At 38.2% G+C, this 72089-nt stretch overlaps 2 protein-coding genes across 4 annotated transcripts; one reads left to right on the top strand and one right to left on the bottom strand.

Annotated features, from left to right (window-relative positions):
* Positions 1-40546: 40546 nt before the first annotated feature.
* Positions 40547-43788, top strand: LOC133805371 (uncharacterized). Of its 3 annotated transcripts, none has more exons than XM_062243547.1 (6): positions 40547-40708; positions 41790-41954; positions 42150-42434; positions 42603-42690; positions 43038-43146; positions 43373-43788. In XM_062243547.1, the coding sequence occupies exons 1-6, from the start codon at positions 40685-40687 to the stop codon at positions 43449-43451; spliced, it is 750 nt and encodes a 249-aa protein (XP_062099531.1). In that variant the 5' UTR covers positions 40547-40684; the 3' UTR covers positions 43452-43788. The 3 variants fall into 3 exon arrangements, with proteins under 3 accessions (XP_062099531.1, XP_062099522.1, XP_062099538.1); XM_062243538.1 differs by having other exon boundaries at positions 40549-40708; positions 41784-41954; XM_062243554.1 differs by having other exon boundaries at positions 40557-40708; positions 41784-41954; positions 42150-42419.
* Positions 43789-43923: 135 nt separating this feature from the next.
* LOC133805364 (ras-related protein RABH1e) lies at positions 43924-46844 on the bottom strand. The gene is made up of 6 exons (XM_062243525.1): positions 46602-46844; positions 45878-45948; positions 45157-45245; positions 44793-44904; positions 44545-44635; positions 43924-44309 (listed from the first exon to the last, which is right to left on the bottom strand). The coding sequence occupies exons 1-6, from the start codon at positions 46716-46718 to the stop codon at positions 44166-44168; spliced, it is 624 nt and encodes a 207-aa protein (XP_062099509.1). The 5' UTR covers positions 46719-46844; the 3' UTR covers positions 43924-44165.
* Positions 46845-72089: the final 25245 nt, after the last annotated feature.

Genomic DNA, 72089 nt, shown 5'->3' with positions numbered 1-72089 from the left:
TTTTGGTGTATTTCCAGCCAAGTGCTTTGTAGATGGAAAATGGTGTGTCATACAAGTGAGCATTAGGCTCCTAGTTAAGAGTTTGAGATACCCTTTGGATTTCAAATTCCACCAACCCCCATGGTTGTTACCAATGTTTAATTGGATTAATATGGAATTAAAATTGAGCTTTGGGAGTTATTTAAGTTTTTGGAACCGTTCAACACATTTGGAAAAAACTGAAAAATTGGCCTGAAATGCACCTGTGGCCGCGGCCAGGATCATCAGTGGCTGCGGCCACTACTCTCTGTCTCCCAGGCCACGGCCACCATCATTCAGTGGCCGCGGCCACAGCCCAGTTTCAGCACTTGAAAATGTGCTGATTTTCCAAATAGTTCCAAACCCTCCCAAATGATTTTGTAACTCCCAAAACACATTATTGGGGTTAAAATCATGTCTCCAACAGCAATATTTCATTATAGCTTTATGAAATCCAATCTCAAATGTGTAACATATAATATACACATTATTGGGTAATATTTGGGAGTTACAAATTTGTAACATATTTTGTAACTCCAAAATATGTCACATTTGAGCACACACATGTGTCCAATTTTGTGACTCTCAATAATATGTTACAAGGTGTGACAAATCACATTTTGTCACATTATTTAATCTAATATTATATTATATGAAATAATATAACATTCCCCCACTAGATTAAATAATCACATTTTGTAACACTTATTTAATCAATCAAATATTATATTGAAATATAATATTCCCCTACTTGATTAAATAATCACTCTCTATAGAAACCTTTGCATTGGTGCATAAAGTAAAATGCCTTTCGACTTGAATTTTACCTTAGTGTAATTATTACAAAGTTTGTTGAAATTTTGGTTGCCGAAGCATTGAACCATTATCCCTTGATAACAAACTGGTGATAACACACACACCTTTACTGTGTTCACTTGAGATCTCAATGTCTCACTTTTGCACCGTTAATGGCCATGTGCACATTCCATTCATAGACTTTTCTTGAGAATGACTCCCAATTCTCATGAGGGGCGGCACCACCCCTAGGTCTATATAGGTAAAACTCTTACAGTATTTTGTTACTCTAAAATACTTGTCTTTTCAAGATTGAGTTCTATTAAAAAAACCTTTCGGTTTTAACCCTCATTTTGGTAACACACTAGTACTCATATCTCAGATGAGACAAAGTTTGAGTACTACTACTATTCACTTGATTGACTTGTTATTACCTATTGAACCTAATACTAATTTGGTGACTAGTATTAAGATAGGTTACCATCAACCGTGAATCTCTTTAGGGAGTCTAAGTTCCACCCCTTGAGATGTAGAAATGATTCCATTTGAATCATTTCTTTTCTCATGTATGCATACTTAGACACTCTCATGATTTTATTCAAACTTTGTTGCTAGCCATAGTTTGATTAAAATAGTTACCCCTTTAAAATAGTGATTTTGACCATAGTCAACACCCCCACTATTTTATAGTTTTATATCCAAGATAAACATTTTCCTTGAATATTAATTCTAGAAACCTCTTTGTTTCTAAAATTCTCCTTTATCTTTTAAATTGATTCCTTCTTGAATCAAAATATTACAAACAATGACTTTAGACACCAAACATGTCTAGATTTGTCTGTTCTATACACATATAGCCAATGTGATTTAGAATGCGATATTCTAAATCACCTATTTGATAGGATGACCAAATTAATCAATTATTATCAACAAAATAAATTGATTTAAATTTTGGAGCATCACCCCCACATTTCTCACATAGTGATAATCACTTTAAAATAGAAATCTGTTCATTTCTAATAAGTCATTTATCCTCCAAGATAAATCTAGACCTATGATTCTCAAAGTTCATCGTGAGTCCTTAAGCTATATGATAAAGACTCAATAGAACAAGATAAAAAACCTCAATGTTTATCTTGATTCATTTACTTGCTAAAGCAAGGCACACTTATTTGAAAGTAACTTTCACTTAGTTGCTTTATTTTATATATTTCACAAAATTAAATGTGAACACAAATGTAATGTGAGAATTTCTCAAACTAATAATCACAAATTTTTATTTTTAGTTGTCTAAATAATCTCAAAATCACTTAAACAACTTTTGTGTATTTCTTAAGATTCTTTTGAAAACATCAATTTGACATCCATTGATTTTCTCATCAAAATCAAAATGAAAATGTCAATTTTTTAAACACATTAAATCAAAGAAAATAAACCCTCATTGATTTATTTAAACACTTTAATTTTTTATGTTTTTGTTTAAAATTATCTTCTCATTGAGAATAATTTAAACATATCACCATCTTTAACCAAAATGAATAAAGTTCTCTTTTATTCACCATTGGTGTAAAGATTTAAAATTGCTTCTCTAATTTTGAAAATGTCTCCTCATTGAATATTTAAGAATTATTGTCACTAAATAATTCTCAAATATATTTCATTTGACCACACTCTAGACTATAAGTCTATTGAGTCAATATGTCATCCCACAATTTTGAATCCACTATGATCCATTTTTCTTGCAATGGAAAGACACTTATCAAAATATGTAACCCCCTTAGGTTCATCTTTTCTTATCTCATAATTGAGATGCTCAACAATTTAAATGAGAATTTTAATTTCCAAATAATACACTTTATTCACCAAATAAATGGTAACTTATTACATTCTAATGATTTCCCATTAACACAAAATAAGACAATTCTATGACATGCTAGCATATTACCCAATAATCTACTAGATTATTTACACATTGATCACATATAACAAAAACTCAAGATATTATATTATCTTCTAATCTAACCACTAAAAAACAAAGGAGATTAGAAAACAATTAATCTCATTTATAAACTTTTCTTCTTCTCATTTCTATCACTATAAGAAAACCATTAGATCTTCTAAGAAAACAAAGAAGAACATTACCTTATCTTACCATCTTTTCAAAGTTGGATCCTCATATGATCTCCACGGTTTCTCCTTCCATTGAAAAAAGAAAATAAGCTTTTGATTGTTAGAGAATATATATTATTGCTCAATGGAAATATAGAAAAACCAATATACAACTCTATGCAAAAAATACAATAGACAAGGTAATTGTTTAAATAAATATTACAACTCAATTGCTCAAAATACAAGTAATTAGAAAGATGTAGAAGAAGAAGATTACAAACTCAAAACAATAATAATACAAGTAAATAAGATCAACAAAATCAAAAGAATGAAAATAAAACAAACTCTCACACAACCAAAGTGTAGAGTAGTGGGGATCACCAACTTGAACAAGGTTCAAGACCTTTGTCCAAAAGCTTATCTCCCACTATTCTCTAAGCACTAAGGGATCTCTCTAGGAAATAGCTCTCTGGAATTATCAAGCCTTTTGGTGTATTTTCCAGCCAAGTGCTTTGTGGATGGAAAATGGTGTGTCATACAAGTGAGCATTAGGCTCCTATTTATAGAGTTTGAGATACCCTTTGGATTTCAAATTCTACCAACCCCCATGGCTGTTACCAATGTTTAATTGGATTAATATGGAATTAGAATTGAAATTTGAGAGTTATTTGGGTTTTTGGAACCGTTCAACAAATTTGGAAAAAACTGAAAAATTGGCCTGAAATGCACCTGTGGCCGCGACCAGGATCATCAGTGGCCGTGGCCACCATCATTCAGTGGTCGCGGCCACAGCCCAGTTTCAGCACTTGAAAATGTGTTGTTTTTCCAAACAGTTCCAAACCCTCCCAAATGATTTTGTAACTCCCAAAACACATTATTGGGGTTAAAATCATGTCTCCAACAGCCATATTTCATTATGGCTTTATGAAATCCAATCTCAAATGTGTAACATATAATATACACATTATTGGGTAATATTTAGGAGTTACAAATTTGTAACTGATTTTGTAACTCCAAAATATGTCACATTTGGGCACACACATATGTCCAATTTTGTGACTCTCAATAATATGTTACAAGGTGTGACAAATCACATTTGTGTGACAAATCACATTTTGTCACATTATTTAATCTAATATTATATTATATGAAATAATATAATAGTTATCATCTCAAAGGTAAGGGTTTAATTTCGAATTTCTTTGTGATGTTTCTGTGATTTTGTTGGGAGCTTTGGTGTTTGCGTGTTTTAGAGTTTGGAGGGTATATTCTGGATTTTTGATGAGTTTTAACCAAGTAATTAGTTAGGTTTTGTTGCTGGGAAGGAGTTATACTAATTATGGGGATTGAGTTAAAGATTTGAGTGTGATTGGGTTGTTTTTAGTTGGGTTCGGCTAAAGGAAAAACCTAGAATTATGGGTTCGAAGGGGTCAGGCCGTAACCCTCTAGAACAAAAGGGAGCCAAGGAGGGCACTGTCGCGAGGGCGTGGCGCGACGCCTCTTAGGCTGGGCCGCAGTGCGTGTCTGACATTTTGTGGAGGCTGAGTCTCTGGGCGGGTCGCGGCACAAGAGCATGGGACCTCAACTCTTAAGGGGGGTTTTGGCCTCGAGAAGGTTTTGAGTGCGAGAACTCAACCTTATGGGCTCGGGATCGATTCTACTACTGTGTTTAGTGGAATTCGAGGCCCTGGAGGCCAGGAATCGGTCTGAAAGCCGTTATTCACTCGTTGTTGATGGAATTCTTATTCATGATTGTGACTAGGTCAACACTAGGGGCTCGGATCAGGGATCGTACTCAAGAGTCATTCGTTGGTAGCTTGCACTTGGACCGAAGGTAAGAAAACTGCACCCAGAATATGATATACCTTATTGGGGCTCGGCCCGAATGCTGAGTATAATCTTGATTTAGGCGTTGGGCCTGTGAATGTGCATGATTATGATTATGCCTATGTATGTTTGATTAAATGTATTATAATACAATATATCTATATATATGTATGATAAATGGAATTGTGATTGTTTGGTGTGACTAGGGAGCTTGGTTTATAAACCGGGGAATTGCTGTGATATCTAGTTAGAGATTGACTTATTAGTCAAGGGCATATCTGATTTGAGGGGTTCGGCTTAAAATTCGAGGGTCTCCGAAGCTCGGCTTATAAGTCGAGGGTCTTAAAGATTCAACGTATAAGTCGGAGGTATGTGAGGCTTGACTTATAAGTCAAGGACTAGTAGGACTCGGCTTATGAGCTGAGATTGGCATTACGCACGTGGAGTGCAGGCCACCATGGCTGGGTGATAGCTCTACAAAATAGAGTTATTTTACCATATTTTATATGCTAATTGTTGCTTAGTTCTTGAGTTTTTATGTAATTTTTAATTTATTAGTCTTATTGTAGTTTTCTAGTTTTTATATGTTTTTATAGATATTTTATTGTTTTATGTTATAGTTTAAATATTGTTAAGTTATGAGTAAAAATATGCAATTTTGAGCTTAAATGTTTAAATTAAATTAAGTTTTAATTAATATTTTCAATGAATTAATATGATTTATTTTATAGTTGAAAATATTTTATTTTGATTTAATTTATGTTTATTTTGTAGGGAGTAAGTTTTTTTTTTTTGGGGGCTTTGAAAAGTAAAGAAAAGAAAGAAAAAAATGGCAAATTTCAAAGAAAATGGCATTCACTCCCTTGGGCCGCCTTCCCAGCCAGGCCCACCAGCAGCTCTAGTCTTCTCCGCCACCACCAACCCGTGCCCCTCCATCAGCCAATTGCTCCCATGCCTGCCCTCTCCCACCAACACCACACTCCCAATCAACCGTCAGCTATCAACCGCCTGACATCTCACAAGACCACCAGCAACTTCCCAAACGCCTCACTTCCCAGCCGAAGATCCACCCACGCCTGGCACCCAGCCCCTGCCTCCAATGCTTGCCCAGTCCACTAGCAAACCCACAGCAGGACCAAGCCAATTCGGCGCAGCCCAATTCGGCCCACTGAAGCAACCAGCAGCCAAAATGCTGCCATTTCACCAATCCTTGAGCCCACCAATGGTCTCCTTGTACCTTTGTCCCCTATGTCCAAAAAATACCAACTTTTTACCCATTTTTCTACACATTTTCACCACAACATCATCATTACACCCTATAATTTACCTCTACATACCATATTTATTTTATTTAATTAATTTAAATTGATTATTTTAACAATCTCATTTTGGCTATAAATATGGTATTTCAAGACCATTTGGGGGTGCTTAATTTTTTTTTACCATCTTCTTTTCTCCCATTTTCTCTCTACCATTCTCTCTTCCATTTTGGGTTTTTCAAGAGCATTTGCAAGTATGCATGTCATTTATTTTGTAATTTCTACTCTAGTTATGTGCTTCTAATTTTTTTCATAAGATTATTAAGATCATGATCATGATGAAGCAACTTGTAACTAGGTAATATTTATGTTGTATGTTGATTTCCCTTGTAATGCAACAAGTTTATGGATTTTTCTTCTTCATAAATGTCTTTCATCTTTAATATCTCATATTTTTTATTGTTAGATAATATGCACTTTGTTCTTCATTTTGCAAAAACATAATATTCTTTGTGTAAGATGTGTCATTAAATTGTACACATCCATGCTTAGAACAAAAGTATTATGTTTTTCCTTATAAATAATGGTACTTGATTTTTTGTTGTTTCATTAGGTTGATTCACATTAAATACTTTGAAATTATAATTTTGAAAAGTGAAGAAAAATCTTATCTTTTTAGAAGTAATTTGTACTTAAAATTATAAATCTATTTGGAAAATGATAGTTTGATTTATTTTAACTATCACTAAAACTTGGGAATCAATATACTAATAAATATTATTAAACTTACATTTTGTGGATTCTAGTATCTTAATAATCTTTTCTTTTAACACTTATTTTCAAATCATTATTGGTTTGTTTGTATTCTCTTAAATAGCTTTATTTTTCAATCTTTTATTTTATGTTCATAACATTAAAACTCATCAATCTTTGGAGCTAGGTTATAATTTATTACTTTTGATTTAAAATAGTTCTCTTTTTTATTTTAGACAACTCATTTGGGTTCGATCTCGTGCTTACACGAACACTATATTCCATATACGATTGGTGCGCTTGTGAGTATAAATTTTTAAAACATACCTGTTTTGGGTCCATCAAGTTTTTGGCGCCGTTGCCGGGGAGTTGCAAGAAAAGAAACGAAATTTATCTCAAGGTTAGTAAATTCTTCTACTAGTTATTTTAATTTTTGTAGTTAAAAAAACTAAAATATATATTTATATAAAATCTAAAAAAAAAAGATAAAAAGAAAATTTGGGACGGTTCTACCACCCATAAAAAAAAACTTACTTATATAGTTATATTTTGTTTATCCAAAAAACAGTTGTGGATGACGTGGTAGAGATGCTGCTCGCCTATCGACCAGAGATACTTCCATACGCGGGGTTCAAGTTTTATATATGACCAGCCTGGTCGTATACTTCGTTTATTTATGTATACATTTGTATAGTTGTAATGATAGCCGAGAATATCTCTTCATTATAACTTGAATATCCGTTTATTAAGGAAAGATATGATTAATTGACTCATGTAACCCTCCTTGAGCCTATAAATATACAAGAAATAGCTCAAGGGGGGATCTTTTTTCGAATCCTCTTTTCTGATCTGAGAAAAAGAGAATTGTATTGCTATTATCCATCATCTGTATTGTTTCTCCTTCTAAGGTTTGTGAAACTCAAGAACCCTACTTCTTTGATCACACCTTTGAAGCTCAACATTAATAATAGCATCAAGTGGACGTAGGTCATTACCAATCTTTGGGGCCAAACCACCATAATTCTTGGTGTCCTTTACTTTCCATTAGATTGTCTTTTCAAGCATCGTGCTATTTTCCTGTCGTATATTTGACTCTGCGTCGTTGGCTAATCTGAGGGTCAACATATTTATTGTTTTTTTTATATATATATAGTTGACGGCACTTGTGCCTCCTATCTATCTTTTTAATTTTTATAGTTGACGGGACTTGAGCCTCCTATCTATCTTTTTATTTTTTTTAGTTGACGGCACTTGAGCCTCCTATCTATCTTTTTATTTTTTTTAGTTGACAGCACTTGTGCCTCCTAACCCTTGTTGTAATTTTCTTTATTTATCTTGTTGTTATTTTTATTTTATTTTTGCAAGTTACTAGTTGATGGAAATTTTGCCTCCTAGTCTTTTATTTTATGTTTTAGTTGATGGCACTTGTGCCTCCTAAATTTTTTTTTACCTTAATTTTGTTATGGTTGATGGCATGCTATGCCTCCCTACTCTTGCCTAATTTTTGATAATCTTACTTAATTGTATCTTATTTTTCTTTATCTTTTATCATATTATTGTGTAATTGTTTAATATCTTAACATTGTTTTTATTCTCTTAATTTTATTTTATTTTTCTTTTTACCTTAATTGTCATTTAAAAAAAATTAGTTTGTCATCTAGTTTACCATATGGATCATTTTAATTATAGTTGGAATTCTGAGTACAACTATTATGAGCAATCATATTTAAATTATGGAGAAACTAATAATATGTATGATTATGGTGAATCCTTTGATATCCCATTTGTCGCCACCTATAATCCAAATTTTTCATGGAGTCATACCCAGTCTCCAATAGGGCATGAATTCAACATGTCTAATCCAAGTCATGCCCAATCCGACCTATCATATCCCATTGAACAAGAAACAAACCCATCTTTAGAGGATACCCTACAACAGTTCATGCAATCAACTTACCAAATCTTACTAGCCCAGTCTCAGTCAATCTCAAAAATTAAAACAATAGTAGGACAACTTGCAACTGTTATAGAGTCGGAAAAACAAGTTTACCCTAACCAACCCATTCTCAATCCAATTAGTCAAATTGAAAAATGAAAAGGAGAATGAAGTTGTTGAAGAACTTGTAATATTCATCCAACCCCCTAATGAAACAAAAGAGTTGAATGAAATAATTTTCGAGGCTCGTGAGGAAAATGAAAAAGATATAATTATATCTCAAGAGCCCATAAATGAACAAATTTGTATATTTACTCAAAATGAAAAGGAGTCTAATTTAGATGTGCAATTTTCTTATTTTATTGATATTCCATTAAAATTGCATATTTGTAATTTTCTTGTAGGTGTGATGTTATCAATTATTATTTATGGCATTTGCATCAAAGTCATAATTAACCCTACTAATGAAATTCTACACCATCGATTGGGTATAGGTTGAAAGAAAAAAAATTATAGTCGAGCTAAAGACTATAAACTAAACTGCTTTGTGGGAGGCAACCCATACTTTTTATGTTTCATTTTATATTTCACTTTTGTTGTGTGTTTTTGTTTCATGTTTTTAAAAGCTTGAAGGAAACTTCTTGCCCAAAAAGAAAAGAAGAGAAGAAAACAAATGAGCCAAATCAAGGAAACATTCATCCAAGGGAGTAGTTCTTAACTTTTTCCATTTTATTACTCATTGAGGACAATGTTTCATTTAAGTTTGGGGGTAGTGTGTATGTATTTTTCTTTGTGTTTATGCATGTTTTTCCTTTGTTGTAAAATTCAAAAAAAAATTATTTTCTTTATTTTTCTTTTTGTTTTTATGTTCTTTGTTTTGTTTAAAAAAAATATTGGTGATTTTCATTTTCTAATGATAAGAATTATGATTGAAATTGTTCTTAGTTCTTAGAAAAATATAAATATTTATTAAGCTTTACTTTTAATTTTTAAGTTAGTTTTGTTTAAATATATATTTTTCATAATTTTTTACTTTTCTATTCTATTCGAATTTGTGATATTTAGATATAGTTTATTTAAACATTAAATTCTTTAAATCTCTAAAAAAATTTTTTTAAAAATCCTAGAATTTGCTTGATTATCTCTTGAGATTTCATTTATTTTTGTTTGCATAAGCTTGTCTAATGTTCACATGATGATTTGATGTTTTTGTGTTTGCATGATAAATATTTATTTTGAAAACAATTTTAACTTTTTAATTAATTACATAAACTTTACTTTTATTTGTGATTTTCTTTGAACTATTTCCATTATGTAATTTTTTACGAAAACATTAGACATCACCAATTAAAAAAATGTGTGTGTTTTTAATTATTTTTTTGCTCGAGGACTAGCAAAATATTAAGTTTGGGGGTGTGATAACTCTACAAAATAGAGTTATTTTACCACTTTTTATGTGCTAATTGTTGCTTAATTCTTAGTTTTTAATTAATTTATTAAGTTTTAAATTAATTTTGAATTTATCGAGTTTATTTTGATTTTATATATTTTTGTGTGTTTTTATAGTTATTTTGTTGTAAAAAATTGTAGTTAATTATTTGAATTATTGCTGTTTAATTTGAGATAAAAAAAATGTTGTATTATTGAGCTTAAATGTTAAATATAAATTAAGTTATAATTAATATTTTTAAAGAATTAACTTGATTTATTTTATAGTAAAAATATTTTATTATGATTTATTTTATGTTTATTTTGTTAGGGAATTTGTGGTATGTTTGTGTTTGACAAAAAAAAGATATAAAGCTAAAAGTAAGAAAGGAAAAATGGCATTTTTAAAATCTCATAAGTAAGCAAAAGCTCACAATGGCCCAGCTGCCACCACCAAAACACCTCCAGCTGCCTCAACACTCCAGCCCGAAGCACCCTTCGATGCCATCCACTCGGCCTGCCAGGCCCACAGCTGCCTCAGCTCCCAGGCCCGTGCCACCGAAGTCCTCCCAGCTGCTTCCATCTCTCCCCTGGGCCCGCAAGCATCAGCCAGCAGACTAGCCCATTCGCTTTAGCCTTCCTCAGCTCACACCCGAAGACCCACCTGCTAGGCCCGCCTGCTGCTTCCCACGCATGGGCCGCCTGCCCTCCATTTCGGCCCAAGTGAACCCAGCCATTTCCCCTGCCAGCCATGCAGCAGCCACAAGCCAGCTCTCTTTATTTTTTTTTTAGCCCAACAAAAGCAAATTGTCCCCTTGTCTCTTTGTCAAAAAATATCACTTTTTACCCAAACTTTTCTACATATTTTACCCCAAAATCATCATTACACCATATAATTTACCCCTATTTGCCATATTATTATTAATTTAATTAATTTAAATTGAGTATTTTAATACTCTCATTTTGGCTATAAATAGGGAATTTTCAAGACTATTTGGGTGTGCTTAATTTTGGAGGAGGTTACCATACCACACACTTAGCACATTTCAAAACCTCTCTATTCTCTTCATCTTCTTCTTATTTTTGGTTATTTTCTATGTATTTTTATAGGAAAATTTTGGGGGTTCATCCTTCCAAATTTTCCTATTTATGTTTGTAATTTTTAGTTTGTATTTGCTATTCTAGTTATGAGTTTCTAATCTTTTTAAGATTATTAAGGTGATGATGAAACAATATGTAACTAGATAGTGTTTATTTTGTATGTTGATTTCCCATTTTGTGCAACAAAGTTTATGGAATTTTCTTCTTCAAATATCTTCTTTCATCTTAAATATCATGTATTTTGGATTGTTAGCACATATTTACACTTTGTTCTTCATTAGTGCAAAAACATAATATTCTTTGTGTAAAATGTGTCATTAAATTGTACACATCCATGCTTAGAATAAAAATATTATGTTTTGCCTTATAAATAATGTTCATTGATTTATTTGTTATTTCATTAGATTGATTTACACTAAATGCTTTGAAATTATAATTTTGAAAAGTGAAGAAAAATCTTATCTTTTTAGAAGTAATTTGTGCTTAAAATTATAAATCTATTTGGAAAATGATAGTTTGATTTATTTTAACTGTCACTAAAACTTGGGAATCGATGTACTTATAAATATTATTGAACTTATATTTTGTGGATTCTAATCCTTAATAATCTTATTTTACCATCTTGATTTCTAATATTAATTTATTTTTATTTATTGTCTTAAATTTCTTTATTATTGTCTCTTATTATATTTTATTGTCACAAACTCTTATCAATCTTTGGAACTAGGTTAGAATTTATTAATTTTGGTTTAAAATAGTTCTCTTTTCGATTTTAGACAACTCCTTTGGGTTCGACATCCTTGCTTACACGATCACTATTCTATATGAACAATTCGTGCGCTTGCGATTTATAAATATTTAAAACATACCCGTTTTGGGTCCATCACTAGGCCACCTTGGGGGTGCACCAAGCACCTGATTGGCTCTGATGCCAAACAAATTGAAAGGGAGTGCGACATGCACTTGAGCAACTATGGTTGTTGATCTGTATAATGTTTATGCTAGTTTCAATTATTACTACTAGTCTGATGTATTACTCTATGAATTGTTGAATATGTTTTCTTGCTGAGTCTTTTGGCTCACGGGTGCTTCGTGGTGCAGGTAAAGTTAAAGAGAAGCTTGTCCACCCATGAGTCAGAGGGCGATAGCAGTGACATGTACATATGCAGTCCGCTCAACCGCCATGGCCGAGATACTCGAGGAAGCTAGGGTTGAACCCAACTTTTTCCGCCTAGGTCGGCTTATGATGTAACCTTGGTGTTGTAACCAACTTTTAAACTTGTTTGTTTTTGGGATCCCGTGTAAAGAACAAGGTTTTTGGTTAATGAAAATGTTTATGACTTGACCAAAATTGTTAGTACGTAAACCTTTAGTGGCTTAATCACATGTTTAGTCCAAATGACTTGTTTAGCAAGTCCAGCACTGATTTTAAACACACTTGGTAATGGACCCTAATTAGCAGGGCGTTACAACTTGGTATCAGGGCTGCCAAGGTTTAAGGGTTCCTGATGTTGGACTGGGCATGTACATTCACTGCTAAAGACAAGCTCGACTCAGAGTTGGGAAACTATTCATATAGTTATTTGTATATTTGCTTGAATGAATTACGTATGCCTTACCTGCTAGATTAAATAAGAAGCATGAGTTATTCTAATAGGGACTGACCCTTGATTGTTGTATGTAGGTTAAGTATGTGCTTATTAGCCTGATAGACATTTGTAAATGTTGTAGGATTGCTTATTAGCATCACTATTGTTGTTGAATGTCAGAAATGCTTATTAGCATTGTTGCATATGCGCATTTGATAAGGGGATGCTTATCAACACCGTTACATGTTAAAGGAAAATGCTTATTAGCATCATTAAATGTTTATACATGCTGGAAAATGCTTATTAGCATTCTTCTTGCTCTAAAGTATTGGAAATGTTTAATAGCATTACGTTATGTGTATGCATGCTAAGAATGTGCTTATTAGCATCTTGTTCAAATATGATCATGAATTCCTCTGCTTATTAGCATGATTGTTATGTGTGAATTACTCAGATGCTTATTAGCATTGTTAATGCATGTGGATGCTTATTCGATCGATTTTGAACTGTGGGTTGGTATGAGATATTGTTATTACTGACTGATAAGCTGAGTCATTGATTCCAGATAGACTTGGAAGTATGCTTCCAAGGCAATCTAATGAGCCAGCTGGCGCTGAGAATCAGTTCGGAAGTAATGACCAGGGTCAGAACCCTCCACCAGTCCCTGATAACTGGCAATAGATGCTTGTAGATATGCAAGTCAGGCTACAGAGATAGGATGAAGAGATTCGCCAGTTGAGGCAACAGTAGGTTCCGACTGGGAACGCTGCATCAGGGGTCCCATCTGCTATTCCAGTACCGGTCGTACAGTAGCAGACAAAATTATAGAACCGTTGGGAGTTAGTGTATGAACGGTTTATGAAACAGCACCCTCCATTTTCGAGGGTAGTGCAGATTCACTTTGTTGACCCTGATTTTGGTCAACGACACGGAGTCTAGAAAACGACAAGAAAGTAATATAGAGCTTGAGAAAATGATCTAATGGAAAAATAAAGTATACAGAGATTTAGAGTGGTTCGGCCCCAGTGACTAGTAATGACCTACGTCCACTTGATACTATTATTAGTATTGAGCTCCAAAGGCGTGATCAAAGAACTAGGGTTCCTGAGTTTCATAGACCTTAGAAGAAGAAAGCAATACAAACGATGGATAATAGTACTATAATTCTGAAAGAAAAAGATCGATCCCCTTCCCTGAGCTATTTCTTGTGTATTTATAGGCTCAGGAAAGATTACACGAATTAGGAAATAATATCTAGCCTTAATAAATGGATCTGCAAGTCATAATGAAGAGATATTCTCGGATATCATTACAACTGTACAGATCTTTACACAAATGAACGAAGTATACGACCAGGCTGGTCGTATGTAAAACTTGATCTTTTCATGTGGAAATAATGTTGGTCGATAGGCGAACCGTATCTATGCTACGTGTCTGCCACGTGTCAAAAATCCTTGCCACATCATCAGCAGTTGATTTATGGATAAATATTTGCCCCCCAAGTTTATTTATTGCGACCAGCAATAAGTAAACTTAGGAAACTAACTTTTCGTATGCCCCACAAAATCTGTCAGAGCCTCTCGTGCGTTCTTGAAAACTGTGACCTAATCACGTCCAATCATGCCTTTTCAGTTTTCAAGAAACCTTTTCGATGATTGTTACACTCTCCCATGCCTTGAAAAAGGTAACTCATGATTACCCTTTTTCAACACACCTCAGCTTCTATAAATAATCCCCACATTCCTCTTTTAACTCTTTACACGCCATCCCTTTGTCAAGAACTCTCAAGAACCATATTTCAGAGCCCAGAACTTCAGTCGCTTTGCTAAGGATCTTTCGCCTGCAAACCCAAAGCTACTCCTTTTTCAAAATCTCCAATCTTCATTCAGGTAAATTTCTTCGACGTTTAACCCTTTGAGATGCCATGCATATTGCTTCTGTGCTCTGAAACTTTTTGTGTTCTTGGGTAGAAATTTGTGAGGATTTTGTATATATTGTTTGATGCTTGATAGGGCAGTGTAGTGTTAGGAGTCAGTTTGATAGTCAGGATCATGGGTTTAGGGCGTAAAATCGAAGTAAAAATTAGATTTTTAGGCTAGCTGAAAAACTGGGGTTTTCCTGCCCCTTTGGAGTTGAAAAAGCTTTTTCTAGAAAAACTTTTTACTTTCACTTTTTGATCCATTTTTCAAACTGCTCGCACAAAACTTAGTGTTCGGTTAGAATGCTTCTAGTCGTAGACGCGAGCAACGTTATTCCAACTTTCAACATAAGCTCCCAGGCTATGCGTCTTATCTCCTCCTTTGTCTATTTCCAGTTTATTTGCAAGACCCGTGGGGAGGAGAAAGACCCATCGATGACGATCTGCTAGCTCAACTGCTCGAGGATGAATAACAACCCTCAATATTGATACCTGACATTCCCTTTTCTCGTACCAATCCAAACACTTCCCCAGTCTTGACCAAAAACATGGCTCGCACCAAAACCAAGGCCCAAAAAAGGAAAAACTCTGACCTTTCTCATCAGCCTGCTGCTGCGGTTGATGCTCCCTCGACCAGTGGTCGAGATGAAAATGCTCCCGACCCAAACATCCAAAGACATGCCTGCCCTCGACACACCATTCAGCCGGATGTTGAGTGGCATATAGTCTCTGAAAGTAGGGTGACGATCAGAATGATCTCCAACCACTTAAGGAAATATGGTCTGCCAGGGGTGACCTTAGTCAAGCCCAACCCATACCAAATGGCTAATCTGCCAGGAGGCGCCTATAGCGCCTGGTCGTGGTTTCATATTGAGGCAAGGGCCACCTTGCCTCTTCACCCATTCTTTCAAGGGGTGACCAACTATTTTGGATTTGCCCCATTTCAAATAACCCCGAATGGATATAGGATGCTTGCTGTACTCTATATCCTGTATAGCTAGAAAAAATGGCCCGTGCCATCGCCTCATGAGGTCAACAACTTGTTCGACCTCAAATCTAACCCCAACCATGAAGGCACGGGGTTCTTCCACCTTTGTCATCAGGAAACTGGGCGCACTTTCCTGACTGACACGACTCATATCTCAAATGTGGGGAGGTACTATCAAGAGTACTTCCTTACGACTGACATGGTTGCGGACAACCTGGCTTCGCACGAGGAGGTAAAACTTTCGTATCGCTAGTTGACTTCTTCACTTAGTGTTTTCCTCCACAATGTCTTAAACTTTTGATGTCTTCCAGGCCCATGGCTGCGACCAAACCCAACTCCGGGCATGGAGTCGAGATCGGCACTCGTAGCCAGCATGACTGATGCTGAAAAGAGTGTCAAGAATCTGGTTACAGAGGCTAACCTTAGGTTGGCTGGCCTCTAGGCCCCTCAACCGGACACGAGGGGGCCCTCGGCAGGGAGTGCTCACGCCAAAGAGGAACCCGAGCAGCAACCTCAAGCGTCACCTCCACGGAGGAGACCGACTGGGTCACGATCAGGGAACCTGCTGGCACTCCTCCAGTAGAGAGGCCCTCAGCCCCCTTAGGGAAAGGAAAGCAGAAGGCCACCGAGACTACCGACCTCTCTGACAACTCTTCGGATGACAACGGTATAGTTATTTCCCTTTCTGACAATTTTCCAATTCCCTGTCATCTATTCGACAGGGACGGCAATTTTAAATATGCTCCACACTTAGGGCCAGACTTCTTCATGTCAAAGAATGAGTGTAAGACTAGTAGAGTCTGCAGTGTAGCGACCAGTAATAATAGCTCGGGTATTGGACTTTGCAATCCTTTTTTTGTTCCTTTTTCTGATGTAATGTGTTTGGCTATTCATGCTATCTTATTGTTTGTCTTTGTTCTTGCTTTTAAGGCATGGAATCCACCAATGTTACAGTACCCCAGAGGCTGCCACTGCTCCTCCAAGCAGGAAGAAAACCAATAAGAGACATACTGGGGAGAGCAGCAAAGCGCCTTAGGTGAAGAAGGCCCGGAACGCAGGCCCTTCGAAGGACAGGCTCTCTGCCACCGCGACTCCGCCTTCTCCTCGCGAGCAGCAGACTCCATCTGCTGTGGCCGGGTCGACTCCTTCTCCCGATGCCCCATCTGACCAACCTCAGCAGGGAGATCCTGCCTCAATTGGGAACTTGATGGTTGGTCGCGCCTTCAAGATGATCAAGGAGAGGGTCACCAAGATTGCGAAGCATGAACGCTGCCGAGAGGCAATGGCTGATACGGAGACAATGGGTGTTGACCCAATTCTGAACCGTGCCCTAAACCAGTTCACTAGTGTAAGTCATCTCTTTTTGTGAAAACAGGTCTTCGTTAGTTTACTGTTTGTCTAACTTTTGTTCTGACTGCAGGCCATGCTAACCCTTACTGCCGGCCGCATCTGCCTGGGTGCTGTCACCGAGCAGGCCAGGACTTCGGAGAAACGGCACGAGGATGAACTCAAAGCTATTGAGGCCAGACATGTTGATCAACTGGCGGCAGTGACTGAGGAAAAGGCCCAACTGGCTAAGGAGTTGGACGAGAAGCTGAAGTCTCTGGAAAAAGCCCGCGAGCAGAGGGACCAATACAAGGAGTCCAACTGTTTTAACTTCAAAGCGACTAAACAGGTCAAGCTAGACTTGATTGCGAGCAGGCAGGAAACCAGAGATCTGGAGGGTCGGGTCGAGGACTTGGAGAAGACTAACGCCGGCAACTTGGAGAGGTACAAAAATGCCACCTTGAGGTGCTTCTATGATTTTTGGAAGCATAATCAGGGTGATAACTTTGACTACCTTCCTGAGAATGCGAGGGAAGCTGAGTTGGCTCACTGCGCGGCTCAGTTGGCTGAAGAAGAAAGATCGAAGGTCCCTGCTTCCCCCGAAATCTCGCTGGCCGCCGGGATGGAGGGTGCAGACAACGAAGCCGCGGGTGCTATCGACCAGAATCTTCCCCAGGACCCTCCAGCTCCTCAAGCTCCTTAGTCTTTTTCCCTTTATGTTTTTTTTTCTTTTTAACTACACGACCTACGGGTCGTGATGTAAAGACTATAATTTTTTGGTTTGCTGCGTGGTCAGCTTTTACTTTTATTTGAAAAATTACATCCAAGCAGTTACTGCTTGCGGTGTAAAAGGATCGCTTTGATATTATAATATATCTGCATATTATTATAACATCTATTTGTTCACATGACCGAACTTAGCATAGCACTTTGGTTTGATTTAACAAAATATCAAAATTTTGAAAAATACTCTAAGTGCCCTAGCATGCTTTCACTTATTTTTCTCATGTGTTTACATACCTTTTAATGATATGCTTTGCTTACTTATACCTTGTATGCCCCCCAAGTGATCGGGGAGCTTTAGGTCCTTGGTCACTTGCCTTGATTAGAACCTGCCCGAACGTTACTACTCGTAGCAATATGATTAGAATTATAATACAGCAAAACAACACACGTAATGAGCAAATACTTGTAATAAATACAATAGTTGGCAAGAAATGATTGGCTGAGCACACTCCCTTTTATTCTCATAGTAAATGGACTAAACATGTCTTTATGAGTGATCAATAAGATCTTACACAAAACTTGTAAAAAGTAAAATTTGTACAAGCCGATTCTTTAAGAAGAATTGTTCATTGATAATACTTGCGCATGTGTTCTCCATTCCAATATCGAGGAACGAGATCTCCGTTTAAGTGTGCAGGTTTATAAGTGCCTGGGTGAAGGACTTCATCAATCTGGTAAGGCCCTTCCTAATTTGGCCCGAGTACTCCAGCAGCTTGGTCGCGGGTGTTAAGGAAAACTCTTCGGAGCACAAGGTCTCCAACATTGAATTTTCTTTCTCGCACTTTAGAGTTGAAATACAGGGCGACCTTCTGCTAGTATGCAGCTACTCGGAGCTGGGCTTGTTCACGTCTTTCATCAATTGAGTCCAAGGACTCCATCAGTAGCTGGCTGCTAGAATCTCGGTCTTATGCTAATCTGCGGTGTGAGGGCAGGCAACATGGCTTCATATCTATTTGCCAAGGAAAATGGGGTATGACTTGTTGCTGTTCGGTGGGAAGTTCTGTACGACCAGAGGACTTCAGGCAACTGTTCTGGCCATGCTCCCTTAGCTTCTTCAAGTCTTTTCTTCAAGGTATCCTTCAGCGTTTTGTTAACTGCTTCGACTTGCCCGTTTGCCTGGGGATGAGCGACTGAAGAAAAGCTTTTGATAATGTCGTGACGTTTGCAGAAGTCCATGAATAGATCACTGTCAAACTGGGTGCCGTTATCTGAGACTATCTTCTTTGGTAATCCATAGCGACAAATGATGTTTTTGACTACAAAGTCAAGCACTTTCTTAGTCGTTATGGTCGCGAGTGGCTCAGCTTCAACCCATTTGGTGAAGTAGTCGACGGTAAACACTGCATACTTTACACCACCCTTTCCTGTAGGCAAAGATCCGATTAGATCTATTCCCCAAACTGCAAAGGGCCATAGACTATGCATTTGCTTTAACTCATTGGGAGCTGCTCGCAGCATTTTAGAAAACCTTTGACACTTGTCACATTTTCGCACGAACTCCATTGAGTCTTCATTCATGGTTGACCAGAAATATCCCTGCCTTAGGATCTTTTTTGACAGGCTTTGCCCCCCAGCGTGGTCCCCGCAAAAGCCTTCGTGTACCTCCTTCATCAACTCTTTGGCTTTCTCCCTTGTAATACATCTCAGGAGTGGCAGTGAGTATCCCCTTCGGTACAGGATTCCATCGACCAGGATATACCTATCAGCTTGCCACTGAAGGGTCCTAGCTTTGGCGCCATCCATGTGTCCGTCATCTGGATGACCAGAGTGGTTTCTGTTGCTTGGATGCTGGGCACGAATAGTCGCTCGACTGGCACTATGTTCAGAGTATCAGCATCTTTTGCACTTGCCAATTTTGCCAAAGCGTCTGCATTGGAATTCTGATCGCGAGGCACTTGCTGGAGAGTGTATCTGTCGAACTGGGCTAATAGATCCTTTGCTTTGTTCAGATAGGCAACCATCTTTAATCCTCGTGCCTGATACTCTCCCAATATTTGGTTCACGACTAGCTGAGAATTATTATAGATGTCAAGCACTTTTATGTTCATATCCTTGGCTATCCGCAGTCCAGCGAGCAATGCTTCATATTTAGCCTCATTGTTAGAGGCAGTGAAGTAAAATCTTATTGCATAGTGAAATCGATGCCCTTCCAGTGTTATCAATATCACTTCTGCTCATGCGTGGGATTTGTTAGATGAACCGTTTGTGAATAATTTCCACGAGGGTGCTTGGATTTGACATTCAGGCTCGTTGGGCTCCTTGATCTGCTCGCCACCCGCGGGCTCTGTGAACTCGGCGATGAAGTCAGCTAAGGCTTGTCCATTTATCGCTACTCACGGCAGGTAATATATGTCGAATTGCCCGAGTTCGACTGCCCACTTTAGTAATCTTCCGGCAGCCTCTGGCTTTTGCAGTACTTGTCGAAGAGGCTGGTTGGTCAATACCGTAATCGGATGGGCTTGGAAGTAAGGCCGCAGCTTCCTAGAGGCCAATACTAAGCAGTAGGCTAACCTTTCGATCGGGGGATATCTCAATTCTGCTCCGATCAGCCTTTTGCTTATGTAATAGATAGCCTTTTCACACCTTCTTCTTCTCTTACCAAAACAGCACTAGCAGCGTAATTCGTGATTGCCAGGTAGATGAACAAAGTCTCTTTATCGACCGGCTTTGACAAGATGGGTGGCTGCACCATATGCGTTTTCAGTGCTTGAAAGGCCTGTTCGCAATCATCCGTCCATTCAAATTTCTTATTGCCTCTGAGTAGATTGAAAAATGGGACGCACTTGTCTGTTGATTTTGAAATGAATCTACTCAGAGCAGCAATTCTCTCGGTCAGGCTTTGGACATCCTTAATCTTCACTGGCGACTTCATCTCGATCAGGGCTTTTATCTTCTTGGGATTAGCTTCAATTCCTCTTGAGTTAACTATGAATCCCAAGAACTTCCCTGATCCAACTCCGAAGGAACATTTAAGGGGATTTAGCTTCATCCTATATTTATTCAAGACGTTGAAGCATTCCTGCAAATCCCTTATATGTCATTCTGCCTTCTTCAACTTAACCAGCATGTCGTCGACGTAAACCTCCATATTTGCACCGATCAGCTCCTTAAACATGTGGTTGACGAGTCTCTGGTAAGTCGCACCAGCGTTTTTCAAACCAAAAGACATCACTTTATAACAGTAGAGCCCTATATCAGTTCGAAAGCTAGCGTGATCCTCATCAGGGAGATTCATACTAATCCGATTTTATCCAGAGTATGCATCCATGAATGAGAGGATCTCGTGTCCTGCAGTGGCATCGACCAACTGGTCGATTCTTGGGAGTGGGAAACAGTCTTTAGGGCAGGCTTTATTGAGGTCTGTAAAATCCACGCACGTATGCCACTTGCCATTCGGCTTAGGCACGAGTACGGGATTGGAGACCCACGATGGATAAAACGCCACCCTGATGAACCCATTCTCCTTCAACTTCTCGACTTCTTCCTTCAAAGCTTTTGATCGGTCTTTGTCGAGCAGCCTTCTTTTCTGTTGCACAGGTGGAAAGCTTTTGTCAATGTTCAGGACATGGCTAATGATTGCAGGATCTATCCCAACCATGTCTTTATGCGACCAGGCAAAGACGTCCTGGTTCCTCTTTAAGAACTCTACCAGTGCTTGTTTTGTTGTTGTCTCTAAGTTTTTACCGACTTTCACAACTCTGGTCGAATTTTCCTCATCGAGTTGGACCTCTTCAAGGTCCTCGATGGGGCCTACTTCTTCTTCGAAATCCCTAAAGCGAGGATCTAAGTCTCTATCCTCACTTTGGGCAACGCCCTATTTGGTGAGATTATCACCTGAGCGGGCGTGAACATTAGTTTCCATTTGCAACTCTTTCTCGGCAGCATCCTTCGATACACCCTCTTTTGCCTTGGTGATCAAGGTGTTGTAGCATTCTCTCGCCTCCCGCTGGTTTCCCAACACGCATCCTACTCCTGCGTCCGTTGGGAATTTCATGGCGAGGTGCCATACAGAAGTGACGGCTCGAAGGTCAACTAGAATTGGTCTCCCTATCACGACATTATATGCCGAAGGACAATCAACTACTATAAAAGTAGTGAGTAATGTCCTGTTAGCAGGCGCAGTACCTGCTGTAACTGGGAGTCTGATTGACCCCACTGGGGCGATCCCTTCTCCGGAAAAACCATAAATAATTTGGTTGCATGGCTCTAGGTCCTTAACGGACAATTTCATCCTTTCTAGCGAGGACTTATATAGGATGTTGACCGAACTTCCTGTATCGACCAATACCCTCTTCACCATCATATTTGCGATTTGGACATCCACGACCAGTGGATCGGAGTGTGGGAATCACACATGCTGGGCGTCGTCGTCAGAGAAGGTGATCGATTCCTTCTCTGTTCAAGCCTTTTTTGGTGCACGATCCTTGACACTCATCATCTCGATGTCCTGGTCGTGGCATAGGGTTCGAGCACATCGTTCCCTCGCTTTTCCACTATCTCCTGCAAGATGTGGGCCTCCGCAGATGGTGAGTAGGGTACCTGTCACGGGAGCTGATTGTAAAGGTGGCGAGCGCTGGCATGTAGGTGCCGACTCATTGCCACCTTGAGCCTCTCACTGAGAACCTCCCACGGCTCATACATATCTCCTTAAGTGTCCCTATCTTATCAGGAACTCGATTTCGTCCTTCAGCTAGTTACACTCATTGGTGTCGTTCCCGTAGTCGTTATGGTAACGACATAACTTTGTTGAATCTCTCTTGGAGATATCTTTTCTTATGGGTGTGGGTCGTCTGTAGGTCATGCTCGAGCTGGTCGCTTGGAAAACCTCGGCTCGACTTTCAACAAGGGCGGTGTAATTAGTGAATTTCGGTTCATACCGATTATTTTTGGGGCGCTTACTCTCGGAGGCTGAGGGTTCGGCATTCGCCTGCTTTCCACCATTCTTGCCGTTGCCTTTGCCGTTGGGCTTAGACCCGTTGGCGGCTTTGGCGGGTTCTTCCTTGGGCCCCTTGTCTTTTGCTGGAAATTTTCCTTCATTGGCAATCACGCCTTCGAGCTTGATGTACCGATCAGCTCGATATAAAAACTCTTGGGTAATTTTAACCCCATGCTTCCTGAGGCTACTCCAGAGAGGAGAATGGCACCTAACCCCAGCGGTTAGGGCCATCATCTTGCCTTCATCGCCCACAGTCTTGGCTTCTGTTGTGGCTCGCATGAAGCGCTGAACGTATTCCTTCAAAGGCTCCCCCTCTCTCTGGCATATCTCGATCAGTTGGTTCACCTCGGTGGGGTGCACATGACCCGCATAGAACTGTCCATAAAAATCCTTCACGAACATCTCCCAAGATACTATACTTGCAGGAGGGAACTTAAAGAACCACTCCTGAGCGGCATCAGAAGGGTCATTGGGAAGATCCTGCAGCGAGCATCTTCAGAGACTTTCTGAATGTCCATCTGTATCTCAAATTTGTTTACATGAGATACCGGGTCTCCATACCCATCAAAGTTTGGCAGAGTCAACATCTTGAACTTGCTGGGGGTTTCTGCCACAGCAATCATTTGTACGAAAGGGGTGCCTCTCCTCCGATCGTACTCGATATGCGATGTCCGCCCCCCGACCAGCTGCTGCACAACCTAGTTCAGGGCATCGATTTGAGCCTGAACGGCTTCAGGAATTGCTCGGGCCTCTGGTGCCGAGGGAATGTACTCATCGTGCCTTTCTCGGCGGTCGTTGAGTACATCCCTTAAGTCATCGTCTCTTCGCCGCTGCTCGCTGGCTCCGAGCCGGCTAAAGACATTATTTTGTCTGGGCTGCCCCCCAGCATTATGTCCTGCTTGTTGGTCTTCTCTAGGTGGGGGGCTTCTGCCTCCACCTCTCTCCTTGTTCCTCCGACCAGTATTCCCTCTGCCTGAGTCGGCCTCATTGTAGCCGTGGCCATCTCTGAACCTTTACTGGCTATGGTGGGACCGACTGTTTCCTCTGTTACCTCCTTGGGCTGGCATTTCCCGGGTGTTAGGGGGAGGCCTGCGTTGGTTGGTGGGTCCCCGTGCATTGTCATACCGTGGGGGGCCCCTGACCGCAGAGCCTGTCTCCGAGTTCCTTCTGTTGGCAGAAGGACGCTGCCCCCTGCTCGGTGGATGCAGCTTTTCACCCCCTGGGCATCTAGGGCTGCGGGGCTATTGCCCAGCCCTATTCTGCCTCGGGCGCGGGGGATTGCCTCGACCAGCCTGGGACGAAGGCTGCGTCTCAGGATCCCTAGGTGGGATATCATCCTGAGGCATTGGTGGCTGCTCCGGCCTCTGAGGACTTGTTGGCTGGAGCGGAGGGCTAGGATTGGGACCTCTTTGAGGTGGCCCGCTTGAGGGTTGATCAGGCTGCGAGGTAGGTGCAGCTTGATTCCTAGCCAACTGGAGGGCTGCTTCAAGGGCTGCCATGGCATCCCTCTGACGACGCTCCATCTCTGCCTGTCGTTCGCTCAGCTCTTGGCGCTGGCACTCTATCTCCCTCTGCTATGACACCATTATCTCGGCGACACTCTCCTGATTAGCCCTCAGAGCGACCAACTCATCTTGCAACACCCCCAGTGTTGTCTTCAGGGTCTCAGAGTCCACCTCCTCCTCATCGAACTCCAAATGAGGTTCATCTTCAGCCATATTTGGGGGAGGAGGCTGGGATGGTGCTGCGGCAGCCTGTCCAGTCTTCTTGGTAGTCTTTTCCATTAAATTTTCTTAAATTCAAGTCTCTCAATGAAAGCACTAGAATGTTGACCCTGATTTTGGTCAACGACACGGAGTCTAGAAAACGACAGGAAAGTAATATAGAGCTTGAGAAAATGATCTAATGGAAAAATAAAGCACACAGAGATTTAGAGTGGTTCGGCCCCAGTGATTGTTAATGACCTGCGTCCACTTGATACTATTATTAGTATTGAGCTCCAAAGGCGTGATCAAAGAACTAGGGTTCCTGAGTTTCACAAACCTTAGAAGAAGAAAGCAATACAAACGATGGATAATAGTTGTAATGCCCCAAATTTCCTAATAAGGGTTAGGACCTTGATTAGGAGGCCGGGAGGGCCATAATTGATTTATTATGCTACTCAATGATTATATGCATGTTTATGTGAATTATATTATAATATGATGTTATATACATGCATGTGGGTCCACAACTGTTTATTAAACTGTTTTGGCAATTTGGGTCGTTTAGAGCATAATTGTGAATTTGGGTGCATTTTGTGATTCGTGAATGAGATCCCATCATTATGGAGATACGTTCGAGCCTTTCGGCATGAGACGATCATGAAATGCAAGTGTTCGGTCTAGTCATAACGGGTTTAAGTTCGGGGCTCGGGGTGAGTCTCAGGGTGGTTTTAATGATTAGAGCATTACTGGGTAATGGGATATGGATTATTGGTGTTCGAGAATATTGAGAATAGCGGGAATTGGAGAGTGATAATTATGATTAACGAAATAGGTGCGAAAGGACGGTTTTGCCCTTGGTGGCTGTTAAGGTTTTATTTTAGACTTAAGGGCATTTAGGTCTTTTCACCCTTAGAGATTGATATAAGCCATTAAGGTTGTAGAAGGGTAACAAAAACAGAGTATCCTTTCTCTCCTTCTCTCCCGATAGGTTTTTCTCCTTCATTTCTCTCAGGATTTTCAAGCTTTGTTTGAGGAATCAAGCCAAGGAACCAAGCCGGGATAAGCTAGGGTTATGCTCCACCATTGAAGAGGGTGTGTTGCTGAGGTTGAGGTGAGTTTTTAGCCATTAGAACTATAGCTTTTGCTATGTTTTCTGAGTTAAGTTCCAGCTGGTTTTTGAGTTGGAAAGTTGAGTTTCAATGGGTGTTTTGGCTAGGATTCTTGGGGTTTTGATGCTTGGGGGCATGTGAGGATGTTTTTTGGGTTCATTTGGGACTTAATTTGATGTTTGGAAGCTTTTGGTTTGGGTTAGAAATGGTGGAATCGAAGGAGGAGATTTCTGGGCTGAAGGTAGCGCTACAACGCCCAGTATAGGGCGCTACAGCGCTACCTGCAGGGAGTGAAGGGCGGTTTGTGGTTCTGAGTAAAGCGCTGGGGCGCTAGGAGGGCAGCGCTGTAGCGCTACCCTGTTTCTTCAGAACCCGGTTTTAAGTGTTTTTAAGGGTTTTTGGCTCGGGGTTTCAATCCTTAAGGCCGGGATTGAATCTACTCACCTTGTGGGTATGTTTCGAGGTCTCGAGAGTGGGGTTTAGACCAAGACCCTATCATTGTTGATTTTCATTAATTGGAGATTATATTTGGTTATGACTAGGTGACCGCTAAAGGATTAAAGGATCAATCGTTCTCAAGGGTGACATGCACCCCATGTGTGACATGCACGGTCATTCTTGATGCATGTTGGATGTTTAAATGTAAACATTGATAGCATATTGAATGCTTAGTAATCTTGCTCATTTGCATATGACTATTATTGAGGCATGCTGAATGATTAAGTGTGATGCATGTGATGCACGAGAAACATGTGATTAGGGCATGCCATGAATGATGAATATGAGATTGGTCAGAGCTTGAGTCTCTGTGTTTGTGCCTGATCATTATTATGCTAACAACTGTTAAGTAAGCATGATGAATGCCCAATCTTTGGATGTTTGACATATGATATATGTTTGGTAGCAGTGCTTACTTGTGCATGGTACTGACTCATTAGTCAGAATTGGCAAAGGTGTTAGTATCAACTGTGAAGCTGTGACTCATTAGTCAGGTTCGACAGTGGTACCGGGCACTGGTCACACGGTGCTGACTCATAAGTCACGACGGCCTTAGCGTGTTCCACGCAAGCCAACAAAGATTAGATCTATCGACATCTGCATTAGATGACTCAACAAGAGCATTAATGTCGGATCGACCTCAAGTTTGATGAAAACTAAAAGCGTTTGTGTGACTTACCCATCAGTCACTCATCTGTTAAGTTAGAGACTTACCCACCAGTCTCTCAACTATTTAAGGCTAGTGGCTTACCCAGCAGCCACTCTTCTGTTTAAGCTAGTGACTACCCATCAGTCACTCATCTGGTTAGAGCCATTGCAGGAAAGCCCAGGTAACGGTTTCGTTACACAGCTATGGGCACTGAGCCCCATAGTGACTGGCTTGATAGTCACTCATTATGGTTTAACAGAACCTCAAAGTGATATTCACTCATCTAATCAGAGCTATGAGCTCTGTGTGATCATTTTGATCATCATATGCATGACTTTGGGTGCTGAGCCCCATGGTGACTTGCTTGTTGGTCACTCAGCATGGTTTACCAGAACCTCAACTGTTGAAACACTCATCTGATTATGATTGACTTGATAGTCATCCATTCAAAAGGGCAGGATTTCTTATCCTGGATACCCCAACATTGTTTGAACTTGTTTGCATGCCTGAATAGAATTATGTTTGTTAGGCATGCCAGATATGATTTGATATCACGAGATGACTGTTTATGAGCATATGAGTTTTCTTGTTGGGCTTCGGCTCACAGGTGCTGTGTGGTGCAGGTAAAGGCAAAAGGAAGCTGGACCATCCTTGAGTTGAAGGGCTTAGGTGTTGACGTGTACATATGCAGCTGCTCGACCAATACTTGGACGAGGTTTGAAAGGGGAACTAGGGTTAAACCTTGTTTTGCCGCTTAGATCGGCTGGTTGTAAATATTTTGTTGTAATAAACCTTTAAATTATATTTTTGGGATCCCAATGTATACAGTAAACGTTCTAGTGAAACGTTACATCTTAACCAAAATTTTTAATCCCTAAACCGCTAATCATACTTAGTTACACGTTTATGGCCAAATGACTCGATTAGCGAGTTTAGCACTGTTTGCAATGTGCACCGTAAGGTCCCTGGAGTTGGGGCGTTACAATAATACTATAATTTTGAAAGAAAAAGATCGATCCACTTCCCTGAGCTATTTCTTGTGTATTTATAGGCTCAGGAAAGATTACACGAATTAGGAAATAATATCTATCCTTAATAAACGGATCTGCAAGTCATAATGAAGAGATATTATCGAATATCATTACAATTGTACAGATCTTTACACAAATGAACGGAGTATACAACCAGGCTGGTCGTATGTAAAACTTGATCTTTTCATGTCGAAATAATGATGGTCGATAGGCGAGCCGTATCTCTGCTACGTGTCTGCCACATGTCGAAAATCCTTGCCATGTCATCAGCAGCTGATTTATGGATAAACACACTTAAGGCAGAACAATGGATGTTTATGATTACATCCATCGTGGATTTCATGAGGATGGTGGGCAATGAGAGAGTGGCCTGTGCCGCGTACATGTTTCAGGAGGATGCCCGAATCTGGTGGGAGGTGGTGTCCCAAACTAAGGATGTAACCACAATGAATTGGAAAGAGTTCAGAACCCTCTTCAATGAGAAATATTACAATGAGGCCATCAAAGCTGCAAAAGGCGGAGGAGTTTAGTAACTTTTACGAGGGAATATGTCTGTGACTGAATATGCCCTGAAATTTGACAGGCTAGCCAAGTTCGCTGCAGACTTGGTACCCATTGATGGGACAAGGAAGGAAAGATTTCTTCAGGGGCTACAACCTATGATAGCCTGGGATGTCAGAACTACTATAGTACCTAGAGTGACAACATACACTCAGGTAGTAGAGAGAGCCCTTACTACAGAGGGTGTTGAGAACAAGATCTGGAGCGAGAACGCATCCAGGAGGGATATGAGGAGGACAGGACCTCCCTTCACAGGATCAGATAGGGGCGAAGGCCCCAGTGACTAGAAAAGGAAGACCCTGGATACTGTTTGGGCACCTAGACCTGATAGGAGGCAACAAGGTGTAAAAATTGGCCGCCAGGGCAGTAATGAGAACTGGAAAACATATCCATAGTGTGCCAGATGCAGGAGACGTCATCTGGGAGAGTGTCGGGCGAAGGCCTGCTTTGTATGTGGAATTGTGGGGCATCTCAAGAAAGACTGCCCAAGAATGAAGAAAGAGGAACCTAAGAAGACAAACAACTCGACTCCAGTTCAAGTATTTGCATTGACACAAGCTGAGGCTAAGGCTAGGCCCTCAGTGGTCACATGTCAGCTTTCTAGTGCTGACATATCTTATACTGTGCTGATTGATTCTGGTGCTACACAATCTTATGTTTCTAGTAGGATTATTGATAGACTGTGTAGGCCCTGTGAGTTTTATGCTGTGGGGTTTGAGACGTTACTACCCTCTGGGGAGTTAGTTAACATGACACACAAAAGAAAGAGATAAGGTTTTTGAGTGTGCATTATTCAATCTTTTAATTCTAAAATATCTTCCAAATTTATATAAAGATCATTTCGATAAATATTTGAACCTATTTAGACAATATTACTGTAAAAAGATTGAGTATATCTATATATATATATATATATATTTATACAGGATTGATTAAATTTTGATAGGTAAAGAAAATCCCAAATCTATATTAATTCTTAAGTTATATAAATCTTATAACAAATTATACTTTCACGTATAGAACGTGAAAACTGAAAATAAAACTTATCCATATTATTATATTTTGTCATTCATTTTGGTCACATTTGGAAGGTGATTGGATAGGATTAGATAACTTTTATCATGTAATTTTGTTAGGATTTTAGAGATGATATTCAAAAACTTAATCCAACAATAATAATCTTACTAATTTGGATAACTTAATTTCATTGAAATGCTTGTGATAGTTTTATCCTATCTAATCTCCATCTGTATTTATTTATATGGTAAGAAAAAAGAATTGTCTTTGTATTCAACTTTTTTTTTTCTGATTTATTGTTGGCAAATGATCAATTCTCATATTTTTTGTTTTTTCTTTAATATTTTTTAGAGGAGTGCTATGGTCAACTTATTATTTCAACCTCTTAGTCAACTTCCGTCCCCAAAAACACATGCTGAAATATTTTTTTTCATAGCAGCATTTGTTATAGTTACGACATTCTTCCTATAAATTTTTAAAAGTTTATGAATAGTTTACATAGCTGAAAACATATTTCTAGATATTTCAGTTTACCGCGCGTGCTCAAAAAAATACAAATTTGTTTTCGATACTGGAAAGTATTCATAATTTTTTTAAAATTTGCAAAAAGAATGTTGTAACTACAACAAACACCACCATAAAAAAAATTGAAAAAAGAAATACTACATCATATGTTGTTGGGAATGAAGGTTGACTAAGATGTTAAAATAGGAAGTAGTTGCTAGTACTCTTTTGCTTTTTAATTCAATTTTATCCTATTATCCAAACGTGACCATTAAGTTAAAAATAACGATCATTCATAACAAAACCTACGAAGAAGATGAAATGTATGTTTGGATTGAATCAAATCTAAATGATATATATATATATATATATCGATCTAATCCATGTTGAGTATCAACATGTTTCAATTAGGTCCAAACTAGCTAATATAAATCTCTACCATATAAAGTTGAACTAATTCTGAATATGTAAATAATTATAGTAAGAGCTCAACTTAGTTAAGTTTAGTATTTCAATCATATAACTTATTTATCAAAAAGTAAAAAGTTAGACATAAAATTTAATTTTTAATATTTATAATGTCTATATTCTATTTTTGTTTTATTAATATTTCTAGTGGTAATCTATGTTCAATAATAGAAGGAAGACCAATAGTCATGTGCATGGTCAACAAAACATATTTGATATTAATTTTAAAAAGTTATTGGAGAAATTATATAGAAGATTAGTGTGAACCAAAATGACACATAACTTAAAGTTACTTAATCATAACTCTAGTGGATAATGTGTCACAACTTGTTTTATGAGAGGATGATTGTCTTGTAGCTTATTATCTTTTGTGTGAAGAGAACAGAACCATAGAATTGTACTACATGTGGAGCTTATTAATAAAGATATAACATGACAAAAGAAGTTAAATATTACATAAATACAAAATATGGTAGAGTTGGACTAATGAGAATGTGCTGCATGTTCGCCCAATTATCACTTAACAACACTAACAAACTAGGTAGTGATGTAAGCATGGTGTTTCTTTTGCCATTTGGAAGCATGGTTTTTACAACATTGGGTATTATTCTTGAAAAAGAAATTTAGGTGTTACAAATAAAAAATAATGGATGTATATATATGCCACATTTTCCCTTTTTTTATAAACTTATTATTTTGGTTAATTTAAAATTCTGATAATATTTTGGTAACTTTATGATAGCAATTTATCAAATGTAGTTAAAGCAAATGTCATGGTAATAGTATAAAACTTGCAGTAGCAACATACTAATTAATATGAATAAAAAAAATTAATAAATTTTTTCTAATTTTTATTGGAATGATTCTTCATTCAATTTCCAAATAGAATAGTCATTTCACCAAAATAATAGAAAAATTATTTCATTAGAATAATATTCTAATACTTTTAAATGCAATCAAATAAAAAATATAATAACAATTAATAGAGAAAGATGAAAGGATGAGAGAACGAAGAGAAAATAATGGTTTGCCACAAAAAATTTAGATGAGCTTTCAAAATATTTTTTTTATAAATGGTAAATTGTTTATTAACAATGTGTAAATAGTAAAAACGAGAAACACATATATAAATAAAATTAAAATGAATAAAAAAAATTAATTGGGTATTAAAAGATAGAGAGGAATCTATCTGTAAATAAAATTGGTTTAATATCTCGTGGGATAATGTTTTCTAATTTAAAGGGCAAGTCGCATTAAGGTATACTTATTGATAGGATATAAATCTGACCATTCATCATCAGATTCATTAGATTGATCAATAGTATAATCCTCATCCTTGATAAATGATAAAGATTTATACTCTATTAGTAGGGCAAACTTTCCCAAAATTTGAAATATAAAATTGAATATTGAGTTAGAATGTTGGAGGAAAAAGAAAGTTTTGTAATAATAAGAGAAAAATGAAGTAGTTTTGAAAAAGGGCAGCATAGGAGAGGCAAGTAAGAAAAGTTGATATAGGTAGATCCATAAGAAGGAAGGGGACAATGAGTAAGAAAGGAGTGCACGGAAGGTGGTGGGTTGAGAATGCCCGTGAGGTTGTGGTGCCTCAATAGTTAATTCATCTCGTGAGGGAGTAGTGTAGTAGTACTAGTAGTATTCTATTCACTATTCATACTCCTCTCTTTGTCTGTTTCTCCCGTGGCTTACCTTTCTTTTGGCCTTTTTCAAACTCACATGCACCCTCTCAATTTATCACCACGTCCCTTTCTTATTCTCTATCTTTCTCTTTTCCTATTTTGCCCCTCTCTTTTTTCCCACTATTATATATATATATATTTGGAGTCTTTGGCAAAATGACTTTTTTTTTATAGTGCAATTTGCACTTTGGTTTAGTTTCAATAATTTTTAGTTAAATGATCTCTTTTATTAATGAATTTTTTGTATTACCCATTTTATCCTTAAAATAAAATAATAATAAATTAAAATAAAAACTCTAATAACTATCATCTTCTTCCTCTCACCCATCCACCCACACTCATCCACAACCACCTACTATCATCCCCCGCCGGCGCCACCACCACTGCCCCTACCGCCAGCGAACACTACTCATCACCGGATGCTGTCATTTCTCCACAAATCCAACCACCACTCATTTGAAATGTTGGTTTATAAATATTTGTATATATATAAAATATAAGATTTTTGATATTGTTTTTGTAGATTTAAAATGCAAAATTATTGTTTTAGTATATTGAAAGTATAAGTAAGGATTTATGTTTATTTCTGGGGTTTTATGGAGGTTAAAGTTTGAAAATCTGAAGAAAAAAAATTAATAGTGGTTTCGCTATTTTCGAGATAGAGAAATCCAAAAAATTTTGACAGCTTGACTAATTTTTCGACAAGGAGTCTAATATTTTAGACCAGTTGTCTAAATTTCAGACCAGTAATCGTATTTTTTCGACCACCTGTCTAAATTTTAGACCATTTGTCAAATTTAGACATGTAGTCTAACTTTTAGACAGATCGTCATATATTTTCAACCACCTGTCGAATTTTTAGACGGGTTATCGAATTATCAGACAGGTTGTCTAATTTTCAGACAGGTTGTCGAATTTCTAGATTTTCAACTTGATTTTCACTTTTTTATATAACTTTTTAATCAAAGTAATACCAATAATTTATATTTGTTTATTGTATTATTTTTTTTCAGATGTCATTAAAAAATATTGTAATATTATGTGATGGAATGTGGAAAAAGAATGAGGACTCGTGAAAATGGATTTCAAATGGTTCACGAACAAGATCAAGTTTGGTACAAACTAACCTAACTTATGAGGAGTTAGTTGAACATATTTATGAAGTTATAGAAATCGATTGCAACCTCTTCGATATAGAATTAACTTACAAGATAACGACAATGGTGGAGATTGAACCAATTGCAATAAAAAATAGTAGAGACATTGTTAGTTTCTTTACATGGCAAGAGCGTGATTTGGTTCCATTATGTGTGGTTTTGATCAAGAAGATGGAAAATGTGCTCATTAAGGATAAACTTGTTTCTAATATTGATTCTACTACAAATGTTAATTAAGATCCAATAACCTACATGAGAAAGTGTTGTTCTTATACTATAAACACAATCATCATAATAGTACCTCAATAGATTATCTACTACTCAATCATTGATCATCATAGTAGTTTAATTGAAATATGTACCACTGAATCTGTAATCATCATAATCTCATAAAGATTAGGTTTTGTTTAACTTTATAAATTTTTAGATAAATTGTCGAAACTCACGACTAATTGTCAAAAATATATAATTAATTAAGATCCAATTCTACATGATAAAGTGATGTTCTTATACTATAAACATAATCATCATAATAGTACCTCAATAGATTATCTACCACTCAATCTTTTATCATCATATTAGTTTGATTGAAATATGTACCACTCAATCTGTAATCATCATAATCTCATAAAGATTAAGTTTTATTTAACTTTATAAAATGTTAATTGAGATATATGTTCTTTTATTGTGTTATTGGAGCCTTTTTAGACATTTCAAACATTTTAGACAACCTGTCGAAATTTGAGACTAGCTTTCGAAAGTTTTAGACAGTCAGTCAAATTTTAGACTAGCTATCAAAATTTTTAGACAAGCAGTCGAAATTTCAGACTAGCTGTCAAAATTTTTAGACAGGCAGACGAAATTTTAGACTAGCTGTCGAAAGTTTTAGACAGGCCGTCAAATTTTGAGACTAGCTGTCGAAATGTTTAGACAAGCAGTCGAAATTTCAGATTAGCTGTCGAAATTTTAGACTAGCTGTCGAAAGTTTTAGACAGGCCGTCAAAATTTGAGACTAGCTGTCGAAAGTTTTAGACAGGCTGTCGAAATATAACACAAAGAGGTCTGAAACAGAAACATCCAACACAAGTAGTCTATAACAGTTTGTGGTATACCAGAACAGTTTTATACATAAACAAAATATCATTCCATTGCCTTTGCTAATAAATATCGAATACAAGTCATACTATAAGAGTTTGATACATAAATAAAATACCATTCCATTGCCTTTGCTAATAAATATCCAATACAAGTCATACTATAAGAGTTTGATACATGAACATTGTCATACTACAAGGAGAAGATGGCTGTCGGGTAGAACAATTTTGAAAGTAGGTTATTGGATCTTAATTGACATTTGTAGTAGAATCAATATTAGTAACAAGTTTATCCTTAATGAGCACATTTTCCATCTTCTTGATCAAACTCACACATAATGGAACCAAATCACGCTCTTGCCATGTAAAGAAACTAACAATGTCTCTACTATTTTTTTATTACAATTGATTCAATCTCCACCATTGTCGTTATCTTGTAAGTTAATTATATATTGAAGAGGTTGTGATCGATTTCTGTAACTTCATAAATATGTTCAACTAACTCCTCATAAGTTAGGTTAGTTTGTACCAAACTTGATCTTTATCGTGAGCCATTTGAAATCCATTTCCACGAGTCCTCATTCTTTTTCCACATTCCATCACATAATATTACAATATTTTTTAATGACATCTGAAAAAAAAATAATACAATAAACAAATATAAATTATTGGTATTAATTTGATTAAAAATTTATATTAAAAAATGAAAATCAAGTTGAAAATCTAGAAATTCGACAACCCGTTTAAAAATTCGACAGGTGGTTGAAAATATATGACGACCTGTCTAAAAATTAGACTACTTGTCTAAATTTGACAGATGGTCTAAAATTTATACATGTGGTCTAAAATTTAGACAGGTGGTCGAAAAAATACGACTACTGGTCTGAAATTTAGACAACTGGTTTAAAATATTAGACTCCTTGTCGAAAACTTAGACAAGTTGTCAAAAAATTCTGGATTTCTCTATCTCGAAAACAGCCGAAACCACCATTAATTTTTTTTCTTCAGATTTTCAAGCTTTAACCTCCATAAAACCCCATAAATAAACCTAAATCCTTACTTATACTTTCAATATACTACAACAATCATTTTGCATTTTAAATCTACAAAAACAATATCAAAAATCTCATCTTTCATATATATAAAAAAATCTTTATAAACCAACCTTTTGAATGAGTGATGGCTGGATTTGTGGAGAAATGGCAGCATTCGGTGATGAGCAGTGTTCGCTGGCGGTAGGGGCAGTGGTCGCCGGTGGTGGTGGTGGTGGCAGCGGCGAGGAATGATAGTGGGTGGTTGTGGATGGGTGTGGGTGGATGGGTGAGAGGAGGAAGATGTTAGTTATTAGAGTTTTTATTTTAATTTATTATTATTTTATTTTAAGGGTAAGATGGGTAATACAAAAAATTAATTAATAAAAGAGGCCATTTAACTAAAATATTTTGAAAGTAGGTTATTGTGCAAAATGCACTATAAAATGGGTCTATTTCCACCAATTTATCTATATATATATATATATATATATTTCCTTCAACAAAACTTTTAACATGATTCTTTTTAATCATTTTTGCATAAACTAAGTTATGGTTTTTCTTTTCAATTTTTCTATTAAAAGTATTTATTATTAATATATGAAAGTTATAGAATAAATTACATGAATTACTGAATGAGTGCATTTAAAGCTCTGTTCAATTTGGAACTCTTCAACATAGATTGATTAAGAAGACAGAGGGAATTGTATTGACAAATTTCAATTTCTATGCATGAGTCCTAATTAAAAAAATATAATAGGCTTATTAAGTATTTAAAAATAATGTCATTTTTTTGCACTCTACCAAAAATACTTCAATCTCTTTTCTCTTCTCACTTCTCTCTTCCCTCTCTCTCTCTTTTGGTTCACTCTCTCTCACCTCACGATACCACCACCACCACACTAAATACTGCATTTTCAAACAAATATGTGCATGGTTTTTTGGTTTTTTTTTTTTTTTTGCGATTTTGTAACGCCCTGGTTACCCCAGAACAGTTACGGTGATCGGTGAATTGGAAATTTGACTCGCTACCCGAGTCCTTTGGTTAAAAACGTGTTCCAAGTGTTATTAACAGGCTAAGGTGAAAAAATCAATAAAAATGAAATGATATGTTTTATTTAATACATAAAATGGTTCATGGGCCCACAAAAACATTTACAAGTTATTTATAACTCAAAAATGTCATTACTGTTTCAAAATTACAAACTCACCAACCGAAGCGGCAAAAATAGGGTAAACCCCCTAGTTCCTCTGAGAACTCCTTGGTCGTGTTGGTCAAGCGGCCTCATGTGTACACATCACCACCTATGCTCTCCACTCAAGGTTGGGTGAGCTTTTCTTTCCCTTTACCTGCACCACATAGCACCCATGAGCCAAGGCCCGGCAAGAAAACACAATATAGCATGATATAATATCAACAATGATCATAATAATCATTTAGGACTATCAGTCCAAAACAGATAGGTGACAGTCGCAAAAGTCACCAAATAGGGAATAGCTTCCTTCAGGCTTGTGACGATAGGGTCACCGGGGCTTAACAGGTAAGTAAACCTTTCATTAGCTTAAATAGGATAGGTGCATGGTGACTGGTCACCAACATAACCTTCCTCATGACCATAGAGTCATAACCCTGGAACATCGTTCCCTAGCCACGTGACAAGCAGTCACCTGGGCCTTATGCCCTGGCTCTCAGTAACTAGTCTTAGACTAGCCAAGCGCTTATGAATTCATCGACCTTAGGGTCGGTCCAGTGTTAATGCCTTAGAGCCATTCAATACTAATATCGATTAGATCTAATCTTCATTCGGCCCTGCGTTCAGGACGCTTATGCCAGTTCTGACTCTTAAGTTAGTGTCCCTGACTAGTCAGTGCCATATACAAGTATACAATACTCACTAGCATTTAATATGCAATCCATGTCCACGTTTATCAATCAACATGCCTCAATAACAACCATGCATGTCATATATACACAGGGTGCAGTTTTCTTACCTCAGGTTCAAGCGAGAGATATTATAAGGACGACCCCTGAGAACGATCGATCTTTTAGTTCCTTAGCGGTTACCTAATCACAACCAATTATAACCTCCATTAATGAGAATCCACAATGAAAGGGTATTAACCTAAGCACCACTCTTAGGACCTCGAAACATGCCCACACGGTGAGTAGATTCGATCCCGGGCCTTAAGGATTGAAACCCCAAGTCAAAAACCCTTAAAAACACCCAAAACGGGACATTGAAGGAACAGGGTAGCGCTACAGCGTTGACCCCTAGCGCCCCAGCGCTATTCTCAGAACCTCCAGCACGCCCAATTGCCCCCTGAGTAGCGCTGTAGCGCCCTAGGGTGGGTGCTATAGCGCTACCTCCAGCCCAGAAATCCCCTGAACCGACCTTCTTCATCTCCTTCGATTCCAACCTGATTCCAAAGCTTCCAAATCCCATTTTTGATGCCAAATGAACCCAAAAACCATCTCAACACACCACAAACATCCCAACCATAGGAACCCTAGCCAAAACTCCCAATAAAACCAAGATCTCAAACTAGAAATCACAACTACAAAGCAGAACTAAAACAGGGCAAACCAGGGAATTCTATGGTTAGAAACTTACCCAAAGCTCAGCTTATGATGCTCTTTAAGAGTGGAACACACTCCCAAACTCCCAAGGCTTGCTTCCCAAGCTTGAATCCTCAAGAATGATTCAAAAATCTCAAAGGAAAATGAAGAAAGAGAAGATACGGGAAGGCTTAGAAACTTACTCTGTTTTTCTACTTCTTCTTCCACAGCCAAAATGGTTATATCTATCCTAGGGGTGAAATGACCATTATACCCCTAGGTCAACTTAAAGTTTCTAAAGGCTCCCAAGGGCAAAATTGGTATTTTCCACCTATCTCGTTAATCAATAATTAACACTCTCCAATTCCCGCTATTCTCAATAATCTCAAACACCAATAATTTATATCCTGTTACCCATTAGTTCCCGGTAACACTCTAAACATTAAAAACACCCCGAGACTCAACCCGAGCCCCGAGCTTAAACCTGTTGTGACTAGACCGCTAATCATTAATCCAAGATCGTCTCATGTCGAATAGCTCGAACCAACCCACATTATAATTTGGTCCCAACAACATATCACCAACATGCATACAAATATACAATTATACCCTCAACGGGCCAAATTACCATCACACTCCTGTAATTAAAATGTGGACCCACATGCATGCATTTAACATCATATTATAATATAACTCACATATACATGCATATTATCAGTAATGGCATAATTAAGAAAGTATGACCCTCCCAACCTACTAATCCCGCCATTAAACACATCGAAGGATTCGGGGCATTACATATTTTATCATATCTAAAACTTTAAAATCTGTAAAAAAAATCGACCTTGCTCGATGGTGGTTCAATGGTGCTCTATGCCAGCTCGACGGGGCCTTTAAAATCAAGATTTTCATGAAAAAAATGACTTTGCTCGATGATGGTTCGATGCCGGCTTGATGGGTTCGATGCGATTCTTGCAAAAGACATAACTTTTTACTCGGGTGTCCACTTGGGGTATTTTTTGTATTTTATGTATTTTTTCAAGATCTACGCGTTTGACATGCTCATATGTACATTTGTGAAGTGGAACACTTGAAAAAAATACAAAATTTCAAACATACATCATGTTTAAGACATGTTTTGGTATGTTTCAAGTTTTAAACTTAAAAAATGTGCATATGAACATGTCAAATATATAGATCTTGAAAAAAATACCAAATAAATAAAAATCATCCCAAATGGATACCCGATTGAAAAATTATGTATCTTGCAAGAATCGCATTGAGCCTATCAAGATGACATTGAGCACCATCGAACCACCATCAGATAATATCGATTTTCTACAAATTTCAGAGTTTTAGATATACAAAAAATTGCAACAAAAAAAAAAAAAACTCATAAATCATGTCCAGATATATTCGAAATGCATTATTTAGTGTTGTGGTGCTGTTGGTGGTGCCACGAGGTGAGAGAGAGTGAACCGAGAGAGATAAAAAAAAGAAGTGAGAAGAGGAAATTTTTGGTAAAGTAAAAAAAAAACATTATTTTGAAATCTTTAATATACCTAGCATAGATTTTAATTAATACCCAATATTAAGCTATGAAATTTCCTTATTATTTTTGACAAATAAAAGACAAAAAAAAGTTATATTACTTTAAGACATTAATCAATAGACTTAAAGGGAAAGAAGACAAGTTTTTTTTTGCCCTTTTCCATAGATGTTTTATTTAACTCATTCTTAACCTAGTTAATTGCTCACATATTAATGTAATGTAATAGAATGTTGCCTTAATTGAACATTTAGGTAAAATAACATAATTAAATTCCTAATGCAACTACATTATTTCCTAAATTATCTAGAAATTGGGTGTAAAAAAATATAATTGATTATCAAAGATTTTATAATAAAAGGCTTTGTCTTAAAAGGGGCCTAAAGCTAAGGGAAGATAAGATGCCCACATCTTGAGCCGACACTTATTAAGACAACTTAACATTGAACAGAATATTGTGGTTGAGTCAAATGAACCCAAGTTGGATATGAATGAAGTACCAACCAAGGTAAATAAGAGGGTTGTAGTAATTTGAGCAACATAATTGAGTGTAAAAAGGATAAAATAAAAAGGTTGGAGAGATATGGTCCAAAATTAATAGGGCAACCCCACTAGTAAAATAGTACATAAGCTCGAAAAACAAAGGTGGGGGATGAGAGTTATTGAGAAAAGATGTGAGACAAAATTGATGGCCTTGTACTACTAGCTACCTAGTGATTATAGCTATATATGCGTAGTATTTGCATCAATTAGGAGATGAAAAAGAATATCATTTAAACAAAAGAAAAGACTTAAAAAAAGGGAAAGAAAAGAGAGAGAGAGAGAGAGAGAGAGAGAGAGAGAGAGAATTAAAAGGAAGAATCGTTTAAAGGAAGGAGAGTTATTGGCATGGGAAGGGGGGGAAATAATAGTAGTATATTATTATTTAGTGAAAATATGAAAAAGAAAAGAAAATAATGCACACTAAAATAAATAAAAAAAAGCAATTAAGATGAGAAAAGGAGAGGGTATTTTGGTAAAATGATGGATCGAACAGTGTGAAGAAACGGTCGTTGGGAGTCGATGTCGTAGTCAGGAGCCTTTTCTGGCGAATCGCGCCAATTATATAAAATTAATAAAATAAAATAATAATTAAAAAATAAAAATAAAAAATAAAAGGCTTCTTCTTCCAACGTTCAACATCCACAGTTCTTCTTCTGAGACCTCTTCCCCTCTCTCTCTCTCTCCCTCAGCTCAGCGGAATCAGTGAACAAAGAAGTTGCATTTCACAGATTCTCTGCAACTGCGATGGCTGCCAAGCCCTCCGAGGAGGTAGTAACTCTGTGTTCTTTGTTTTGGCTCATTTTAGTTCTCAATTGAGCTATTTTGTATGAATTTCTCAGATTTCCGGAAGATTTGGCTCTATGATTTCATTTGCATTTGAAATGTTTAGCTCTTTTGTTGAAAACCCACTTGCTTTGTAGCAAGAAGATAAAATTTTAAATCGAATTTATGAATTTCATTGATCATTTCGTGGGTTATATAAAAGAAAATATAAAATCTTCTGTCTCTTTCGAGTTTTGATCCGATTGTGGTAGATTTCTAGGTTGAACAATGGGAATAATATAATTTTAGCATCTTTATTTTCTAGTGGCCTACCAAAACTTCTAGATTTGCCTGTGCTATTCTGGTCTTGTATAATTATTGAAGCATTATAGTATTTTGAATTTTCTTCTGTGGATGTTTGTCGTGTTTGATTTGTGTGATTTATGGTTCTGTCTCATGGCAGTAACAATTTCTTAGAGTTAATGACTCAGATTATTGCACATCTTTGCAATTGAGACTGTAACTACTAGCTAGCTTAATTGTTTTTTAATAGGAGTGGATTCAATAAATATGGCCCTCTAACATTGATGGTTTGCTTAAATGGCAATAACATGTAGAGATTTTTAATTGTCCAACTTAATAAACCTTCTTCCCATTCCCCCATCCTTCTTAAAATAGAATAAATTAGTTCTAGTCAGGTTACTGTGTGATAAAAAAGCACAGAATTCTAGAACTAAGAGCAGTGCAGAAAATGTAAGCATTCAGAAATGACAAATAGGTATACCTTTTCTTTAAATTGAGATCAGCTTGTTGAATTTTATAATGGTGAGTAAATGTAAGCATTTCTGCATAATTTTCAAATACTAAGTTTGTGAGACATAATTCTTGCGATGCAACTCATATATTTTGTCAAGTAACTTAATTGTGTAGTTAGTTCTATTGTTTTGCTAAAGAGTTTCTCCACGTAAGAATGAGAGACTTGTTATGCTCTTTTAATTTGAATCCTCAGTGTTCACTTTCAGGACTAGTTTCCCATTACAAATTTGGCATTTGGTGCATGTACTAAAATCTTTTAAAAAAGTTGCAGGCAAATCCATTTGTTGAGGGAACTGTGGATGGAAGCTGTAACCTACCTGTCAGCTATTCAGGTTTCCAAATACTGAAGTCAAGTTTTGATTTAGGTGTTTTGCCCCTTCTTGTTGAAGAGGCTTCATGTGCAGGAAGATTAAAACATCCCTCGGATGGCTCACATGTAAGTGTATTGTTGTATTGCCTATGGTGCATCTTTAAGTGTAGTTGGTCTTGCTGGTTTCGTTGTTGATACCTGTTAGTGAGGCATGTTGCTACAATGCACCATTTTATTGCTAGTTGTACATGACTCGATCCTAAGGTTCACAACTTTTCTTCTTTCTTTCCCTGCTCTCTCTCTCTCTCTTCATTCCGGCAGGTCCAAGATGTCTTTAGCATTTCAGTCTTGCCCCAAGAGAGCAATGATCTACATTGTGCTTCTCATTTGGCTTTCTTGAGATTTCTAGAAGTTACTAATCCAGCCAACGATCAGGTTTACAAGGAAGAAAAGTTGAACTCCCAGAACAGCACTGATTTAAAAATGAACAGTACACAGACCTATTCCTCTTGTGTTGTTGACATAGATGTTGAAAAGATGTCCTTGAAAGTACCTGAATCTGATGAGAAAGCTGTTGAAAGTTTGAAAAGTGTGAGTGTTTTCCTTGTAAGTTTTCAATTGTTCATTTACATGTAGTATAGCATTAACTATGAAAACTGCACACTTTAGAGAGCTTGAAATTCTTTTTAACTTGTCCAGTAATTAATTTTCTCCTTCAATTTTGGATTACTTTTGTTTTTGCTGGGTCTCTAATGTTTCTGTTGGTGCTTATAGTACTTGCAGAGGGTTTGGTGGAGACAAGCAAGTGTAACGATTGGTGCAAAACTAATCCAACTTCTTATGAATTACGGAAATTCACGAGGTACGTAAACATTTCTATACAATTCGTAACAATACTTTAATAATTTTCATTCAGTAATCTTGTCTAGTGACGATACATTGATAATTTCCTTCCCATCTTGTCTTATTCTTGAACAAATTATCTAAAGACAGTTCAAGGCTGAAATATCTGTCATAGGTACACAGGCATGCTGGTCTGAATATAAGGCGTGTATATAATTAATTCATTTCCAATTTCTTTTTCTCACTAGAATTTTTTTTATATATATATTTATTTAGCCTTTAGGTTATCACTTCTACTTTCTCTGAAAGTACTACTCTTAGATTGTACTTTCTTAATGTGGGATCTCATTGTCGTATTTTCAATAGATAAAACAGGGGTTGAGAGGGTTCATGAAACACCAAATAACCAATGGAGAAGATACAAACGAGCTGCCTCGTTCGACTCAAGAAAAGTGGTTCTGCTTTTCTCAATCTTGTAAGTTCTAATTGTTATTTTTTTTTAAATATTATACATTACAAGTTTACTTCCAAAGAATTTTGTGCACCCATATATCTGCAAATCTTTTCAGCAAGGGTCTGAAATCTTCACAAGTAGTAGTAGGCAATCAACCGGAAATGGGGTTTCCAGCTTTTATTTTTGCCTAGCGTTTTTTTGGGTACTTTAATTTTGCCTATTGACTCAACAACCATTTCTTTTCCAGGTCAATTTTTGGTACATTAATTTTGATATTTCTCACGCTCAAAGTCAGGCAGAGCGCGGATAGCATTGTTCATGTCTGACAATCGTGTCTCTCCAGGCGACTTGTTTCACGCATCAACTTTGTTTTTTTGTTTTTTGTCCTTCCTTTTTCTTTCTGAGTTGTCTCCTGATAACTAGAGTTAAAAAGGACCTCTTCAGATTGTATATATTGGTATAGTGTCAGATTGTCTAGGTTTAATGTATTTTATTTGTCTTCATATGCATGCTTTCTTGAGCTCTCTATCAGAAATTAATGTTGAACGGACGAACGAAGCCTTCTTTATGATGTAAATATTCTTAATTCTTTGCTACGCTTTCTATGTAAATTGGTGCTTTTGTTCACATGTTTAGCAGATCGTTCTGAGCAGTTTAGAACAATTATAATTTACTTCCAATCCTGAACGCATCACAGATTGTAAGTAGAATTTATTGGACTTAATCGGTCTTTTACTGAAAGAAGAATACTGTCATGAATTCCCCCCCCCCCCCCCCCCCCCCCCTCTACTTAGTATATTAACTTAACATAGATTTTTTCTTAAATTTATATATAGCAAGGGAGAAAGTTGAAGTTCGAAGACAATGCATCTAAAAACAAAATGAAGTTGAAATACAGACAAAAATTGTAACCGAGATTTTGTAAAGAATTGAGCAATGCTATACTGGTTTATGACAAATGAATTGCTTAGTGAGAAAAAAAAAAGGGTTTAAAGCTTCCATAATGTTGAACCAATTTTCATGACAAACGAGTATAGAGGCTAGCATGAGCAACCTCCTCCTTGCTGTTCCGTCTGTGATGAGTTGACTGTCGGCTTAAGGTTTACGTCGACCATGTCTTCCTGTTTTGTGGAAGAAAGCGTTTCCATCCCAGGCAAGGCAGCCGCGATTTTACGGAAGAGAGGCTGCAATCCAAAATTTACAGTAAAAAAAATTGACTAATCATCAAAGCAAGGCAAGGCAAGGCAAAAGAAGAAATGCTTGAATCATATGACTCATGACTCACACCACACTAGACTAGACTAGACTAGCTTATGTCAAACGAATCACCACCACAGAAGGAACTCACACGAGTCCAATCTAATCAATGATTAGGCTTGACCTGTTTTTTTTTAAGTCTAGGAGAAAAATTGTTTGTACCTTGATATTAAATCCTGCTTTTGCACTGGTCTCTATGAACATAACTCCAAACTCACGAGACTTGGCGTCTCCTTCCTCTATAGAAACCTGCCTGTTTGTGTAAAAATCAGGAAAAGGGTTGTATTAATATGGGCAATAGAATAATGACGAGAAGCAGAAATGATTAAATTGTGAAGCAACAAAATATTCTGTTTCTAGCTTCTACTTCTAGTTTCAATCAAGTGGGAACGGAACCATACTTGGCTCACCTTTTATCAACAAGATCAGTTTTGTTTCCGACAAGGACGATGATGACATCAGTACCCCGCTCTGTGCGCACTTCCTCAATCCATTTACTTGTGTTGAGGAATGACTGCCTATCTGCACCATGTCGATGACAGCATTGTGAGTGAGGGAGCAAACGAAAAGAGTCACATGAATACGAAATTGCACACACCACAATGCAAAAGCAAAACACCCAGTCATTGCTGTCGTTTCTACTTTCTAGTATGAAAAATAGAAGAGCCAACCCAACCCAACTAGTTTCTTCTTCTACTAATTAATCGAAATCGAAAGTGATAAGAAATCGAATTTATGTAAGGTTTGATATGGAGAATGTCGTATGCTACTTACTAGCCACGTCATAAACTATTACTGCCACGGAAGAATCCCTGATGTAGCTTGGAATTAAACTCCTGAACCTTTCTTGTCCTGCAGTATCCCTGCATACTCGTAACAAAACAAAAGAAAATGTTAGAATGCTTTTAAAACTAAAAGAAAAAAGGTTTTACTTAACATATTATTATGCATAAATAAATGGTTATTAACTTATTTATATTATTACTATATTTATATATATTTTTTTTAATTTGAAATGTATACCAGTATACACATGAGATAAATGTAAGAATTATCTAAAAGGGTATAATGAATTGAAACGGGGCATATCATAAAATTTCTAATAATAAAAAAAAGCTCATACACTGACGAGCTGGCTTAAACCGTTTGGTATAAAATCGAGAATCAAGATTTGTAAACAAAACTGAAAAAGCTTTCAATGATAAGATAATATAGGATTGTATTTAAAGAAAGAAGAGGGAAAAAAAGGCTCAACTAATAATCATTTTCAATAATAAATTATATATTAAAAAAAAGTTGAATGCAAAATTATTTCATAAAATCAGGCAGGCTATACGTTATTCTAAAGAGATAAATTATTTAAATTATTGTGTTAATTTTTTTTTAATATTCTCTCTATTTAAATCATTAAATCACATGAAGTTATACAAAAGATTATTCTACTTTTCAGACCGACTAAAGTGAATACAACAATATTATTATTAGCAAGACCTACCAAAGCTGCAAACGAACTGTCCGATCTTCAAGATACATTGTTTTCGACAAAAAGTCGATGCCTATTGTAGCCTGCGAATAACATTATTGATCATAATCTCGTTAGCATAAATCGATCAAGCTTCAATATTTGCATAACCGAAACATTCGTTTTAATTTAAATAAGCTTAAATTGCAACACATTATTAAGTTGGCAATTTCAATATAAAGGACAAGGTTTTGCTATAATTTTTTTCGTAATCAGGTAATTCAAAAAGATTAAATATAACCTGTACTCCTTTAAAGACTATAGAGCACAAAGATTAATAATCATTTCACAAAAATAACTCTTGATTCAGCTCATTATCCTTTGTCAACAATTCTGACTTTCTATGTAGTGAGATCAACATAGGTGATAATATACGATCAATATCTTTGAGCAGTGCGCGTAACAAATTCATTTTACAATCACTTGAAAGAAATACCTTCAGAAAAATCTGCTCTGGTATCATTCAACAAATAGGTGAAGTATATATATTCATATAATCTGGAATGAAAAACTAAAATGAAACCACAAAGCATCAAGATCAATATAAATTTATTGTTATTGAATACATATAGAAGATATGGAAAAAGAGCTAAAGAGAAATTATCAAGAACACATTTCGAACGAATGAACCGAGAAACACAAGAAAATCGAATCGAGTAGAATTGCATGAAATGAAATTGAATGAAAGAAGGATAACCTGATAAGTGGTGTCGAATTTGTCGTACATGAAGCGTGTAATGATACTGGTCTTGCCTACGGATTGATCGCCGAGGAAGACGAGCTTGTATTTGGCCAAAGGCGACACCGTTGCCATTTTTGTCAGGTCTGAAGCTAATTCCAAATTGGCAACAATGGCGGAAATAAAGAAGACGGGTTGGATCTGAATCTCAAAAAAATTCTCTGTTCAAAGAGAGAAACAATATAATTATATATAGATATAGATATATTTATTTTTGAGTTTAATGTAATTTATATATTAGCATAGGGGAGAAGAAACCGCCAACCACGACGAAGACGGCAAAAGTCATAATCTTTGAATTTATTTCATTACCCCATTTGCCCTTCTCCTCCTCCTAAATCTCCTGTTATTATAGGTTTCATTAATTGAATACTAAATTTTATATTTAATAATACAATGTTCATAATCCTAATAAGAATGCAACCTCTTTGCTTTAAACAAAGAGTAAATACTATTTTGGCCATTTGTTGTGAAAAGTTAAAGATCGAATTTTCTATTCTATTAAATGATAATTTGGATCCTACTACAAAATAAAAAAAAAAACCTCAATTTTGATCAATTTTTTTTTTAAATATAACTAAAATACCATCCAGTTCTATTTATTATTGAATTTTAATTTATATTGAATTAATTTTAATATTAAAAATATATAATATTTGATTTAAAAATTAAAACTTTGATCCATAACCTAAACTAAACTTGTTATTTGTCTTTTCACCATAGAACACGTGACAGTCATTAGAGGAGTAATGAAGCTCCTTGAGCGCTAATGATGTTTCGTGCAATTCTCTTAGAGCTCCTTGGAGTGTGCAACTACTTCGAGTGTTGAAGTCCAACCAGACGTGGATGTCTCCAAGTGAGGCCACACCCCGAGGTTTGTTCAGGCGGTCATCTCTCTTTTTTCATTTCTAAAGCCCCCAAGTCTAGGACTATTGTCCTCGAGCCTGGGGCAGCCGCCATGTGTCAATCGCTACAGTCGTGGCCCACTAGAAGACCGTCTGACAATTTTTGGCGAGCCTTGATTAGTGGTGTCGAGTTCATACCATCGACAATCGCCATTTCCCACAACGCTGCCTGACATGGGCGAACGTGTGTCATATCCTGACACGGTCAGATACCTGTTCCCCATAAAGTTGGTAGGTAGCTTTCTGTAAATGGGCCCCGTACAATCTGCCTGGACCCATGGTCCTTATTATTGCATTCCTATCTGATTAATTAGCAATTTACTCCCCAAATAATGGGTAATGTTGTATTAAGTGTTCATTAAGGACATTAATGACCCAAGCCTCTATAAATAGGGCTGGGGTATCTCCTTGTAAGGTGTTCAGAATTTTTGCTAGTTAAGCATTGTAAACTCAGAGCAATATATACGCTACCTGAAACTCCATTGAAGCTTGCTCATACAAGCTTCAAACTCACTAATACTAAAAACTCGTGGACTAGGGCTCTGTTATAGCATGAACCACGTAAAACCACTATGTTATTTTCTTCTATTTTCTGTCAAGTTTTTAGATTAGGTTGATAGCGAAAAAGACATTCAACATAGCTAATTAAACTAAAATATCAAATAGAAATAAATTAAAATTAAACCTTTTTTTTTCTTCCTTTGTTCTTATTCTTTTTTTTTTCTTTCTCTAATTCAAATTCAAAATCCCAAAAATAAAACTAGAAAAACCTAAGTTTATCATAGCAAATTTTATCATCACATATGAAATAAAAAATTCATCATCAAAGTTTAAACCCAAATTTCACAATCAAAATCAAAATCACAATTCAATTTTTTTTTCTTATTCTTCTTCCTCAAACATAGAACACCAAATGCATAAAAGAACACCAAATCCACAAACAAAAGACCTGTTTGGCATTGTTTTCTTTTTTGTTTTCAAAGTTGTATTCTAAAAAATGAGAACAAAAAACAATTTTTGTAGTTTTAAAAAAACAAGAGGTGTTTGGTTAATGTTTTCTAAAAACCATATTTTAGTTTTATTTTTTTAAAATCTTAAATAAAAAATTAACAAATATATTTATAAAGAGAATTTTTTTTAAAAAGTTTGTAATAAATAATGAGATAAAATAATTTGAAAGAAAAAATGATGAAAAATAAGGAGTGAGAAAGTAATGAGAGAAAATTTGAAGAAATAGAAATTGAGAAGAGAGAAATTGATCCAAGAAAAAATGAGAGAGGAGGTGATGAGAAAGAAAGTGAAGAGAGAAAAGTGAGTAGAGAAAAATTGATGAGAGAGGAAATGGTGAGAGAGAAAATGAAGATATATTAAGTGATGAGAGAGAAAGTGAGGGATATAGTAAGTGATGAAAGAGAAAATGATGACATAATAAGTGATGCAAGAGAAAATAAGGAGATAGAAAATGATGAAAGAGAAAATGAAAATATAGAAAGTGAGAAGAGAGAAAATAGCGAGAGAGAAAGTGAAGGGAGAAAAGATAAGGAGAGAGAAAGTGATGTGAGAGAAAGTGATGAGAGAGAAAGTGAAGAGAGATAGAAACTAATGAAAGAGAAAATGATGTGACAATAAATTATGTTAGATAATAATAATTAAAAAAGTGACGTGACAAAAAAAATAGACAAAAAAATTTGAGAACAACAGAAAACAACTTTTTGTTGTTCTCAAATTTTTTTTGTTTTTTGTAACTTTGTTTTTAAAAATTGTTTTATGAAAATAACGCCAAACATCTCAACTTGTTTTCAAAAAACAATTTTTAGCTTTTAAAAACAAAAAACCATTTTTTAGTTAAGAAGTCAAACACACTCAAAGATTCCAAGATCTGGGGTTCTCTCTTGCAATCATCGACCTATATTAATACCATCATCATCTTAATCTTCATTGTGTAGAGCTTTGAGGCATTCTAGGGCTCCGACACGAGTTCGACAGGTTTGCTCGTTGGCGAGTCCGGCGATGTAGTGTAGATCTGCTCATTCGTGAGTTTGGCGATCTGGTGCCATCGTGGATGGAAGAATCTCGTCACCTAGTGCAGTCGCGCCTAGAAGAACCCAAGAACCTCCTTGTAGTACCTCGATTCTCAGCCAAGTCCCACCCTGTTGACTTCAGATCTTGTTGCGAGTTCAGATCTCCATCTTCAACCTCTCATGGAAGAAGCACTTCCATTGTTGCTATGCAACCAAGCTGGCCAAGGAACCTGCAAAAAAGAAACATGGAAGAGTCAAGAAGAAGAAGAAGAAGTTGTTTAGGATTTTAAAATCTATTAGTTTTAGGTTTTTTTTCTTTGAGAATATTATTAGTTTTTAGGTTTTATTTTTTTATTTTAGAAATATTTAGAATTAGTTTTTTAATTTTTAATTTTATATCTTAATTCTATTTTTAAAATAAAAAATATTATATTTTTTTTAATTATTTAAAAAAAATAAATTTATATGATTTTTTTATTTAATATTTATTTTTAGTTGGTCATGTTAAAAAATATTTTGACCAAAATTAAGCTCAAGATATTATTTTGTTCTATTTTGCAAAACACGGGGACCGAATTGTTATTTAACAAAACATAGAGTCCAATAGGTAGATTTTGCACAACACATGGGCTAAAATGATATTTACCCTTAAATAAAAAAATTGTAGTACTACATCCCTTCTTAAAAAGAGGGATTACCAAATTCAAACATTTATTCCCCATTTCTCTTCAAATGTAAAAAAAAAAAAAAGATATAATAATTTTTTTTAAAATTTAGGCTTATTTTGAAAGTTTTTAGTCCTAAACCATATTATAAATTAAGATTGAATTAAAATATTTATTTAGATTTGTTCTAAAAAAAATTCAATCAATTAATCCATCCAATCTATGGTTCTCTTTCTTATTAACAAAAAATCAAATTTTCACTAAGAGTGTGTTTGGAAGTTATTGTGTAATTACGAGGTCGTGTAATTTTACTAGGATGATAAATATACCACCTAGTAATTAAACTATATTTTAAAATATAATATATGTTTAGATGTCAAATGGTAATTACATATAAATTCATAGTATCATGTTTGGCAATGTTGGTTTTAAATTAGAAAAATAAGAATACGCGACAAAATAAGATATTTTTTTAAATTATTAATACCAGCCATGATCATACATATATAAATATATTAAATAACACATAAAATAAATATAGATTACCTCTCGTAGCCTCTCAAGTGTCCTAGAATCTTTACGTATAAATCAACGATCTTCCTATCCTTTTTGAAAGCTCACACCTTAGCATTTCAAGTCAATCCTCAAACACACAAGGATGTGTGTGGGCACGTATGATTCAAATGTTGATTTAGAACTCTCTAGATGTACTTAGCACATGAGAACTTGAGATGTTTGAGAAGAGAGAGGTTATAAAAATTTATAGAATTTTAAGTTAAGGAAATTCTATCGTTTATTTTTTAAGAGAGTTTGATAGTTACCTGTTTAATTAAACTTCTGAAAAAGACTTCTATAAAGTGTCGTTTTTTTAGGTTTATAAAAATAATTAACTGATTTAATTAATCTTTATTTTATTTAAAAATAAAACTGACCAATTACATCCATTTTAATTATTTAATTTTAAATCATATTTAAAAAAAAAATAATTAAACATAATTAAATAAACAAATTAATTTGAAATTCAAAATTCAAATCTTAGGGATAGAAAATATCTCTAGTAGGCGCCTGAGCCACTTAGTGGCTCTTCCTGATTTTCTTATTTGTTTATTTAATTAATATTTAAGATAATATATTTATTCCAAAATAAATATCAGTTAATTCAAAATTAACTTTATCTTAAAATATCAGTTTTAATTAAATAAAGAAATATCGTATAATAAGATAATCATTAATCTCTCTATATATTAATCCAAACATGATTAATATTTATTTTAACATATAGTTTTTCAAAATAAAAATTGTTGACGATGAGAATTTGTCAACGATGTTAAGTCAGAAAATCAAAGTGTCGAGCTTATAAAAGAAGAACTTCAAGAACTTAACAAGACTCTTAGAAAATAGTTACAGAAAGAAATGGGGAAAAGAACTTGTATGTCTCTTAGTTCAAAGCTACAATGTTTTACCAACCCCTTCAATAATGAGATGAGGTTCCCTTTATAATGGGCTCTAATGGCCCCTAATACATTGTGGTCCCAGGGGACCAGATTGTTCACAAGTACATTGTCAGGGGAGTGGTATAAAACGTAGTGGCACAAGTGGTTGTGGTGTCGGCTCTGATATATGATTAGAGATGTGCAGGTAGTGCCTCCACCATTGGTACTAACCTGCACTATCACTACCTGTCTAATGCAGATGTTAGAGTCACACCTTTGTGCTTCTCTGAGTCATACAACCTGTTCCCGTACGCGTACCTTGTATCTGAGGGTTTCTCTCGTATATCCAAGGTGCACCCTTGCTCCAAACCCCTCTATATTTTTCTAAGTATAAGACGACTTGTAGCCTTGAGTGATATACGTACATGGGAGTCGCACCCCGCTGGTGACACCTTCCTTAGAAAATAGAGAAGGGCCTCATCAACGGGGCATATGCTTGTATCATGGCGAGGCACGCGAGATAGTCCTAGGCTTCGCATCCTGAGGAGCATGGCGAGGCGCGCGAGATGGTCCTAGGCGAGGTGGTGCGCGTGAGGTGGCCCATGCGAGGCGCTGGGCGAGGTGGTGCACGCGAGGCGGCCCACGCGAGGCGCTGGGTGAGGTGGTGCGTGCGAGGCAGCCTGCGCAAGGTGCTTTGGCGAGGTGGTTCGCGCAAGGCAGCCCACGCGAGGTGCTGGATGAGGCGCGCACGCGAGGCGCTTTGGCGAGGTCGTGCCTTGCGAGACGATGGTGGCGTGAGGCGCCTTGGGGCTGTTGTGTCTTGCGAGACTCCTAAGGGTGAGGTGACCTACTGTTAGAAAGGCATATCCGCTTCCTTGGGACCCTCAGTGTGAGACGTGCTGTTAATTTTGAGGGGTGATCCTACCGAGCCTGTACATGAAGCGAGGCTCTATAAGAGGGGTGCATGCCTTATGAGGCCTTTGGCGCAGGGTGCAAGGTTGGCCTTGGTTACTCGCCTTCCAGGCCTTTACCCTGAGGTTCATGAGTCGAGGTCTTGTGCGACTAAAATTCTGATATCCACACTTGACCCCCAGTCTATGGGAGGGTCTTTAGGCTCTTCGGTAGACTTTTCGGTATGGTGTCTTCAAAGCGTAGGTGGTGTTTGTGTGTTTCTTTACGTTGATGGCATACAAAAACACATTTTGGAGGTGGAGACTATTATGAGATGTTGAGAGTGAAGGTGAGTCTATCGTTGTGCTTCGCACATCCCAAGGCAAGTGCCAAGGCCTCTCTTTGACCATTGATCAGGCACCAGATTTGATGGCTAAGATGAGCCTATGGTTCTTATAAATAGGCCTTCATATCTAGCTTATTATTTACACCTTATCTCCTTAGCTTAGTGGTTTTAGAGTCCTTACTTCTTTCAAGAGGTAAGGGGTTTGATCCCCCACAACCTCACTTTAGTTGTCCTTCCCTCTTATTATTTGAGTTCATTTATTTTATGTCAATATCCACACAAGTCCTTGGGGACTAAAACTCCTCTCTCCTCCATTATTTCAGGCACGAATCTTCGACCCTTCGCATTTGTTCGATCACGGCGGTGCTTTGGACCCTTGTCCTCCTTTTGACCATGCCGGTACTTTCGACCTTCGGCCTCCCTTCAACCGTGACATCGCCCAATTTCTCTTACATAAGGTATACTTTCTTTCTTTCTTTCTTATTTCATTGGGTCCAAATTAGCACTACTCAGGATGGGTTGCCTTGGTCGGAGCTCGTTGTGAGTTGATCCACTTACATGCCCTTGCTCGTACCCCGTAGTTGGTCATTTAGAGCGCTCGTGTCTAGAGGTTTTGAGCCCATTCCTTTGTGTTTTGTAGCAATCCCCTCATTTACACGTGCACCCTTATTACCTACGACATGAGGTTCCATGGCATGTGAGGGATCGTCTAGTGCTCCTCCAGGGGTAGAGTTTGTAGACTTATCTTTAGACTCGGAGTCCCCCGAAAACAACCCTCACCAAGACTATGACACTTTGAGGCAGGCCCGTATATGTCACCTTGAGCATATGGCTGAACTTAGGCGTAAAATCTGGGTAGTGGAGAGCGAAATAGACTCAGTTTTGAGGGGCAATGGAGTTCCTTTCCCCTTTGACCTTAGCGACCACATTGCAAACCTTAGGGGGACCCTTTTGGATCTATAGATGGAGTTGGAGTTCATGGAGGGAAATCTCCCACCTGAACCTCCTGCCCCATTCTCCCCTTATGGTTGCCATGGGGTCATCCTGGGTTCCCCTCAACCCTTGTTTTTGATTCACCCTTGCTTAGCGATTCCACACTCAACGCCTCGGTGGAAGACCCTTGCTAGGAAGAAAAAATGGAGGGTAAAGTGCCATGTTTCTACCTCACCTTTTTCCTTTGGTTTTGCAGACATGGAAAAGAGAGTGCGGCAGCAGGTGGCTTCCGAGGCGCAAGATTATGGTCCTTTATTGGCGTCCTCTATTGTGTCCAATGTGTCGAAGAATCGGCTGTTGGAGCTATCCGCTAAATATCGCATTGGCAAGGAATACAAGTTGTATGTTCCTTCCAATAACTGTCGGGCCGATAATCCCCCCGAGGGGTGCGTGGCCATGAGCGAGCATATCTTGAAAGTGTGTGGGATCATTCCTTTGCACCCATTTTTCATCATGATGCTTAATCACTTCGACCTTGCTCCGCTCCAGCTGGCGCCTAACAGCTGGTTGACCTTAAGTTTCCTATACATGGCATTTACCGAGCTCAACCAACGCGCTCCTATGGCTTGAGAGGTGCATTATATGTATAACCTCATGCCAACCCCTAAATCCAAAGGCTTCTATTTCTTACAGAAGGCCAATTCCCAGGTTTCCCTCATAGAGGGTTCTGTATCAAACTTGGGGTCCTGGAAGCAGGACTTTTTCTTCGTAAAAGGTCCCCTTTTCGTACGTGAACACTTTCGCTCGTCCCCAAGTAAGTACTTCAAGCTTGTCTTCCTTTTACTTTGAATTGGTTATTTTGGAGCTTATGCTTATATTGGTAATTATGTTGATTGTGTAGAGGAATTTGGTGACCTTGACATTCTGTAACGACCAAAATTTTCTAATAAGGCTTAGGGCCTTGATTAGTGTGCCTAGAGGGCAATAAGTGAATTATTGTTATAATATATGAATTTATGTGCATATGTGATAGAGATGCATGTTTAGTTGAATTAAATATGCATGTGGGCCTCGTTTGGATATTAGGGGTATGATTGTAATTTTAGCCCGTTAAGGGCATAAGCGTGATAAATGTGATATGATTGTGATATATCTGTGTAGCACGATCCGAGACAGTCCTAGGGAGCAGTTAGCCTGAGAGTCACACCGGGGTTGAGAACCCGACTCGGGGCGAGTCGAGGGGTGTTTCGGGTATTAGATGTCTTATGGGGTTATCGGGTTATGGAAATAAATATTTGGAGATATATTTGAGGTTAGAATGTTTAGGAGGGAATATTGGGAAATTTTATCATTTTGGCCTTGGGGACGTTTTTGGTACCCCGAGCCTTGAGGTAACCTTAAAGCTTAAGCTAAATAAAACAAAACAAAGGAAATATTTAGAAACCTGGAGAAACCAACTTAAGCCTCTGCCTTTCTCTCTTTCTTTTTTTTCTTTTTCAAAACCACACTAAGGGGGAAATCTTGAGGAAATAAGCTAGGAAAATTCAGAGATTCAAGCTGGAGCTTTGGAGAATTGAAGCTTGGAACCTAGAAGATTAGCTTAGAATTTAGTTAAGCAAAGGTAAGCCTTTATATTGATGGATTATATTGCTTTTCAACTGTTATTTTTTCAGAGCTTGCATGTGAGAAGGGGGTGAATTTCCTAGAGCGTTTGGTTGAGCTTTGGGGCTAGTCTTTGTTGGGTTTTGACGCTGAAACTGTGTTAGAACCTTTGTGATAATTAGTTTGGATTGTTGGCTTGACTTTGGGGATAATTGGACTGGTTTTTGAGGTAAAATAGTGAGTTTTTTCTGGGTTCGAGGGGTTGGGCCGCGACTCTATTCTTGCTGAGCCGCAGCCCCTTTGAACTTGGGGCGTCAAGAGTTGGAGGCGCGCTGCGGCGCCCTTCAGGAAGGGCCGCGGTGCGTGTGGGAAATTTTGAGGCAAGGCCTTGGGTTGAGCTGGGGGCCGCGGCATAAGTCCCTAGGGCCGCGACGCTTAAGGAACTTTTGGGTTTTTAAGAGGTTTTAGGCTCGGGAATTCACTAGTTAAGGCTCGGGATGGATTTTATCACCCGGATTGATAGAATTCAAGGTCCTGGAAATTGGAATTGTGGTTTGAAGTTATTTATTGGGTTAGAGTTTGATGGGTGGATATTGTTAATGTGTTGTGATTAGGGCTTTGGTGAGGCTCGGACTAGGGAACTGTGCTCGGGATATCGGTGCTTAAAAAGCTCGGGACACAGGTAAGAAAACTACTATTCCCATAGAGCTTATGTTGCAGGGCTCGACCCTATTTGATTGTGTTGCAGGGCTCGGCCCTATTATTGTGTTGTGGGGCATGGCCCTTTGATGGAATTTATGTGTGTTATGATACTTGTTTAGTATTTTATGTGTATGTTTTAATGATGGAAACGGCGAAGGCCGGGAACGGCGAAGGCCAAGAACGGCAAGGGGGCCGGGAGCAGCATTTAGCACGTGGAGTGCGAGTTGCCAGGGTGAGACCCCAAGGGATACCTGGGATATCCTTACGGTGTAGACCGCGCACCCAGGGCCTAGTAAAGCGCCTGGGACGGCATAGCCGTACTAGTATGACTTGGTGTTGGCTTGAGTTTATATTAAGTGTTTGATATGCATTTATCATCTGTCTGTGAGGGTTTTCTTGCTGGGCTTCGGCTCATGGATGCTCTGTGGTGCAGGTAAAGGCAAAGGGAGAGTCGACCAACCTTGAGTATGGCGAGCGGGATGAGCAGCGCGTACATGTCCTGTCTGTCTAGCTGTCTCGGCCAGGGATATTTTGGGAAATGCTTGTACAAAACTTGAATTTTGTCGTTTAGTCGACTCTAACTGGATTTTGAGTTGTAAATATTTCTAAAAAATGTTTTTGGGATCCCAAATGTTATAAGCCTTATAATTTTTTTTCCAATGAAAGGTATATTTTCAAGTTTGTGACTCTGATTATGATTTAATTACACTTTTATCTTAAAATCTTGATTAGCGAGCTAATTGCACATTTTAACTCACTTAGTAACGGCTCTAAGGCAGTAGGGAATTACACATTCCCTCGTCGGAGGCAACGCCAGTGGAAAACTTTCTCAATGCCGACCCCGCCAAGAAAATGGTCGCCTGCCTCTTTACCATGGCAAACCTAAACTGCCATAACTTATCTGCGGTTTCGGATCCTGATGCGTTGTGGCACATTTTCGAGCGAAGGAAGAAGGTACCTTTAGTTGAACATCACTCTGATGGGAGCGACATAGAGTGGGTGCCCGAGGAGGTTTCCCCAGAACCCAGACGACCACGCCGATCATCTTTGTCTCCCAGGGGTGCCCTTCTTTGGCCCCTATGGACCGTGACATGGCCTCTCACTCCCACGGTTCGCAGGCCATGCCGGGGTGCTTCGTCTGTCCCTTTTCTAAGGAATACGATACTTTTCCTCATGCTCCCCTCAATCTTGGTCCGCCGGGTGCTCATTTTCCCAGTGTTCCTGTGCCCCCTCCTCCTTCGGTGACCGGGTCATCTGTCCCTACTCAGTCGGACGCCCCTGACTCGGAGGGGGCACCTTGGGTGGGTCGTATGGAAACCTCTTATGGGCAACAGTATACCTGGGTCGTTGAGGGTCTTCCTGAGATTGAGTGGAGGAGTCTCGGGAATTTTTCCATGTCGGAGATTGGGGAGACTCTCGTGCGCTCCACAACTTGGGTGAGTTCATGCGTCTTACATTGGCCTTACTCCTTCTTTCCTCTCTCTTTTTTCTTGTTTTGGATTCTTTGTTTGCTCATCATCATTATTTTTTTATATATGGTTTTTTTTTTTGTGCAGGCTTCTTTGGTGGCCCAACGCTTCGCCGACTTGGCGCAGGAGCTCTCCTTGTCGAATATTGAAAAGGACCGTCTAACGGCCAGGGTTCAGGAGCTCGAGAGGGAACTCACTGATACCAAGCTTAAGCTTGAGAAAGCCCTGATGAAGGCCTCTTCATCGTCGAAAAAGAAGAAGAGGGCGAATGCTAAGGTCGTGATGCTGCAAAAGAGGGTTGCTCTCCTAGAGTCCGATCTTGGGGGAGCAGAAGCTAAGGTCGCAATGTTAAAGGAGAGGGTCACTCTTCTACAGGCGAATTTGGCTGAAATCGAGTATAAATCCATAGAGCGCGCCCTCTATGGAGTGTGGAGGAAAAATCCTAACTTTGATTTCTACTTCTTTGGTGAGCACACCGTCGCCAGGGTGGATGAGTGGAATGCTCGTGGCGAGAGGCCCTGAGATTTTGCTTCTGCGACATTATCATTTAATTCGATTTGGCTGTATGCTCACTTGAGCCTATCATTCATTTTTTTTTGTTGGAACTTTTATAAGTCCTGCTACATTATCGCAACTCCTCTATATATATATATGTGCGATCATTTGCTTTTGTTCCTCTATGTTTGAGGTCCTTTTGAGCCTGCGAAAAGGGGTTCGATAGGTCTTTTTTTTTTATATATACTTTTTTATTTATCATGCTTGAGGTCCTTTGGAGCCTATATGAAGGGGTTTGATAGGTCTCTCTTTGGTGCATCTTGATTGTATCTATAAGGATATGTTGACCCTTTAGGTTCTAGTCATCCTTTTATATAATTTTGCGCACGCTTATTATTTCTTGCGAGAAGTGTCCTTCTCGTCATTATGCATAGTACTATTTTTGCAAGGGTCTCTTTTGGGACCCTTTTTGGCTAGGTGGCTTGGTGGTCGTTCTGGACTTATTGGTGGGTGCTCTTCCTGAGGTCTTCCCTCTCATGGAGGTATCAACTTTTGTTAGGATGCTTTTCTTGTAAGACCTTTTGACCTCCTTGATGTTCATAAGGGTAGCTAATCCTCGTGAACTCAAGTGATGCCTTGCAAGGTCTTCTTCTTTATTTATATGGGATTATATATATATATATAAGGGTCTCATTTAGGACCCTTTTTTGGCTATATACTCTGCCCCAAGTGGTTGGCGAGATTTATCTCGTCAGGCACTTTGATCATTTCATTCACGCATTTTGATAATCATTATAAATGAGATTTAGATAGTGTGATCATTTTGCTCAAACAAGGGTTCTTACTACATATTAATTTAATGCCACAACATATTCATTGGAAATGAGTGAAGTACATGGTAACCTATGGTGACTTCATTCTTACTACATATCAAGGAGTCCAAGTTAGCCTTCTACCTCATAGCTATTAAATTGACTTGCACGTTTAGACAGAACAATAACATTCTTGCCTCAGACATGGAGGTCTTACTGATAATATTTTTTTAGATGCTCAGCGTTCCATGCTCTAGGTACCATGGTATCATCCAAACATGCCAACTTGTAGGTGTTAGGGGGCACCACCTGGGCAACTTGGTAGGGCCATTCCCAGTTTTCCCCTAATACACCCACGCTTGGGTCTCGAGTGTTGGGCAGGACTTTCCTTAACATGAGGTCTCCGACCTTGAACGCCCTCTCTCGTACCCTTGAATTATAGTATCTTGCAGCTCGTTGCTGGTACATTGCCAACTTCAGTTGTGCCCTTTCTCTCCTTGCTTCCAATAGGTCCAAATTTTTGGCTAATGCTGCGAAGTTAGCCTGGTCATCATACGCTTGTATGCGGATGGAGTTGATCTTCATTTCTATTGGAAGGACAGCCTCGCAGCCATAGGCTAAGGCGAAAGGAATCTCTCCAGTGGTGGAACGAGGTGTAGTCCTATAGGCCCAAAGCACATTGGGCAGTTCTTCGACCCAGCCCCCTTTCAACTTTTCCAACTTTGTTTTCAGGTTCCTTTTTAGGATTTTGTTGATGGCCTCCACTTGTCCATTGGCTTTTGGGTGTACTACAGCGGAGAAACTCCTCTTGATTCCCTTTTCCCTGCAATATTCTTTGAATACTCATCCTTCAAATTGCGTCCCATTGTCGGAGATTATCTTGTAGGGTACTCCAAACCTGCAGACGATAAATTTGTTAACGAAGGTGGTGATTTGCTTAGCCGTTATGTTGATTAGAGGCTCTGCTTCCACCCATTTATTAAAGTAATCGACTGCTACAACCGCGTATTTTGCTCCTCCTCTTCCTGCTGGTAACGCTTCAATCAAGTCAATTCCCCACACAGCGAAGGGCCACAGACTAGTCATGTTCACCAGCTAATTTGGTGACTGTCTGGGGTAATTTGCATGTCTTTGGCACTTGTCACACCTTTTCGCAAAATCGCTCGTATCCTCTCCATGGTAGGCCAATAATACCCCTGGCGTATGGACTTTTTTGTCGTGGATTGCCCACAACATGATTTCCACATTCTCCTTTGTGTATCTTTTGCAGAACTTTTAAAGCCTCCCCCTTGTCTATACACCGTAGGGGCGGGGTGGAGAAGCCTCTCTTATATAAAACTCCATCTACTAGTGTGTATTGGGTGGCTTTGTAAGTCAGCTTACGAGCATCTTTTTTGTCCAAAGGCAACGTCCCGTCACTTAAGTACCTCAAGATGGGTGCAAACCATGACTCCTCGGGGTTATTGGCCATGTGGATCTCCTCTTCTGCTATGCTCGGCCTGGAGAGGTATTCGACAGGGATGGACTCAAGCATGTCTTCGTCTCGGGTAGAGGCGAGTTTTGCGAGAGCATCAGCGTTTGTGTTTTGCTCCCTTAGGATCTGTTCTATGGTGTATTTTTTGAACTGACCCAAATACCCCTTCACTTTGGCGAGATATGCAGCCATTTTTGGGCCTCTAGCTTGATATTCACCCTTCACCTGAAATACTACTAGCTGTGAGTCACTAAAGACATGCAAACAGGTTACCTTTAACTCCTTGGCTAGTCGTAGGCCATCCAGTAGTGTCTTGTATTCTGCTTCGTTGTTGGAAGCTTCAAATCTGAATCTTAATGCACAATACATCTTATGCCCTTCAGGTCTCGTCATTACTATGTCAGCGCTGGCTCCTCCCTCGTTGGATGCCCCGTCTACATGGAGGGTCCACTCTTCAGGTTTGTTTTCGCCTTCACCCACCAGTTCATTCTCTTCTATTTCTCCCTCCTAATGGGGTCGCTGTGAAAATTCAATTATAAAATCTGCAAGTACTTGCCCATTAACTGAGGTCCTTGGGGTGTAAGTGATGTCAAACTGACTTAACTCAATCTACCGTTTTAACAACCTTCTCGAAGTCGAAGTCTCCAGTTTGTGCAAGACTTGATGCAAATGGGTGTTGGTGAGCACTTCAATAGCATGAGCGTGAAAATAGGGCCTCAGCTTTCGCGAAGCCACTATCAAGGCATATGCTAACTTTTCTAATTCTGGGTACTAGGTTTCTGCATCTACCAACTGCTTGCTCACATAGTACACGGGCTGCTGATGCTTATTTTCTCCTTTGACCAGGGAGGCACTTATAGCATGCTCTGATACGGCTAAGTACAAGTACAACTTTTCCTCTTTTTCTAGCTTAGCCAAAAGGGGTGGTTTTCCAAGGTGTTCCTTTAGCTTAGCGAAGGCTTCCTGAAAATCTTCATCCCAAGCGAACTTTTTGCTCCCTTTTAGGACATTGAAGAAAGGAAGGCATTTGTCAGTGGATCTGGAGATGAACCTATTAAGGGCTGCTACTCTCCTAGTTAAGCACTGCACCTCATTCTTGCTCCGTGGTGGGATCATTTCCAACAATACCTTGATTTTGTCAGGATTGGCCTCGATACCTCGGGAATTCACCATAAAACCCAGGAACTTCCCTGACAAAACTCCGAATGTGCACTTGAGCGGGTTTAGCTTCATTCTGAATTTCCGGAGGGTACTGAACATCTCACTGAGGTCGTTTGTGAGCTCTTCTGCCTTCTTTGTCTTTACCATCATATCCTCTACGTATACTTCCATATTCCTCCCTATCTGATTCGCAAACATTTTGTTCACCAACCTTTGATAAGTAGCACCTGAGTTCTTTAATCCAAAAGGCATCACTTTGTAGCAATAAAGCCCCTTGTCTGTTATAAACGAAGTGTGCTCTTCATCGGCCGGGTTCATGGGTATTTGATTGTACCCGGAATATGCATCCATGAAGATAAGTAGCTTGTGCCCCGCCGTGGCGTCTACTAACTGGTCTATCCTAGGAAGCGGGAAGCTGTCCTTAGGGCAGGCTTTATTGAGGTTAGTAAAATCCACACAAGTCCTCCACTTTCCATTGGGTTTTGGGACTAAAACTGGGTTGGATACCCATATTGGGTAGAATGCTTCTCGGATAAACCCATTTGCCTTCAACTTGTCAACCTCTTCTTTTAGGGCCGCGTATTTTTCTGGGTCTAGTGCTCTCCTTTTCTGCCTCACAGGTCTTGCTTTTGGGTTGATGTTTAAGTGATGGCACATGATTGATAGGTCTATTCCCACCATTTCCTCGTGACTATAGACGAATACATCGAGATTGGCTTTAAGAAATTCTACCAGCTCTTCCTTCACGATACCTGGAAGGTTTCTTCCCACCTTCAACTTCCTCAACGGCTCATTCATGACCGTGAGTTCTTCCAACTCCTCTCCTGGCTCGGCTCTGGGTTCCTCCACGACTGGTGAGTCCAACTCGTGCAGGATTGCGCTTCCATGCACCACCATTTCCATAGGCACTAATGGTTTTATGGTCATACGGAGGGATGTGTTACAACATTCCCTCGCTTCCTTCTGCTCTCCTTTCATGCTTGCTATTCCCCCAGGAGTCAGAAATTTCATGGCTAAGTGGTGCACTGAAGTTATCGCCTTCAATTCTCTTAGGGAGGGTTCCCTAATACCGCATTGAAGGCCAAGGCACAATCTACCACGATAAAATTTGCCATTATGGTGGTTTTTTTGGGTTGTTCTCCCATGGTGAGGGCTAACTTAATTGTGCCTAGGGGCTGTATTGAATCTCCTATAAATCCATACGGGGAGGTATTTTAGGGTTTTAGGTGCCTGATGTTCAGTCCCATCTTCTCTAAAGCTAGGCGATATAGGATGTCTATGGAGCTTCCATTATCCACCAAGACTCGATGCACCCTCATGTTAGCAAGTTGGACAGTCAACACTAAGGGATCATTATGAGGGAAATGCACACCCCGCGCATCTTCTTCGGTGAAGGTTATCGAGTTGTTCTCCCCCTTAAAACTCTTCGGGGGGCGCTGCTCCAACCTTAAGACGCATGGCAGTGGACTTCGCCTAGCTTCCCTGGCATATTTGTCTCGCCCCTTCCTTGATTCGCCTCCAAATCCTGGCCCTTCAAAGATGGTCCTAACTTCTCCTTGCACCTCTGGGGCAACCTCCTGTGCCTGTGGCGAGGATACTCCCTCTTTCGGCCTTTGGTTTTCTTTGCGGACGTATTTGCCCAAATGTCCTCTGCGTATAAGCTCTTTGATTTCTATTTTCAAATGAGTGCATTCTGTGGTGGTGTGGCCGATATCTTTATGATACTGAAAATATTTACTGGGGTCTCTTTTTTATCAGTATTTTTTCATTGGCAGGTGTTGACCGCGTTTTTGGCCAACGACGTGTAGACGTCAAAAACGATAAAAACCTTCAAGAGAAATAAACGACACAGACGATTTTTATAGTGGTTCAGCCCCAATGTGTTGGTAATAGCCTAATCCACTTAGAGTTGTGATTATAGATCTGCACTCAAGATCAGATGAATCTGAGTCAACTGAGTTTCTTCAGTGCAGATTACAAGAATACAAGAATTCTCTCAAATACAAGTACTCTCTCTCTCTCTCTAGAAAATTAGAATTCAAATCAAAAGTTCCAAAAGTCTCCTTTATGATGCCATAAGCCTTGTATTTATAGGCTCAGGATCGTACAGATGATATCCCCTCATAATCAGGATATTTTGCTATTCTCATTATATTTAATTTACAATAATATTCAAAATATAACAGTATACTATATTCATGGGGTAAACTGGGAGATTTCCGCGCAAGCCAAGACCGATTCTTGTTGAAGCCGTTTTTGGGATCTCTTGCGTTGCCCTGCTCTGTCTAGTCAATCCATATCTCATTCAGGCTGGTCGACCACGCCTTCACTGGGCAGACACGCACCTGACTGGGCAGACATGCACTTGACTAGGCAGACATGCACTTGGCTGGGCAGACATGCACTTGGCTGGTCGGACATGGTCATGACCAGTCGGCCAAGGTCATGCCTGGGCAGACAAACATGTGAATGGTCGGACAAGGTCATGCCTGGGCAAACAAACATGTGACTGGTCGGACAAGGTCATGCCTGGTCGGTCATGACACTTCTCTGGCCAGTCAAAATTCTTCATTGATCTACCGGGTCACTCCTAAGCCAGGTCACCCAACCATTCCTTGCCATTTGTCATTTCTATTGCCACGTCATCGTTTTCAAATTTTGGGGATAACATTTGCCCCCCAAGTTTATTATATGATGTCTCACATAATAAACTTTTTTCTCCACTGCTGACGGCACTATTAAAAAAAAAATCAACTGTTCACCTTCCCGCCATGCAACAGACCACGACTCCACAGACCACGATCACTGCAATTAGCTGCTTATAGTCGTGGGGAGAAAAAATATCCCAGGAATTCCAAGGGTCCAAAAATAAGTGGAAATTCCAACTTTTTTCCTTTAAATAGACCCTTGCACTCCCATACTTCCACACACACAAGAAAGCAAAAAAAAAAAAAAAAAAACTTCTCATCTTCTTTCTTTTTCCTCCTTTGGTCAAAACCCTCTTGATTTTCTCTTCTCTTGGCCGAAACTTCAAGGGTCCTCAAGGTGAAGCTCTTTATTTCTTCAAGCATTCTCCAAGGTCTCTTCAAGATTGGGTTAGTTTTCTCCTTCACCTTCACTTGTGTTGTTGTTATTTTTTTTTCAAAAATTCCATGAAAAATACATGTGTTGGCCGAAACTTCATAGAGAATTTTTTCTTGAATCTATGTGTGAATCTTAGAGATACAATGTATTTGGTGGCTGTTTTGATGTTGTTTAGGTTATGGGTAACTCAATTTTACCTTCAATTTCATAGAAATTTAAAGAAAAATGAGTTTTTCAACCTAAATTGCTTGTATGTGTTTATGGGTATTTGATGATATGAATGTGGTCTTTAGAACATTAGGAACTTTACAAATTCCCCATTTTGATCTTGTGGTTGTGTGTTTTGGGTGAGAAATAGTGTTTGAGCTAGATGGAATTTGGAATAGGTTTTTGGTTGAGGTTCGGGTATGGGATATGGGGTATGGACGATTGGCCATTGCTCATGTTATTTTGAAAATTTCTAGTCCGATCGGACTCTAGCCTTGGGCTCGAACTAGATTCAGCACCCCTCGGACACGCATCCTCGGACCAGGAGCATCCGATTGGTTGGACCTGCTGCACTTCTCGGACCCTAGGTGAGCCCCTTGGTCACCACTCTGCTGGTCGGACACACGCACCAGCCCCTCGGACGCGCAGGCTACTCCTCGGACCAAGGTGTCCGCTCGGACACCACGCTGCTGGTCGGACGCTGGCTATCCGCTCGGACCTAAGTGTCCGCTCAGACACAACACAACTCCTTGGCATCTCTTGGCTCCTCGGACCTAACACGGCTCTTCGGACCAGGAGCGGCCCCTTGGACACAGGGGTCCGCTTGGTCATAGCATGGGCTCCTCGGACAGCCCCTTAGGCACGCACACACGGACCAAAATTTTTGCCTATTTCCAAAACTTTTAGTTCATGCTCATTTTAGGGACCTTAAGCAGTTTTAGGCACAAAAATTATTTTTTCTTCATGCATGCTAAATTTTACTACTTAGACAAATTTTTTCTAAGTAGAAAAATAAACATTGCTCTTGTTGATTTATATTTTTATGGTTACTCACCTCCCCATTTTTATTTTTTGTAGATGAATCGCTTTGACTATAGGGGAGGTGACAACCACACGAATTCTGATACGTCCGTCCCGCAGTCGATCAACACCCCTCAAAGCAGCGACTCCTCGTCAAAGTCTCCTAACAGTTGCACTCCTGAGGATCGCCTCCGCCGCTTTAAGAAGATCCTCCCCCGTTCAGCTTTATACTTTCTTCACGAAGAGCAGTTCCTTCATCAAGCTGAACAGTCGACAATGAGGGTAAAGAAGTCCAACAGACTCCCGCAGGACCAGGATCCTCCAGTAGCCTGTAGAGTGGTACAAAAAGTGGTGGAATGCAGTGAGGTCCGCACTGCAGCTTCTTCGAGACCACCCCACCAGATGCCAAAACCAAACAAGCCTCGGAGAAAAATTACCCAGAAATTCGCTACCGAGATCCAGCATCTGGCTGTCCAAAAACCAAGGAAGGAAGGAGAAGAAACTCCTTCTTGGTTTACCGCCAAGCCTACGAAACTTAACCTTGGGCTGTTTGACAAACACATCCAAGCCTTGGGCTTGAGAGGGGTGAATGTGATATGTCCGCGCCCTCACCAGAGAGCTAACAGGCCTGGCGGATCGTACTGTGCCTGGTCCAGGCACCATATATATGCAGGAGCGACTATCCCGCTACACCCTCTCTTCCGGTCAGTAGCGGATTATTTCAACGTCTCTCCCTTCCAGATCACTCCTAATGGGATTCAGGCGTTTTCTACCCTGTTCATTATTTACTACATGCAAGGCTGGGATGAGCCTACTCCTCACGAGATACATCACTTGTTCGACTTCAGAACCAACCCAAGCCATAAGAACACAGGTTTTTTTCACCTCTTTCACAGGCATAAAGGGGTTAAATACCTTTGTGGCATCGCTCACAAGTCGAACCCTGGGAAATACTATACAGAGTATTTTCTTACGTCGGACATCAAAGCCAACAACCTGGCTTTTACGCATGCGGGTCCATTCCAGCAACCCTTGCCCACAAAAGACATGTTTGACCGAGCAGAGGAGTTGGCCAACATGTGCATTGAGGAGAAGGCCGTGAAAAATTTGATTACTGTAGACAATCTTCAGATGGTGGGCCTGCTACCAAGTAACCAAAACATCACAGTGGAGGGCACTACTGAAGAAAATAATGCAACTGATCAGTCCAACGCCGGCACTGAGGTAGTGACCGATCAGTTCTCTCCTGGACCATCTCCTCACTCCCGCAGACCAGACGATCTCGTCATTAAGGAGCCCCAGCCAGAGGACCAGCGCAGACCTACTATTCCCACACAGCCTGGGAAGGGAAAGGCCATCCAGCCTGAGAGGGACTTGAGCTCATCATCCGACGACGAGGATGACTTCCTCAACCAAATTCTCAACTCAGGTCTAGTAGTCATAGTGATATGTTTGCTAACTTGGTTATATGGGATTTATAGAACTGTCTAATAGTAGTAATATACTTATCCACATATTGCTTTATATATATATATTTACTAACAAATCTTGTGTTTTCTCTTTTGCAGATTCAGAGATGTTCAGGCATTTCAACGCCCCTCCTGCCCCGAAGAGGAAGTCCGGAGAAGGAAGTGGCTCCACCCCTCCGAACAAAGTCCCGAGGACAGTACTATCCAGCCAAGGGAGACAACTCGAGGGATCAGTTGCAATCCCGCAGCTGACCCCTTCCTCGCTTCCTCCCTCAGCAAGCCTAACCCCCACTCACCCGACCGGCCTGAGTGAGGCACTTCGCACTACTGGTACTATTGGGAAGGAAGCGGTTGATCAGACTCTTCATAACGCTTCAACAATTCAAAGCTTTGAATCCTTTCCTCGACTTAGAGTTGATGTCGTCTTACAGAGAGGGCTTGCTCAGTTGGCTAATGTAAGTATTCTACCACAATTTCGATTGTATTAAGGATGAAGAACTTGCAAAACTCAAATTCTTTAAGAGTTCAGGCAACGTCTTTGCATACACTAAAAGTTGGGATCATTTTACAAGTGATACCATAACCTAATTTATAGGTGGCTAAGGGGATTAAGCTCATTAATAGGAGTTGATTACAATCAATTTTCCATAATGGGATTAGTTATACATAACTAAAGAATTCCTTCCCATAAAATGGATTTGGCTGGCCCAATACGAGGATGTCAAGCCCACTGCTTTATAGGGAAAGGTGATTCCTAGTACTTGTCAGAGTGGTAGTTGCACGTTTCCCCATGTCATGTGGCGTCGTGGGACATCCCTTTTGCCACTTGTACATACCCAATAGCACGATCTTTGCAACCACTAAAGGTGTCAGGCAGGTGTTTGTGGTCCTGTCCTGAGTGTCTCTTTGCTTGACACTTGCAAGGGTGTTCTCCTTCCCCGAAGGAAGGGTTCTCAGGATTTTGGTAAGCTAATCACGGCTTGAGGAGCCCTAGAAGACCACTCCCCTCCTAAGTTATCAGGAGGTGGCTCTCATTGATAACCAACTGGACATGTTCTCCGATAAAAATGGAAACGACCTCCACAGATTAGGATCTAGCTTCCGAGGAAGGCTAAACGACATGATCCATTCAGGCCATGTTTTCGTATGCAAAACACACAGACAACATATCTATATGTTTGTTTTTTTAATGAATGTTCAATGGATCTCGATACTTGCTCGATGGGTCTCAACAAACATTTAACATGGCTGTCGAGGAGCATCGAACCACATCGATCCTTTTCACACTAACTCATAGACACACAATTAACATGGCTATCAAGCCATATCGAGCCCTATCGAGGAGCATTGAACCACATCGAGCCTCTTGGAACCAACTCACATACACATATTTAGCATGGCTTTTGAGCCATATCGATCCCCATCGAGGAGTATCGAACCACATCGAGCCTATCAAGCCTCTTCGAACCAGTTCACGGATACACATTTAACATGGTTATTGAGCCCCATAGAGGAACATCGAATTGTTAGGGTTTATACCTTGAAAGTGTGTGTAAAGACATTTTATTCTTGAAGTTAAATAAAAGTACATTTTTCTTATAATTGAATGTTGAATTATTGCTTAAATAATTATTATAAATATCATAAAATTTCATATTCATTAATGAAAGTATGAGATTGTATGAACACGAGAGGATTAAGATCATAGAAAATGAATAAAATAGTCAGCATTATCTTCAAGTATGAAATCTTTAATCAATGGTTGCTAGTACGGTTCGCTAAGAATTTTTGAAATACATGTAATCTAGATCTGGATTGCTGATATGGATAGACATATTAGTGAAGGTACTTGATAACTCTATGAAAATAGAGTTTTTAGCTCTTTTGGTGCATTAGTTTAACTTTGTTCTCAATAATTTTTAGTTTAGTTTAGATAATTTTAATTATTTTATATTTGGTTTTGAATAAATATTAATTTTAATATTCTTATTGTAATATTTGTTCCTTTTAAAAAGGGACTTTTCATAATATGGTAACCATTAGGGGTATTTTTGTAATTTTATGTAAATATATTATTATGTGTCTATTTTTCTATGTTATGATTTGAAATATGATTATGTGAATAATCTCTGAAATTTTGTATGTTTATATGCAACGACAATGATTCCTTCAAGTAGTAAAGGCATAAGTGTCACAAATTTTGTAGTTATGGGCCATAGTGTAATTTAGAGGACTTTTGGGTCATAAGTTAATTAAAGAAATTAAAAACTATTAGTTTTGTGTGAAATTACTAAAAGGACTTGATCCTAATTATGAGAGGGTTAGAATTAGGGGCAAATTGGTCTTTTGGTTTTAGGGTTAGTATTCGCAAACTAAAATGAAAATTAGGTTAAGTCTATCATATTATTGTCAGTCGCTGTATCAATCAAAGTAGGGATTCTCTTTGAAGTTGAGGTCTAGAAGATTGGAGAACTAAGAATCAACTTGACGATAAGACTTTATTACTATATAGAATTAGGTTTTGATTATTAATTGCTTTTGGGATGTTTTGATTGTAATTTAATGATAGAAACATGCTTGGGATTAGATCTTGGGTAATGATTTATGGGTTATGGTGAATAGGTTGTCTAGAGGTTGAAGATAAAGTTAGGGTTCTTGAACCCTAACCATGCATTTATGATGACCTTAAATGAATGCATGAATTGATGAAAAATTAATGATTAAATATGTTTGTAAATGTTGTTTATCGATTATGGAGTTATTGTATATTGAAATCTGAGTTTGGTGATGTTTAAGTTTGAGTTTTTTGAGAAATTGAGGTTAAAATCGCATATTGCGATTTTTGAGAAATCGTCGAGCGCTACTGCGCCCATTCCCAGGGCGACTGCACTACTCACCCAGAAAGGGGAGTTTGTTAGTTTTAATTTCAATTTATAAATCATGTGTCTTCGATTAGGGGTTCTATGTAGAATGGTTTTGAGACTTTTTATGAAGATAATTTGAGTATGAATCAACATTAGGAAGGGTGTGGGTGCATTTGTGATGTATTTTTTGTTTTGTTATGAAATTAAGATTGTGGCATTGTATGTTGTGACTAGGGCTTGGTAAGAAAACTTAAAGGGAGCAGAATTATTGTTGATGCTTGGACCTGAGGTAAGAAGAGTGAACACGTGCACGCAAGGTGTATGCTTGACATAATTAAGAATAAGCTGGTTTATATGGTATAAGTGTTATTTATGCTTTGAACTATGTATGATATAGGTGTTTATGGTATGTATATCTATATGTATATGTATGTGTGTGTTGTATGTTCTGTGTGACATGCTTATGGTATAGAAATTCGCATGTTTACGTTATGTTAATTGTATGCTTATGTTATGTTGAAATGCATGCATATGTTATCGTGCTCGGTTGCACACTTGACTAGAATAGTATTGGTCTACGACTGGAGTGATTTTAGTATGGTATGTTATGTTATGTTATGTTGATTGTGTTTTGATATGACTAATCTGATATTGAGTATGTTATGTTATATTCATGTCTTGTTTTATGAATAGATTATGTTTATAAATAAGAATGTTTTGCATATAAGTTGCTTAGTCTAGGTTGGAGGGTTGTGTCCTACATAACTCTTCTTATTGGACGTTAGCTCACAGGTACTCTGTGTTGCAAGTAAATGTAAAAAGTTAGCAGTGCAGCAATGAGTTGGACAACTTCAGCGGAAGGCGTACATGTTCAGGATTTAACGACCTTAGGGGTCGGGCCTACTTGGATTATGTTTTTATTTTATTTTTATTATATTAATCCAAACATGATTAATATTTACTTTAACATAAAGTTTTTCAAAATAAAAACTATATAGTTAAATAATTAATCAATTGCCCATAACTATCACATAATTATATCCTTGCCCCAAAAAATTAATTCCTTTGTAATTAAGTCCTTCTCTCTACAAATCTTCCTTATAACATCCTTACCCTTGACAGTGTAGGGCAGAGGTGACTTGAGGACCATGGGCCTATAATACGAGACGCCAATAAACTAGATTATTAATTAAACTCTTTAATATAATAATCTTATTTATTAATTCCATGATTACTTCACTATAAATATGGAATTGCACTCTAAGTATTTATAGAATTATATTTACAGAGTTTTCTTTGTAGTTTATTAATATAATCAATAAATGTAGTTTTGTCCTCCAACTATTGGTTCGTTAATTAGAGCTGGTCAAAATTACTATTTTACCCTTCTAATTACCTCTTGTTCCTTAAGTACTATTAATTCACTAGCGAATAATTAATTTATAATCAAGTTACAGATTTGAGCTCAATAACTATTCAGTTCCAAAATTAACCCTTAAGGGAACCAATATTCGATCTGTTAGGAAAGTGTGCATTCTATTATTGTAAATCATGTTCCCATCCATTCATGATATTAAATCTCCAAAACAAAAGTCATTAGCATCATTATACTAAGAAACCTTAACGAGAGAATCAAAAGATACAATAAGCATAAACATGAGTTCATGACTACTTAGGATTTAGACTGATTTACAAATGATCATCTATTATGATAAGAATTAAATATTTATGGAAAACAGTAAGTTTATAAAGATATTAATTCATATCGGCCCTGTCATATATAATCTCTATTATATACAATACATTTACCAAGATGTCTATCCATATCAGTAATCTGAATCTAGACTACTAGCATCCCGTATGCTTAGTAAACCTTACTAGTAACCATTCATTACTTTAATATGTTACTGAATATTTTATTCATTTTATATGATCTTAATTCTCTCATACTAATGCAAGATCATATCTTCATAAATGAAAAAAGAATTTTATTGATATTCATATAAAATATTTAAATAATAATTATAACATTCAAATATAATAAAATTGTACTTTTGTTTAAATCAATAAAATGTCTTTACATGCTTTTATGACATAATTCTTAACAATCTC

Source organism: Humulus lupulus, chromosome 1, assembly GCF_963169125.1.
Source record: "Humulus lupulus chromosome 1, drHumLupu1.1, whole genome shotgun sequence".
In the NCBI taxonomy this organism is placed as follows: Eukaryota; Viridiplantae; Streptophyta; class Magnoliopsida; order Rosales; family Cannabaceae; genus Humulus; species Humulus lupulus.
This window is presented reverse-complemented; position numbering and strand designations above follow the sequence as displayed.

What these genes read in the sequence shown, in the direction of transcription:
- LOC133805371 (XM_062243538.1), top strand. Translation starts at nt 40,685, where the DNA reads ATGGCTGCCAAGCCCTCCGAGGAG. An exon ending in ATCCCTCGGATGGCTCACAT is followed by an intron (nt 41,955 to 42,149) that starts GTAAGTGTATTG and finishes TCATTCCGGCAG; the next exon opens with GTCCAAGATGTCTTTAGCAT. An exon ending in AAAGTGTGAGTGTTTTCCTT is followed by an intron (nt 42,435 to 42,602) that starts GTAAGTTTTCAA and finishes TGGTGCTTATAG; the next exon opens with TACTTGCAGAGGGTTTGGTG.
- LOC133805364 (XM_062243525.1), bottom strand. Translation starts at nt 46,718, where the DNA reads ATGGCAACGGTGTCGCCTTTGGCCAAATACAAGCTCGTCTTCCTCGGC. An exon ending in AATTCGACACCACTTATCAG is followed by an intron (nt 45,949 to 46,601) that starts GTTATCCTTCTT and finishes TGTTATTCGCAG; the next exon opens with GCTACAATAGGCATCGACTT. An exon ending in AAGCAGGATTTAATATCAAG is followed by an intron (nt 44,310 to 44,544) that starts GTACAAACAATT and finishes TTTGGATTGCAG; the next exon opens with CCTCTCTTCCGTAAAATCGC.